Source organism: Hemicordylus capensis, chromosome 4 (assembly GCF_027244095.1).
Source record: "Hemicordylus capensis ecotype Gifberg chromosome 4, rHemCap1.1.pri, whole genome shotgun sequence".
Classification (NCBI taxonomy): Eukaryota; Metazoa; Chordata; class Lepidosauria; order Squamata; family Cordylidae; genus Hemicordylus; species Hemicordylus capensis.
The window spans coordinates 178545072-178617160 of record NC_069660.1 but is presented as its reverse complement, the minus strand read 5'-3'; the positions used below and the strand labels follow the sequence as shown (position 1 = coordinate 178617160).

The following is a 72089-nucleotide window of genomic DNA, read 5'->3' as shown; positions in this document are numbered from 1 at the left end:
TGGAAAGGGCTCAGAAACAACCTTTACTGCAGATTTTAAAGATTTTTAACTGGTTATAAAAGAGAGACTCACAGCATATTGCTCAGCCAGGCCAATAGACTGGGATTATGTGCTGATGTCAACTGTAGAACACACAAGAGAAGTTCTTGTGATGCATAAAAAACAGAAGATTAAGGAAAGATATGTCAGCAATTATCTGATATTGAACACAATGTCATAATGAACCAAGAGAGCAATTGTTACCTGTTGACAGTGAGGACAGAAGAAGCAACGAGGTTAAATAACCCTGTAGTAGAATGGAATGGAATGGAAATTCTAAATACAGTATAAGAGCAGCTCAGCAATGGAATAAGGAATATAGAGAAGCCTGCAATCCGTGAATGTTTTAAAGGATTGGCTCAACAGGCATCTATCCGAAATGCCACAAGGATAAGATATCCCAGTGTTGATTTTAGGCACTTTATGAAATTCAGTCCCATCCGGCACATTTTTCACTCCACTTATGCTCAGCAGCTGTGGACCAGTTTCTGCATTCAGCAGAATCAAGTGGAAAAGCTTTTCCTGAGCTGCATCACTTCAGCCTGCACTTGAGAGGCTGCATCATGCTTGAATACTTCCCATTAAAAAAACTTGTTGCACACAGAAAGCTATAGTGGTGCAGCATAAGACAAAGATCAATCATAATCCCACATCTATTACTTAGTTATTACTAACTTTCTTTAGGTACAACCCAGTATTTATAATTATAAATTTATTTATAATAAAAAATGTGTATCCCACCTTTCCATTTGAAATGAAAATGCTCAAGGCAACTAAAAACATAAACATTAATACATTATTAAAACTAAAAATAAGTGTATACCCTACCATATATGTGTAGATTATACGTAGATCACAAGTACTATTGCAGTCCTTCACCATATATGTTATTAATGGCTACCTATAATGTGCCATAAAGTTATCTTCTTTTTTTGGTCCATATCTGTTAGGCCAGCAACACTGTCCTGAGGGTGCTGTTCTATTGCAGTGGCAGACATCCCTAATTCAGGAGCTTTGTTTGTTTAATTACAGGCAAAGCTCAAAGAAAAGCTGCTCAAGGAAACCATTCTTGCCCTGAAGCCTGGGGACTCAGCAATCAGGTCAAAGGGAAAACAAGAAAAGCACAGGTTTCTCCAGCATGCTTTAAAGCCCTCTGGGGAGTGAAAAAGAAAAGCACACCAAGCAAAAAAAAGAACTTCCAGCGCCACCAATCAATAAGACGGGTCTTCACAGCTTCACAGCTGCCTCTGTTATGCCGACTGGGAGAGAACAATCTGTCTCTTGGCCCAGCCAAAGTGGACACAAAGCTTCAGGGTCTGGACATGCTTTCGGCTGTCTGAGCTATCAACAGCAATCTCCAGAGCTAGCCTTTCAACAACATTTCTTACTCACTAAAGGACATAAAATCCTGCTGGACCAGATGACCGAAGGTCCATTCAGACTGGTATCGTATTTCCAGCAATGGCTGGGCAGATGCATCCAGAAGCCCACATGCAGGGCACAAAGCAACCTAAGGAGGAATAGGTTATAAGATGTTGGGGAGGAAATGGGAGGAAGGGTAAGAAGTATGTTAAAATGTTGTAAACCACTATTTTTTTAAAGCAGAATATAAATCCTAACAGCCTTCTCTTGCTGACTCCCAGCATCTAGAATTCAGAGATTCATTTCCTCTAACATGGAGGATCCATTTAGCCATCATGTCTAATAGCTGCCGATAAACCTCTCCACCACAAAGTTGTTGAATCACCCTTTAAAGCCATTTAAACTAGTCACAACATCATTTCATCTTGTGACAGTAAATTCTATAAAGTATATGCTATGTAAAATACTTCCTTTTGTTTGCTCTTCACATCTATATAGAACTTTTTAGAGTGAGCTACTGTTGCTAGCTCTGCTTTTTCTGCAGGCTCCTAGAAGTCTCTCTGCTTATGTTTGAGACTGCAGGCAAATGGGTCTCACTTTTGACATGCTCGGGAGCCTCACAGCACCGTGAGCTCTCCGTTTGATGGCATATTGGGGAACAGCCACTCAGTAGGCAGTGGGACAGTTATTCCTAGATTTAGCAGCTGCAAAAGAGCCAAATTGAAAGGGAACTTGCCTTGCGCCTCCCCCATGCTGAGGATACCTGAGTAGACGCCTGAAGTTAACTTGCAACAGTTAACTCTCGTTCAAGGTCTCTTTGCACAATTGACCCTCCTTGGTTTACCTACCTCCACCCAACAGGTGCCTCAAACCAGCTAAAAGCCAATTATCTCAGCAGGGCAGTCAGATAAGGCTCCACGATGTGCATTCCCTCCTTATCACAAGAAAGCTATAGTGGGCAATCGGAACCCAGAAATGCACTCATTAAAACACAGATTAGTTTACTAGGTATTCCCGACCGAAAAGAGTTCCTGTGGTTGCATGTTCACCCACTCCATATCCATCATCCAATTCACCTATTGTGCTGTAGTGCAGCATGGCAGACACCAGCAATGGGATCTTTTGAGATCCCAAGAAAAAAGGCCGATTAGAATGTTGCCCCCAGACATGTTCTTGGGTATATCCAGCCCCAATTCCATGATCCAGTGTGCTCCTTGGCAGCCCACACACATCTTGGAGTTACCAGCTGCTTGGGCGATCTGCTACTCACACGCCATCATACCAGGCTGTGTCCAGCTTTTCGTGCCAGTTTCCAGATTGGTTCTCTGGCCGAACCCGATCTGCCCAGTCTTCCTTGCCAACACAGGAAGCTGCTCCATGGAGAAGGCATCCCTGAGGATTCACCTCTAACCCTTGCTTCTGACCAAGCTATTCCTGAGGAACAAGGTCCCTCTGTTTAGGCAGCCCCGAGGTTTCTGCGCCAGTAGAAGCTCAGGTAATATGAACGTTTGCCCCTTGCTGGGGCCATCTCTATCCCTGCTCTTTTTTCTTAAATCCAGCAACCTCCTTCTCTAAGCCTCTTTCTCTAGCCCACCTAGGACTTCATACAATTAGGACTTTAAGCTAAAACACCTCTTTGCTGAATGTACCAATTCATGTGGATTGCTTTAACCACACATTTCTTTCCACTGTACCCCTCCCTTCAATAAACCCTTCTTTTGATTTCTGAAATGTCAGTCTTGCCTCAGTCAAGTTATTTCCTGGGTCCACAACTTTGTGTAAATTTAATCTGACGTGGAACTATCTTACCCAGAGCTAATTTCCCCACACAAAACTCCAACACAATTTTGGGGGTGTTTACCAGTCACCCAGGGGCAGTTCCATTAACAGTACACAGTTCATTTTACTCTCATTCTTACATGAACTTTGAAAGGTAGGTCAGCATTATTCTGGAAAAATAAATTCCTATGCTTGATATGTGTTACAATGTTTATTTAAAATTACAGAATAAGCAATTACTAATATTAAATTCAACATTTCACTATCACCACATATGCAATCCACATCCATGGAAAACACCAATTCAGAAAAAACCCAAGATATTTAAATATCCATTGCCGCTACCCGACAAAGGGTGCAATCCAGCCATGGTTCAGCAGCTGGAACAGCCTGCTCTGAGGAATGCAAACTGAGCCTTGACCCAGCATTGCTGTTGCCATGGCAGCAAGACCCAGAAGTTGCTGATACATGTGTGAAAGCCTTCATATGGCAGACAGAGCAACCCCTGCACTTCCAGCTTTATGAACAGGAAGAGAGCATCGGGCCAGCATGTGGAACCTTCTCCCTGACATCTAGATTTCTAAGTGCAGGGCGTATCCATGTACCTTGAAGGAGGAGGGAGGGAGAGAGAGAGAGGCCTTAAGTTCAGCTGGTGCTATTAGTCCTTCATACATTTAAAATAGTGACAATAGTAATAGTAATCTACCTGTGCAATGGTGATTTTAACAAACAATTTAGAGGATAGAATTCCACAGTAACTAAGAGTTATGTCCTCAGTTCAAATCTTGCTTTCTGCTAGGAAGTTACTTGCTGTTTCTCAATTTGCAATAGGATTTCTCTTACAGAGGAGTTGTAAGGATCACTGAGACAAGATTATGTAAAGCATTCTGGACACTTTAAAAAAAAGGTGACACGAATGCTAAATGTTATGGTCAAGACATTGTGTGTGTGTGTGTGTCTGTCTGTCTGTCTGTCTGTGTGTCTGTGTCTGTGTGAATAGGGGAATAGGGGAAACTCTATGCAGTGTGGCCCATATTGGTGTCATTCTGAGAACAAACCAAAACTCTGTGGAAAACAAAACAATGGTCTGGATAACTGAAAACAATTGAAATGCCACAGCTAGAAAAGGCATGTGAATAGGTTTTGAAAAATGTATATGTGCAGCCAAACTAAGGGGGATGCAGGTTATTTGCATGCAATGGAGAATGCCAGTAACGGAGAATGCCAGTAAGGTCCAACAGAGCAAGAGGAAATAGCTTCAGTGAAGAGAGAGAAGATTCAGCTGCAAGGAGGAGGCCGCAGGGAACAAACAGAATAAGATGGACGTTGCCATGGGAACCAAAAAGGATGTGTTCTAGGGAGTGAAATGAGTGTGGGCAAAAGTAAAATGGCAGGCCCTAACATGGAATGATCGCAAAGAAGAGTAGAATAGGGGCAGAAAATGGCAGCTTTGATTGAAGCAACAACAGGAACTGCATGCTCTTTTCTGTAAGTTAAGTAATGAGTGGCACTGACCCAGTTCTCCCTGAACTTGCTGTTGCTTCTCTTGTGGTGCCTTGGGAGAAAAGTAAGTACACTTGGCATACCACACCTGGTGAGGCCCAAAGAAGACAGTGACCCCTCCCACTATGTTTTTCTTCTCTGCTTCCTCCTGACTTTTCCTCTGATATTTAACGAGCTGCGTTTTCACTAATGTTGCATGGAATTCCTACTCTGTGCATACATTTTGAATTGCTGGACAAACATACATGTCCAATCCCTCCATCTATTCTTATTCAGTATACTTGGCATAATGTAAAAGAATATAAGCAAAAGAAAATCCCTAATCCAAGGGGTTTACAATCTTAATTTTGACAGAGGGAGGAGACAGTATGGAAAAATGTAACAATGAAGGAGAGGAGAGTTGGTCTTGATAGCAAGCATGACTTGTCCCCTTAGCTAAGCAGAGTCCACCCTGGTTGCATATGAATGGGAGACTTGATGTGTGAGCACTGTAAGATATTCCCCTCAGGCAGGGGCGTATCAAGTGTGCTGCAGGCAGGGCACGTGCCCCAGGTGCCACTTGAAGGGGGGGCGCCATTTTTAAAATTTAATTTTTTAAAAAATGGCCACCTCACATGCTCAAATGGCCTCTGTGAGGCCCTAGGCCATGCCAGGCCTCACAGAGGCCATTTGAGCATGCACGGAGGCCATTTTGTTTTCAGAGGCCATTAAAAAAAATTTAAAAATGGCCACTGCACATGCTTAAATGGTCCCTGTGAGGCCCTAGAGGCCAGCAGGGGAGGGGAAACCTTTGCAGAAGCCCCCCAAAGGGGCTACAGTTTTTTAAAAAATTAAAAAATTAATATAATATAAGTCACTGTACACATATTCAGTTTGGCACTATGTACAGAGAATCAGGGTTTGTGAATATTGAGCTGAAGCTTATGAGCTAGGATTGTATTCATTTGCTCTTACTTTGCTTCTTGTGATAAGTGAGTTAAATGTGATGTCTTAATACTATGGCTATTAATGGTGAGTTTGTCTTGGAATCAGTGTGAAATCCTTAGTATTAAGGCCTACTGGGACTTTCTTGCTCTCTTTCTCTCATTTTAACTGTCTTTCTGAAATACTAGAATATATTCCAAGCAGTGACACAGTTTACTCTGCATATCCTTTAATTATTTTCAGAGTTTCTGGGAAAAGTCAAATTCTCCATGTATTTTTGAAACGTATGCAATAGTGATGCTACAATGCATAGTGGAGAATTAGACAGGCACTTCTGTTTAGTTTTCCAAGTACACCTCCCCATAGTATTTGGGTATTTCAGGAGCCCCAGCATACTGAAATTTGTAGTTTTCCAGCATTTTTGATCTGGCTACATCCACTGCTAAATAGTTTTTGAAATATTAAAAGATTAACAAGCTTGACTTGCATTTTTCAGCTGATATTATGGTAAAGTTATCTGAAAGATGGGTGTCAAATGTTTGGACAGGGGGCAAAATTTCAGTGCTTGCCCTAGGCGCTATTTTCCCTAGATTCGCCTCTGCCCTCAGGGGATGGAGCCGCTCTGGTTCCAAGAGCTGAAGGTTCCAAGTTCCTTCCCTGGCATCTCCAAGATAGGGCTGAGAGGCATTCCTGCCTGCAACCTTGGAGAAGCCACTGTCAGTCTGTGAAGACAATACTGAACTAGATGGACCTATGGTCTGACTCAGTATATGGCAGCTTCCTATGTTCCTATGAAGCATCGCAAGTTATATGAATATAAGAACAGCCCTGCTGGATCAGGCCCAAGGCCTATCTAGTCCAGCATCATGTTTCACACAGTGGTCTACCAGATGCCTTTGAGAAGCCCATATGATTGGGCTGAATTGAAGCTGAATCCAAGCAAGACGGAGATGCTCATTGTGGGGGATCAGAATTTAAGTGATGAATTAGCTCTTCCTGTGCTGGATGGGGTTACACTCCCTCAGAAGGAACAGGTACACAGCTTGGGAGTGCTCTTGGATCCAGACCTCGCCATGGTATTTCAGGTGGAGGCTATGACCAGGAGCGCTTTCTGTCAGCTTCGGCTGATTTGACAGCTGCGTCCATGCCTTGAAAAGAACGATCTCAAAACAGTGGTGCATCAGCTGGTAACCTCCAGGCTCGACTACTGCAATGCGTTCTACGTGGGGCTGCCTTTGTACATAGTTCAGAAACTTCAGTTAGTTCAAAATGCGGCAGTGAGATTGGTCTCTGGAGTAACCCGGAGAGACCATATTATGCCTGTCTTAAAACAGCTGCACTGGCTACCGATATGTTTCCGGGCAAAATACAAAATGTTGGTTATTACCTTTAAAGCTCTGAACAGCTTGGTTACCTTAGAGAGCGCCTTCTTCGGTATGATCCCCATTGCTCGTTGAGGTCATCTGGAGAGGTCCGTCTCCAGTTACCACTGGTACGTCTGGTGGCAACTCAGAACCGGGCCTTTTCTGTAGCTGCTCCTGCTCTATGGAATGCACTCCCAGCAGATATCTGCAGTTTAGGTTTGCCGTCGGCCTTTAAGAGAGCCCTAAAAACCTATTTATTTGGCCTGGCCTTCCAAGGCTTGTAAAGTGTTGTTGTTTTTAAATGTATTTTAATTGGTTTTAAATAGTTTTAATTATTTTTGAATCATTTTTATATTGTTTTTAGCATTGTTTGAATTGTGGGTTTTATGTCTTTTTAAAAAGTTGTTGTACACCGCCCAAAGCCTCTGGATGGGGCATTTTATAAATGTAATACATGATCATAAATAATAATGATGAATGTATGTAAATGCATGTCCTTTACACTTTGTTTCAACTAGAGATGAGAATTATTATTAGAGGCTTCATTAAAAAGGTGGGTTTGGAGGTGGTATTTGAAAGAAGAGATACATGATGTTCTGGGAAGGAGTTCATAGTGTCAGGGGCCATACTAGAATGCACCTGAGTCTTTTATGAGAGTAGAAGACCTCTTTAGGTGTACCAGGAGCTTTGACTGAAGGTCACCCAAATGTATTTGTCTATGATCTTTGCTCCTCCAGTTGGAGGTGTGGTCACAGGAAGATACACATTGAGGACTTTCAACTGAATGTGTTGCCTGTCTTCCATAGCAGGCTATATGAGAATAGATGATTAAAAAGAAACCAGATTTTTAAAATTGAGAACTGACACTTGCTTAACTTCAGCCATGTATGCAGCATGAAGTGCAGTGCGCCCAGGCCATTTGCTGGACTATGATCTGGATTTTTATTTTTTCATTAAGGTGTCACTTTAAACATAAACCATACATGTTAAAAATCTACATGTAATCTCTTAAAATTGAATCCTGACCATCTAACAAACGTAGAAGAAAGAACCCTGTGGGAAAATAACTTACTTCTAAGGCTAAGCGTAATACATGACACAATGAATCATAAGCTGCTTTGATTGTTGTGGGCTTCCTACTGGACCCAGGGACTAGCAAGCTTTAACAGGTGCTGAGTTACAGGAGATGCCACTCTGTATGTCATCACCAAGATCATCCATGGAGTCCAAATGGAGAATCTGTACTTTTTATGGAGTCAACCAGATGAGCTTTACAACATGTTCATTTCTCAGATTATGAATATTTATGACTCTACACCTAAAATAACTGATATTTACTTTCTATTTCATCAAGAAACACTACTCTGCTTAGTAACTACCAATCATTGTTTATGGGAAATTCCAGTCATATGAATTTTTACTTGGAAGTAAATCCTGCTTTGTACAATGAGTGTGCATAGAATTTCAGTCTTAGTCTTCAGGTTTCACTTGTATCTTGGCTTGTTGTGTACAGAGAAAGCCAAAAATAAATCTGTCTCTTGACCTAATCTGTTCAGGGCTTTATAGGTAATGACCAGCACTTTGTATTTCACTCATAAATATACCAGCAACCAGTGCAATTCTTTCAGAATTTATTTACTTAATACATTTATTTACTTAATACATTTATATACCGGCTCAAACCAAAGTCTCGGGGTGGTTCACAACTATAAAACAACAATACAAATAAATAAAACATTAAACTCAACTAATTTGTGTTAAATGGTCGCTTCATGTTGTCCCAGAGACCAACTTGGCTGCCGCATTCTGTACCAGTTGAAGTTTCTGAACTATGTACAAAGGCAGCCCCACATACAGTGCTTTATAGTAGTCAGGCCTGAAGGTCACTAGCATATGTACTACCATTTTAAGGTCGTTTACCTCCAGAAATTGGTGTAGCTGATAAAAGGGGTCCGTGGCCACTGCCTCAGCCTGAGAAACCAGAGACAGAGAGACGGATCCAGGAGCACGCCCAAGCTAAGTAACTGGTCTTTCATGGGGAGTGTCAGCCCATCGAGAACAGGCAGATCTAAACCATGAGGGAGAATAAACTGAGGCTGAACCCAAGCAAGATGGAGGTACTCATTGTGGGAGGTCGAGACTTAGGAAGTGGTTTAGATCTGCCTGTTCTGGACAGAGTCACACTCCCACAGAAAGAGCAGGTATGTAGTCTGGGAGTACTTCTGGACACAAACCTCTCCCTGATTTTTCAGGTTGAGGTAGTGGCCAGGAGTGCTTTCTATCAGCTTTGGCTGATTTGCCAGCGACGTCCATTCCTGGAGACAAATGACTTTAAAACAGTGTGCATATGCTGGTAACATCCTGACTTGACTACTGCAATGCACCCCACGTTGGGCAGCCTTTGTACGTAGTTCGGAAACTGCAATTAGTACAGAATGGAGCAGCCAGGTTGGTCTCCAAGGTTGCCTAAAGAGATCATATTACACTTGTTCTAAAAGAACTACACTGGCTGCCAATAAGTTTCCGGGTGAAATACAAAGTGCTGGTTATTACCTAAAAAGTCCTAAACGGTTTGGGTCCGAAGTATTTAAGAGGACGCCTTCTTCTTCATCCACACCGCTGTCTATTAAGATCATCTAAGGAGGTCCAGTTGCAGTTGCCACCAGCTCGGTTGGTGGTGACTCAAAATCAGACCTTTTCTAGAGTTGCCCCAGGACTCTAGAGGGTGCTTCCTAATGAAAAGAGTTTCCCCTTCTCTGAATGTTTCTAAGAAGGACTGAAAACATACTTAATAAGCCAGGCTTTTAGTTTATAGTTCTAAAGCTTCAGTTTTAGATTTCTTTCTTGGTATTTTTAAATTGTTTTAATTGTGTCAGTGTTTTAATGGTTTTTAGATTGTGAACTGCCCAGGGACTTTTTTGTATGGGATGGTATAAAAATGTAACAAAGAAATCATCATCATCATCACCATCTCTAGGGCCTCGACCCCCCACAATCAGTACTTCTGTCTACTTGGGATTCAATTTCAGTTGGTTATCCCTCACTCAGCCCATTATAATTTTATTGTTTATTGTGTATTTTTATTTAACATATTTGTATACAACCCACTACTGAAGTCTCTAGGTGGTTTACAACAATAAAACAAATCAATAAATTTTAACACAATTAAAACATATAAAAGCTAAAGAAATGTGTCTTTAGTTGTTTCCTAAAAACCAACAGAGATGGAGCAGTTCTAATCTCAACAGGAAGTGCGTTCCACAGTTCTGGAGCAACTATGTAGACAGCTCGCCTTTGAGTCATCACCAGCCAAGTCGGCACCCTCAGACAAAGCAGGCTTCATAATGAAGAAGGCATTCTCTTAAATGAGAATGCCTCTAGGCAGGAATTTAGGGAAGTTATGCCATTTCCTGATGAAGTTGATAGGGAGAAATTGGTTTTGGTGTATAACGGCATCTTGATAACCCTGCATCAAATCTCCTGATGATCTCTCCTAGCAGTTTCATATAGTTGTTAAAGAGCATTGGAGACAGTATGGAGCCTTGTGGAACTCTATACAGTAAGTCTCCAAGTGATACCATTTGGAATCTACCTGAGAAGTTGGAACAGAACCACTCTAGAACAGTGCTACCTAATACTACCTCCCTCGGGCAACTCAGAAGGATACCATGGTTGATGGTACCAAAAGCCACCAAGAAATCCAAAAAGATCAGCAGAGTCACACTGTCAATATTTAATTGGAGATCATCCATGAGGTCAGCCAAGGCAGTCTCCACCCCATAGCCTGCCCGAAAGCCAGTTTGAAATGTGTCTATATAATCCGTTTCCTCCAGGACTGTTTGGAGCCAAGAGGCCACCACCTGCTCAATCACATTGCCCATCCATGGGACATTAGAGACAGGTCTATAGTTGCCTAACTCTGAGGAGTCCAATGTAGTCCCATCCCCCCCCCCCAAGTATGGTCTAATGATAGCATTCTACCCTCCCTCAGAGGAGCATTTATGATGTATACCGGACCCTCTTCAACAATCTGATTGTTAGATAAAATAAGCCAAGTTGGGCAATGATCAAGAGAGCAGGTGGTAGGACGCACAGTCCAAGACAGCTTGTTCACATCCTCAGGAGTCTCAAACTGAAAGTGATCCAGTCTAACCACATAAGAGGGGTTGCTGAATACCTCCATACCAGACTCTGCCCTAATTGTAGAATCCAGTTCGGCCCAACTATGATATATTTTTCTCAGCGAAAATCATTAAAAGCATCACAGTGGATAACTGATGGATTCAATGAGGAGGGGGCTTGTATTATCCCTCTTACAACCCTAGACAACTCCAGGGATATGAACTTGCAGATGCTGTGTGTATTGCCAGAGCATAGATCTTTAGATGTGCTCTATGTTGTAACTCGTCGGACTAGAGTCGGGTCTTTCTCCATTTGCTCTTTAGTCATCTACCTAGCAGCTTCAGCTCCCATAATGCAATATGCATATTAAGATAACTCACTATTTTGCTTTCAGGACCTTCGTTGATTACAATAAAAAACCAAAAACAAATATCAGTCTGTTATCAAAACAAACAAACGTTTTGACATCTATACGTCAGCCTCAGTGTTCTTCCTCCTCCTTCTGTGGATCACGACCCCATAATTCTTCTGAAAACCATAAGGCTAATTTTGAAGCATGTTGGAGAGGACGCTTAGGAGGGATTGTGTTTACTGCCCTAGTGAATTCATTATTCTGAGTTTGCACCAGTGCATCGACAGAATCATTGGCAGAGCCAATTTGAAACCCTTGCGAGGCTTCTTGGAATCCCATTGGATCCAATAGGGATGTACACGGAACCGTTTGGTGCTCCATTCTGGGAGCACTGAACCGGTTCTGTGGACTGGCATTAGAACCGGTTCGGAAGGTGGAGGGATCTTTTAAGGGGCAGGGGAGGCACTGCCTACCTGCTAACCCCTGCCCCACCACTTTCCATTTCCGGGTCAGTGGCACCCTGGATATGGCTGACGCATGTGTGTATGGCACGCACACACGTCGGCCATTTCTGGAGTGCCACTGACCAGGGCTGCAGGGAGACATGCTGAGCTCTGCACGCCCGCTTTTAACGAGAGCACCGGTGGTGGTGGGGAATGGCAGGGCAGGGGCTGGTAGGTAGGCCGAGCTTCCCCTGCCCATTAAAGGAACCCCTCAGCCCTCCTGGGTGTGCATAGAACCGGTTCTGTGCACATCCCTAGGATCCAATAACCTTTTCAGCCAGACTAACCTAATGGGTCCTTCATCCCTGCAGAGGTAGGTTGTGGTTTCAAGTCTTACCTTAACCAGATAGTGGTCAATCTAGGAGAATGGGGAAATAACATAAATCCCCAGTCCCCACCCACAGAATACCACCCCAATTAGAGTGAAAGACCAAATTGAGTGTGTGGCCAGCAACATGTGTTGGTCCAGATACCACCTGGAATAGGCTTATAGTCATCCTGGTCGCAATGAACTCCTGAGCTGTTCCTGACAACCCAGTCCCATAGTGAACATTGAAGGCCCTCACCACCACCAATCTGGACAACTCTGGTCCCAACCCTGCAACCAGGTCCGTCAGCTCAGTTAGGGACTCTGTTAAACAGGGAGATCTGTACACCAACAGTAGTCCCAATCTATCCTTGGTCCCTAGGCTTAGGTACAGACACTTGATATGGTCCAATTCCCTGACAGGAATCCTGGTGAGAGAGACAGTGTCCTTATAGACCACAGCCACACCACCTCTCCACTCACATCCTCTCACCTGTTCCACCTGCTGGGAGAAACTGGGACCAGACTGGACCACTAGCCTCCCCTGTCTAGTGGTGTGCACAGAACCGTGGAGGTGTGGCTCAATGCCAGGGGGTGGCTCTTTAAGGGCGGGGGAAGGTGCACTTCCCACCCACCCCCATGCTGGCGCTCGGCTTCTGGGAAAGTTTTTGGGGCGGCAGCATGCCACAGAGATTTCCCTTCCCCTTTAGGCCTGTTGACCTACCAATGCCACCACTGGAACAGCCACCCCAGAATCACCCACCATCTCTGGACAACCCAAGACACATACCTATGCTAGACACAATCAATAATAAGGCAACAATGCACCACTATCAGAAGTGGTATCATCCAGCCCTCAGTCCCACTACCAAAAGCTTTTATAAGGGCCAAAAGTTGGGGTTGAACCCCATCAGGTAACTCTCACTCACTCTACGAGGCAGTGCTGGCCCAGGTGCTCAATGTTAGAGTGAGCAGGAAGAGCAGAACAACTAATAAGCAGCCAGGAGGAAGGCTGGGAGAGGAGACCAGACTTCAGCTACAGCTTAGACTGCTCTCCCAGCCCAAAAGGGAGTGGCTGGGTAGGGAAGCTAGACAGAATAAATACATACCTCCCAGTGTCTCCTTCAAGTTGCCTCCTGGCAGTAGCATAGGGAGAACATGGGTGGCTCCTGTTCAGCCTGCTGCCACCGGCTCCCTCCACCCCAGCTATGCCCCCTGTGTCTGATGTCAGATGCAGGGGGCATGGCCATGTTAGCAAATAGGACCATGCGCCCCATTTGTAAGTAAAATCAGTATGGCCAGGATGGCTTCTCCCTGCTTGCAAAGTCAGGGAGAGGCATTCCCGGCCAGGCTGGGAGCACAGCGCTGGCTGAAACTTCTGAAGAAAGCAGCTACGTGAGTCTCCCAGGCTCTCTTATATTTAGCAGCAGGGAGCAACTGGCCCTATCCAGCCCCAGCACAGCATCTCTCCAGTGGCTGCTGCTGGTGCCTAACTTATGTTTCTTTTTAGACTGTAAGCCCTTTGGGGACCGGGGACCATCTTATTAATTTATTATTGTTTTCTCTATGTACACCATTTAGGGAACCTTTGTCAAAAAGCAGTCTATAAATATTCATTTAATGTATAGCAAAATCCTCACTCATTTATTTATTTATTTATTACATTTATATACTGCCCCATCCAAATGTGCACCCCATCTGGGTGGTGCACAGTATGTTTTTTGCTGTCCTTTTGCTCCCCCAGACTAGCTGTTCTAGAGTTGCCCCTGCCACAATCAAATAATCTATTCTGAAAAATATGAAATGATCAGAGAGACTTGCATTTATTCTCTCATAAAATTTGTTCATTATTGATTGATTGATTGATTTGATTTGATTTGATTTGATTTGATTTGATTTTTATACCACCCTTCCAAAATGGCTCAGGGCAGTTTACAATTAAAACAAAACATTAAACCCAATAACAGTTAAAACAGAAATATAAACAATGTAAAACATCAATTAACAATTAAAACATCATTAAACCAATTAAACAATCAGAACAAAACTTGAAAACCAGGTTACAGCATTAAAACAAAACTAATTAAAAACCCTGGAAGGCCAGGCCAAACAGATAGGTTTTAAGGGCTCTCCTGGAGGTCAATAAAGAATTCAGATTGCGGATTTCTGCTGGGAGTGCATTCCACAGCTCAGGAGCAGCTACAGAGAAGGCCCGCCTCCGAGTCGCCACCAAATGAACTGGTGGTAACTGGAGACGGACCTCCTCAGATGACCTTACCGTGCGGTGGGGGTCAAGTAGAAGAAGACATTCTCTAAGATTTTGAAGCAATGATATGTTACTCCCAAATTCTGTATGAAGTTGAGACTCTTATGGATCTTCAGTGACTCTCCAGGGGTGTCTTTCCCAGCCTTATAATCTGAAATCCTTTACTTGAAAACATTAGAACTGAACCCAGAACCTTCTGCCTAAAATCAACTCCTGTTTGCTAACATGGCCACACACCCTGTGTCTGATGTCAGACACAGGAGTGTAACTGGGCTGCAAGGTGTGGCCCCTGAGGCTCTTTGGGGTGGGGGGAGCCCACCCAATGGTGGCTCTGCCCCTGCCTCTTGGCCTGCCCCCAGAGTTGTTCTCCTTCATAAGGGCCAAAAGTTGAGGAGTAAATCAAAAGTTGGGGAAAATCCAAAAAATGCAACTTCAGATTGCATAAAAGCTTTATTTAGTTGCAAGCTACTGTATGCTGACTGTTAAAGCAACTAGTTAGAATGCATGCTTGTACAGGAAATATATGAATTTCAAAATAGGATACTTGATTTCAGTCACCATATTCACAGAAAATAATTATGCTTGAGCTGACATTGGGTAGTACAAATGTTCTGTCTGTGATGATTAATCTGTGGTGGCCAATCACATTATACTATAGTAAATAATGAGTTAGAAACATGCATATGTGTGAACTTGCCCTAAAATGCACATTTGATCCTTTTGCACAATCTCAGTTACTTGTTTGAATTACTGCAGTGAAGCAGGAACAACCTTCCCTTGAGACCATTCAGTGGTGAGCTGCTGTAATCAAGCCCCACAACCATGTCAGTGGGGCCAATTGTGTGGGTTGTTCCCACAGAACTGGCATAGTGGGTTGAACCTTGGAAAAGTATTGCTTTGTTACAGCATTGCTGTAACATGTACACGTGGTACTTGACGTAGAACAGACTGCAAAAGAGAAATAGAAGATATAAATTCCTGCCAATGCAGGTTTACATGTACACTATATAGACCAGGGGTTCCCACTCTGTGGTACTCCAGATGTTGCTGAACCACAACTCCCGTCACCCCAGCTACGATTAATTGTGGTGGGGGTAGTGGGGGTTGTAGTTAAGCAACATCTGGAGGACCACAAGTTGGGAACCCCTGGAATAGACCAATTAAAGCTGAAACTGGTTTAAGCTTCATGTGTGAAAATTATATTACTCAGCTACTTTATGAGTAGCTCCATTGTGCACAGAAGTCTGGATTGGTCTCCAAGCAAAATGATTTTGTTCAGAAATCCCAGGGAAGAAAAACTGAGATAAAACGTGGACTGCTTCTCACAAATCCTTGGGTGATGCCGTTTTTATCCTAAAAACCATCTCTTCTGTTCTGCTTTTGGCATAGCCCCTGCCGAAACGAAGTTTTACCGCTGCCCTTGCACGTTATCTTTCTCTGTTCCCCTTGCCTCTCCCTCCATTCCCCTCCCCTTGTCTCGCCTACTAGGTGTAGGTTGGGCAGGGGGAGGGGGGCAGAGATCTCTCCTTTTGCAGAACGTACATGATGTGCATTCTTTAGAATGTACATGTAAAGCAGAATGTACATGGTGGGGCTACATAAATGAATTATTATTACTCCCATTGCTGCTGCTACTGCTACTAATTAACACCCAATATGCATTCCAGCGATGTAACTGTGCTGTTTCTGTTTTAGCAAAAACAAAGAGTCCTGTGGCACCTTAAGGACTATTATTTATTGCAACAGAAGCTTATGCGACACTAAACAAACGTCCCGAAAGGCTTCCTTGTTTCTACTCAAATATTTACCCAAGTCAGTGCAAAACTGATTAGTATATTAAAAGGTCGGGGCGTGTTGCACAGTCAAGAGGCAATCCTATAACAGTTCTATCTTTCCGTCACAACCAAGGAAAGATTTTTACACGCGGATTCCTTTATCATGATGATGATGAAGGGGAATTCTATGGACAAGTCTGTGCGCGCGCATACATACACGCACACTTTAATATGTGCTGCATATTATTCCTATGCACACTTTTAAGAAAGACGTAGGCTTTTAAAAGACGTAAAATGCTTTTAAACGTCAATGTGTTGGAAATCATCAGATTTGCACTCCCGCACAGACCGCCTCGTGCGGTCTGTGCGTCTTGCTCACACGCACCTGTCATTACCCTGGCTTGCGATGCGGGAAGAGCGAGGCCGGAGATGCTCCGGATGCGGGAGGATTGTTGCCAAAGAAAGAGCCATCTCTCCAGCATCCTTCAAGAACTACAGAATTCCTGCTTTTCCTCCCCATTTCCAGCCAGTAAGGACGCAGGTTACTACCACGTGAGCATTTGCCTGGCTCCGCCTCCTCTTGCGCATACAGAGTAGTAGGCGTAGCGTAAGCGGGTTTTTCTCGTCCCCTCCCCCCGCGTAATGTCAGATCCGCTGCAGAAGCGCGGAGGAGCCTGCAAGGAAGAAAGCGCAGCGCGGTGGCGGCTGACCTTCCCCAAAATCTGCTGTCCTGGAAGAGGTGAGCTAAAGGTCAGGGCTGCTATAGGCTTGCAAAAGAAGATCGCCTTTCCCGGCGCGCTGGGGGAGAGGGTCCCTCCTCCTTCTTTTCTCTCTCTCTCTTTCTGTGTGTTTTTCGTGCATGAAGATCTTCAGTCCAAAATAGCCCCCGTCTGCCGGCTTCCCAGTTGGAGAAGCGGGTTACGGAACAAAGGACAAGCAAAGGAGAGAAGGGGGGAATCCCTGCTTGCAACAAGCCAAGGGCACCGTGGTTGGAGAGGAAAATCAAGTACCGCCTGCTGCTGGTGAAATTTTGCCCTAGGAGACAAGCGAAATTATAGACAAGGCGCGGGGGGGGGGGTGGAAACCGGATCCGTCGTCTCAGCTCACTGTGCTGAGGACGGAGGAGGAGGCAGGAGGGGGATCTTTAAAAAAAACAACCACCACCAAAACCCTCCACACCTATACAGTCCAGAAGAGTAGCCCAGACAGGATCCAGTTGCCGCTGGAGAAACTGAAGGTTATTGTGGGAACAAGTGGCCTTCTGCAGCAGCGTGGCTGCATGAGTGGGCGGAGGTAAAGGGTGGTTGGTGGCGGCGGCAATTGTGGTGTTTCCCCTCCTTTCCAGCGTGGGATTAAATGGCCACGACCGTGCAGCTTTGATGACTGTGGAGAGGCAGCTCGAATGCTGCCCACAGCAGCAGCGTCACCGACGGCTCTGGTGAAAGGAGGCGTCGGAGCTGCGGCGGAGGCGAGGGCAGGTGGCAGACTCCTGCAAGAAGCATCATCCGCGCTGCGTGTCTCTCTTCCCCCACCCGGGCTCCCTCCCCTTCTCCCACCAACCCTCTTCGTGCCGCCCGAAGGTGTGGGTGGCTGGCTTCGCTATAGCTAGCTCGGACGAATAGTGGATCTTCCTCCCCCCGCCCCCGCCCCACCAAGCCGCAATTCCCCCGCGCTCCGGCAACGACCCCAAGTGGTTTGGAGCATGGCTACTCTGCTCCGGAAAATCGGGCTCATCCGGATCCACAACAGGGACACGGAGGATCCCAAGCACCACCACCACCACCACCATCACCACCGCGGCAGCATCCAGCAGGGCTCCTCGTTGCGGGGCAAAAGCAACCAGAAGAACAAGCAGCAGCAGCAGCAGCAGCAGCAAGGCACGCCGGCCAGCGGCTGCGGCAGCCCCAGCAAAGAGAGCTGCAGCAGCAGAGGCAACAGTCCCGCGCGCAGTAAGCCCAGGAAGGTGCTGGAGCTGGCCAAGCAACCGCAGCAACAGCAACACCACGCGGGCCCCGACGGCGCCAAGGAAAAAGCGCAACAGCCGCTCGGCGGCAGCAAAGAGGCGGGCTTGGGCAAGGAGCAGCCCTCGGGGGGTAGCGGCGGCCGCTCCAATTCCGCTTTGGTGCCCGCATCGTTGGTGCCGGCCAGCCGGCAGGCGCACTGCACGCAAGTGCGCACCCGACGGCTGATGAAGGAGCTGCAGGACATCGCCCGCCTGAGCGACCGCTTCATCTCGGTGGAGCTGGTGGACGAGAGCCTCTTCGACTGGAACGTGAAGCTGCACCAGGTGGACAAGGACTCGGTGCTGTGGCAGGACATGAAGGAGACCAACACCGAGTACATCCTCCTCAACCTCACCTTCCCGGACAACTTCCCCTTCGCGCCGCCCTTCATGCGGGTGCTCAGCCCCCGCTTGGAGAACGGCTACGTCCTGGACGGCGGAGCCATCTGCATGGAGCTGCTCACGCCCCGAGGCTGGTCCAGCGCCTACACCGTCGAGGCTGTCATGCGCCAGTTTGCTGCCAGCCTTGTCAAGGGCCAGGTAAGGGCGACATGCCTTGTCGCAGGGGCTTTCTTGGCTGGGCTGCCTGCAGCAGGGGCCTGGGTTCGGCTTGACACCACCCAGTGAAAGATGCCGATTGGGCCACATACCCTTGGCCTGGGAGCCCTCCTGCCCTCTGGTCAATTGTCCAATCTTGATTGGCTGTGTGATGAGGGAATGGCACAGGACAGGTGTTTAGAGGTTCTCTTGCTCTGCATGGCTCCTGGTTGAGCCCTGGCATTGAAAATTGTGCTTTAGAGGCAAAGTCCTAAGGGCTTGGCTCAAATCCATAGGAACATAGGAAACTGCCATATACTGAGTCAGACCATTGGTCTATCTAGCTCAGTATCGTCTTCACAGACTGGCAGTGGCTTCTCCAAGATTGCAGGCTGGAATCTCTCTCAGCCCTATTTTGGAGATGCCAGAGAGGGAACTTGGAACCTAGATGCTCTTCCCAGAGCAGTTCCATCCCCTGAGGGGAATATCTTACAGTGCTCACACTTCTAGTCTCCCATTCATATGCAACCAGGGCAGACCCTGCTTAGCTAAGGGGACAAGTCATGCTTGCTACCAGCTCTCCTCTCCATCTTCCTCTTGCCCAGGGCTGGAAACTGACATTTTGCTGCACTGCATTATCCCAAGTGGCTGAGGGCTAAACCAAAGGTGATGTGGGATCGGATCTCCCAACATTTGTTTTCTTGTGCTTTAAAGCAGAGGCAGAGAGCTATACATTTGATTGGAGCAGTATCCTTACATCTACTAACTTTAAAAAAAAAAGTAGATCCTGTCCTGAATATTGTGTGGTTTGGTCCTGAACTGCATTATCCAAATGACTGGGTTCATTATTAGAGACAAATGCTGGGATCCCTTGTAGGGTCACAGAAGATGCTGAGGTGCACTTCTTGGATCATTGGTGCCTTTGCTGTGAGTACAAGAGATCCTGGGATCACTTGGGCTACCTGCTGCTTCATTTAGCACTCCTAAAAATACTGCCACTTCTTGGGTGAACCCAGCCCATATCTCAAAGCAGTACTCACACACATAGAAGACATTATGCTTCTCTTCTATTGTCAAAGCCTGGCAGTGGGGGAGGCTGAATAATTGGCCACTTTATGTAGTGCATAAGAGGAGGGTTGTTTATATTGTGTTGGATTGCTGGCCTTGAGGACCCTAGAGGTGAGAAGGAGCATCTGCGAAGGTGGAGGAGGTTGTTGTGGTCCACAGATCTTCATGCAAATGGAAGACTACAGAATTGTGTGGATTGAATAGCCTCATTCTTTGAGGCTCTTTTTCATGTGAGGAAATCTGTCTTTGCAAAGAGCATAGGAACTCAAAGGGTTATGAAATTATGAATGGTCTGGAGAAAGTGAAGACAAATTATTCTTCCTCTGTCAACACAGGAAATGCTGACTGGCAGAAGTACTACTACTATGAATATTTATAGACTACTTTTCAACAAGAAAAGTAGTTTACATAGAAAAATGAATAAAGGCAGCTCTCCCCCGTTCCCAAAGGGCTCACAATCTACACAAACACATAAGGTAGACACCAGCAACAGCCACTGGAAGGATGCTGTGCTGGGGTTGGATAGAAACACAGTTGCTCTCCCGCTGCTAAACATAAGAGAATTGCCACTTTAAAAGGTGCCTCTTTGCTCAGTTGCAGGGGTTCTTCATAGAACAATAACTTAGGTATTTCCTTGTCATGAGAAGTTATGATGGCAGTTGCATCCGATGGTTGAAAAGAAACATGCATTTCTTGGAGAATAGGCATATTGATGACCATTAGAGGTAAGAGCGTAAAACAGGGCCAGCACATTCAAGGACAGATGCTGGGAATAATTCACTGGGAATAGTTCTCGCTGTGATGTGGGCACTTGACTGGACACTGCTGCCAGTTCAGTAAATTAGAAAGACCTTTTGTCTGGCCCAGCAAAGCAATTCTTAAGTTGTGAAATGGTTCTGTTCGACAAGTCTCTGATATGGTGCTTCCTATGTTGTGGTGCTGTGTGGAGAGTAGATGTTATGAAATGAAGCCTGTGGCTTGAAAGGAAAGCCTCTGCAGGTCCACCTAAGGTTGTACGAAGATGCAGGCTAAAGGGAGGAGGCCCAGGATAAGTCTTGTGTGTGTAACTTCAGTGCCTCTCATGTAGGATTCTACTGAAATCTTTGAGTCTGTGTTGGACTGCCACCTAAGCCAGTTAGGTCTGTCTCCTCCCAAAGTCAAAGGTGTCATCACTCCTTTGCCTCTTGGCCATCCCCCTCCGCCTCTCAGAATCACCAGTAATTGATGCACAATGACTTTTCTCCTTGAAATAGGTTCTTGTAAGTATTTTGACTATCTATTTGGAGATTGTGGGCCACTTTCCTGTTCATTAGTCATATCTTTTCATTATTCATATGAGTAATTCACATCACTTCCAATTTGATGTGAGCAATTGCAAGAACAGTATTACTGTCTTTATGTTCCTGCAATTTAAAAAAATAGGCTTTTACTTAGTTGTGTTATGTGACTCAGCGATTACCCTTTTAAAAACAAAGAATCATTTTATCATCTTCATTCTTATTTTAATGTGTAGTGTTCACCGTGCACCTCTTATTTTAATCAGATTGTGCTCTGTTCTGTGTTGCCCCAAAAGGTCAGGTTTTGTTGAGCATCTTGGGATTTAAGCAAATAGCTATAGATGCAAAAGCAGTTTAACTAATAGGTTCCCAATGTATCAACGTGTAGTGGTTTGTTTTTCTCTTCCTGCGTTACTCCATCTCCTGACAGAGGCTTATATTTCTCCTTGTGTATGAATAAGGAATGAGTTGTATAAAATCTAAGAAGTAGCTTAAACTATTCTGATATTCCCATCCCACTCTGAGCAATAGCATAGTTCAGTATGTACCCCTTTTAAATTAAATATTTTGATGAATAATTGTTTTAAAATATTCAGTCTGAACACATTGTACTGCTTCAGCACCTCCTTCTTTAATCAGGTAGGAAAAACAACCCAGATATAAAGTTCTGTGGTATAATTGTGTTTTTAAAAAACCCCTCAAAAAGCCTTGTTTAAGCAGTAGAGTTTTTTAATCTGCTAATTGTTCACAAGGCAATATTTCCATTGGAATTTTGTCACTGTTTTTCAGTGTCTACATTTATAAAAAAAACATGGTACCTATCTTTATGTTGTTGAAGAGCAAAGGGAAGTAGCTGAATTAAATTCTTACCACCTGTTTTCTAAAGGCTCATTCTAATTAAACAATTGAAGATAACACAATTCACATTGTGGGGGTGGGGGGATAGCAGGTAGTTCTAATAGTAATAGTGTGATCAATGATTGCTTGATGATCTGAGTAATTGCTGTGTAGTAGTCAGGCCCACCACTGTGTAATATGAGTCGCATTATATAACCCTGATGATTCTGTTGCATAAGACATACTGTACAGCAACTACCAGAGACACTTGAGAATCCTGATTCCATTTGCAGAGGTAGCTTTTCTTAACATTAGTCTACGAGGGGCACGGCGTTGAGAGAAAACAGTTTTCATCTGCCAGGAGAGATGCTGAAAATATAAGCAGTGATCTTGTGAAACCGTTAAAAATTGACATTATATTTATCTTGCAGCACTTGGTAAGATTCCCATTGTTAATTAGAATAGCGTATGTCAGTTTAATTAGGCAATGCCGACATCATGTTTTTAAAAATACATAAGAACATCATAAAGAGCCCTGCTTGATGAGACTAAGGATTCATCTAGTTCAGCATCCCTGAAGGCTAGATGCCTCTAGAAGCTCACAAACAGTGACTGAACAGCCCTCCTCCATAGTTTGTCACCATCCAATGGCTCTGAGAGCTATACTGCCTCTGAATATGGAGTTGCAGTTAGGGATGTGCACGAACCCAGGGTTCTAGCACAGTTTGGGAGCGGGAGCTTTAAGAAAGAGGAGAGCCGGTCCTTACCTGCTCTCTGTCGCCCCCATGCAGCTTCCTCCTGGGGAGGTGTGCATCCCAAGAATACCCTCATAGCACCAGCATGCACATGGTACCCACGCATGAGTGGATGCCATGCAGGGATTCTTGGGACATGTACCACCCCAGCAGGAAGCTGCATGGGGTGGCAGAGAGCAGGCAAGGACCTGCTCTCCTCTTTCTTAAAGCTCCCACTCCCAAACTGTGCTTGAACCATAAGCACAATTAGCCATCATTAATAGCCACTTGCAGACCTCTCCTCCACTAAGCTGCTTAATCTCTTTTTAAAGGTATCTACCACAACAGTAGTCATCATCACGTCTTGCAGTAGTTCCATGCGTTAATGATATGTGAAGAAGTACTGCTTGTTGTTCTTGAACTTGTTGCTAATGAACTTCAGTGGATGAACCCACGTGCTAGTTATTATATGGGGTGGGGGGATCTATCCAATCTCTTGTCACCATCCATAGTTCTATAAACCTCTGTGTTTCTCTTGGTGATTTTTCTAATCTAAAAAGCCCTGAACATTTCAGCTTTTCCTCATGGGGAAGAGCTGCAAACCTTTGATAACTTTATTTGCCTAAAATTACTAAAGCACACTAAGAAGATACTAACTTTGTTGTTCTCTCTTGCACCACTCATTTATTTCAGGGGGATGGGTTGCTGGTTTTCCTATTTATTTTGAGGGACCAAACATATACAAATATTTTAATTTTTCAAAAAAAGTGCTGGGGCCATCAGTTGTTTTCTGCAGCAATAGTGGTGTAACCCTGAGGTCACAATCCTATGCATACACAGTAGGAACTAGTTTCTACTAAATTCAGTATGAATTATTTCAGAAGAAACATGTTCAGAACAGAGCTGTGAGAGCTGTCCCATGAGTAGTTAGAGTTAGGATCAACTTTTAACCTCCACTAAAGGTAAAGTTGTGCTTTCGAGTTGGTGTCGACTCCTGGCGACCACAGAGCCATGTGGTTTTCTTTGATAGAATACAAGAGGGGTTTACCATTGCCTCCTCCCACGCAGTATGAGATGATGCCTTTCAGCATCTTCCTATATTGCTTCTGCCCAATATAGGTGTTTCTCATAGTCTGGGAAACATACCAGAGGAGATTCGAACCAGCAACCTCTTGCTCCCTAGGCAAGTTATTTCCCCACTGTGCCATTAGGTGGCTCTTAACCTCCACTACAGGGTCAATTTCTACTTTTTTAATGCTGTGACCACTGTTCCCTCTAAGGCATGCGCATGTGCATGCGCTCACAAATTTCTGGATGTCCGCTTAGTTCATTTTAGATCCCGCTCAGGTTGAATCAGGAAGGCCCCATTCTGAAGGCCCTAGCCCACACACTGCCTTGATACTGCCACCCAGAACAAAACTCATTCCACACAGAGATGAAAAAATTTAGAGGGACCACTGGCTGTGACATTATTCTCATCTTTGTTATATCTGTCGCTGTTCATTCATTCATCCATTCATTCATTCAACACATTTATATACTGCCCACTAGCAAAGTCTCTAGGCAGTTTACGATAACGAAACAAAAAGATCTACACATTTAAAACAGATATAAAATTTAAAGTTAAAACTATCAATAAAATTCAACTAAAAACATATTTCTGTCCCCTCTTCCTTTTCTCTGCCCTTCTCTCTTTCTGTTCATTTTTTCTTGTTTTCTTGATTGTTCTGCAAAATATGGCTGTGATATGGCTGTGAGCTGGCTCACCTTAGGTCAGGTCATGAAACAGATGTGCTTATGACCCATCAGTTGAAGATCAGTGGACTAGAACAATAGCTCTCACTCTGTATCTAGGGCACCTTGGAAGCTTATAGGAGTTCCTGACTGAGAAGATCACTAATGGCAGACAAACGTTCCCCAAAGACAGCTTGCCTGCCATTACCTGTCTCTTCTACAATGTGCAGTTGCAAGGTCATGTTGGACATATAATAGTCTGTCCTCTCAGTTCACATGTGATCTGGCCATTGCCCTGCATAAACTGAGCATGCAGGCTAGAATATAGCCCAGAATCTTCTACAGCATGCAAGGGCAAAGAGGCTGTGGCAAACTAACTGATATGGAAAATGTTCTGTGGAGGTAGAATGTTTTAAAACCATTAGGACATCCTTGCCAATACATCAGGAAACCATTTCAAAATAGGATGCTAGGGTTTCAGGGATAGTAAACATAAATGTTCATGGACCATGGTGATGGCAGCAATCTGCAAGGCAGCAAAGGTGATGCAAGCTTATTTAAACAACAGGTTGCTCTAGTAAGAACTAATCTGCCTACTTTCCTTTTACTTTTTCTACATGAATGAATTTGGTTCAAATTGAGGTTCACAATTTACGTATCTTGCCCCTCAAATGTTCACGTGTCCTCCATCTTGGATCAGGGTGGATGACATCGTTACAAACTATACTACTGAGGTGTCCCTGTGTGCCACTCACTACAACTGTACCTAATTTGGTTCAAATCAGTTAGAAAGTCCACAAGCTAGCCCACTTGTGCCTCAAATGTATATGTGTCCGCCATCTTGAATCGAGATGGATGACATCATCACAAACTATGCCATTGAGGTGTCCCTACAACTGTACCTGATTTCGTTCATATTGGTCCAGGTGTTGCGAAGTTGATAGCTGGGGACACACTCATGGACACACAGAATGTTGGGTGATCTCATAAGTCTACTAGAAAGTAGGCTAAAAATGGCACGACCATTTGAAGAACCTGCTTTATGTTTGCTTTAAAATGGCATTTATGAATGAGATCTGTATCAGTGCCTGAATAGATAAACACTATGTTTTTACCTAGGAATATTTTTATCTGTTTAATCTCAAGCGATTTCTATCATATTAAACTCTTTTATAGATTTGGAAGCAAAGTAAACACTGCTGAGAATTTTCAGATAAGGGGATTAATATCCCAGGGTTTAGGAAAGGATTTTAAATCATTCAGTCATCCAAACCAAGCACCCCACATTTTATAAGCATTGTATCTCTCAATGTAAAAGTCATTTCCAAACATTTGGTCACACTGTAGTGTGACCAACAGACAAGACCCAAAATGGGGTTAGGAAAATAGGAGCCAGAAGCTTTGATTCTCAATAGTTGAGGTAAATTCGGGACAGGAAGCAACTTTAGCCCCCACTCCAGTTAGGGGGAAGGTGGGTTTCCACATGTGACTGTGCATGACCTAGCCCTCTCTGACAAAGTTACTTAAGTGGGGTACAATGACACATTGCACCTTATTGAAATATTCAGGCATTACACACACACACACACACACACACACACACACACACCACCACCACCCTTCAGAAGGATGGGCATTTGGCTAGCATTTTTTTAAAAAACCACATTAAATAAGTAATAACGAGTGGGCCCGGGCACAGAGCATCTGTGCCTCAAGCGGGCCCGCCGCCTCCATGGCCGCCCACATTCCTGGCCCGCTGGTTCTCCTGGTTCTCAGCCAATCAGCTGGGCTGCCGGGATGCATTTCTCCTGGGCACACCCAGGAGAAATATATATATAGATGGTCCTACTCAGGGGCTTCTCTAGTCTGATCTTCTGAAGGAGAGAATAGGGAAGAAAGCAAAAAGTAGGAAATGTATTATAAATCATTAGATATCTGATGTAAAGGTCCACTAAAGTTGGACAGCAAATATTAAGCATGATCCAGCCTTCTTGAAGAATCCAGCATTCTTGATGCTTCTCCTATTGAAATTAATTAGATTTCCAAATGTTTAATGTTGGTTGGATTGTTCTCATTCATCATATGCAGCGTTTTGTTTCTTTGTTTAACAGGGACTATCATATTTTTCCTCACAAGTAAGTTGTTTAAAGTGAGATTAATAAAATGTTTGGCAACATCTAGACTACAGGCAGGTTCTGTCTGTCACATAGTCTTAACTGATTATAACTGTCGCAATGTCAGTTAAACAAAAACTGGAGACTTCGGTGGTGTGCGCTCCCACGCAACGTGTCATGTGAACTCAGAATTTTTCACCAATCCCTGCATGGTGCTGCAAAAACTCAACATTTAAGCTGAGATAAATAATTTGAGATTTTAACTGGGGTTCAGTGTTCCCTCTAAGGCGTGCACATGTGTCTGCACTCACACATTTTTTAATGTCTGCTCAGTTGTTTTAGATCCCTCTCAGGTTGAATGCAGGTGCGCACACACTGCCTTGATACTGCTGCCCAGAACCAAATCTAATTCTGCACACAGATGAAAAAAATTGGAGAGAACACTGCTGGGGTTTTCAATATTGCCTTAATGTCAGGGTTTTGCAGCGCCACCTGGGGATCATTGAAAAATCCTGAGTTTGCACAACATGCTTTGTGGGAGCATGTACGCTGCTGAAATCTCTGGTTTTAATTTAACAAACACTGCAGTGATCAGATGAACCTCAGCCCTAAACTAGTCATTAGCTTCCGCTTAAATTAATGGAGCCTCAGTTAGTCGCGACTAACTTGTCTTGTTGATTTCAGAACTTACCAGTCTGGATGCTGCCAGTGAACTAGTAAAATGAGAAGTTGTTTGTTTCAATAGTACATGTTCAGCAATCTAACCAGTTATTGGGGTGGGGTTTCTGGTACAGGCCTTCAAGAAGAGGCTGGACAGCCATCTGTTGGGGGTTGGTCAGTCTCTGGATTTTCTGCATTGAACAGGAGATTGGACTAGGTGGTCTACAAGACCCTTTCCAACTTTATGATTCTACTAGAAACCGTACTTTACAATAATATGATTATTATGGAACTGTGCAAGTTAGGCAGAACTTGGGTGCAATAAATTTTAGCCATAGTTACTCGTGCACAAATCCCACTGCAGTCAGCAAGACTTAGCCATGCATAACGGACTGCAAGCTTCCTGCACTCAAAGGTCACAGTTCCCTGTCTGAGTGTGCATAGCTGTGGTTCTCCTTAATTTATCACTCTACAACTCCCAGCATTGACTGCAGCCTTCCTAAGTTTGAAGTTGATGGATTTTTTAGTCCTTGCCAAGTTTGACTCTACAGAATACTGTTGCTAAGTCCTTGCTTTGAAGGTTGTGTAGTGTAGTGGCAAAAAAACAGTTATGTGGAGTTGGGGTTATCCCCACTACCAGAGCTTTAGAGGAAGGAAGACACTGGAGGCCTGATATATGGATTAATGTAAAAAATATAACTTTTATTAAGGCAAAGGTTGCACAAAGGTAAATATGTTCAGCATTGGCGGCTGTGACAAATAACAGTGATGGCAAAAATCATAGTATCAGCAACAAAGACAAGTCCATTTTCAATAACAAGTCTTAATGATGTATCTCATTCACTCAGACATTCATACTTACTCTGACTCTGGAGTCAGCCAGACTCCAATAATTAGTTGGTGCTTGGGTTGGGTTTGGTCTGGACAGAGAAGCATGGTACATGCGCACCTTGGTTCCAGATGGAGGCTTCTCTGCTTTAGCTTTAGTCATAGGAACATAGGAAACTGCCATATACTGAGTCAGACCACTGGTCTATCTAGCTCAGTATTGTCTTCAGACTAGCAGCGGCTTCTCCAAGGTTACAGGCAGAAATCTCTCTCAGCCCTATCTTGGAGAAGCCAGGGAGGGAACTTGAAACCTTCTGCTCTTCCCAGAGTGGCTCCATCCCCTGAGGGGCATATCTCACACTTCTAGTCTCCCATTCATATGCAACCAGGGTGGACCCTGCTTAGCTAAGGGGACAAGTCATTCCACATTATCCAACTCAGAGGTGAAAGTTGTATAAATTGAAGGAATTGGGTGAGGATCTGTCCCAGATGGACAATCAACCCATTAGCTTTTTGATGCTAAGGCTCCTGCAATTGGTGGAGCCAGAGCGAGGAAAGACAGCTGCAGTGCCCTTCGCAGCCATACAGACAGCAGAGCCCATGGCCCTACCTATGACTTCATCCATGAAAGACTCCTTGTTACATTTATTTATTTGATTTATATACCGCCCTTCCAAAAATGGCTCAGGGTGGTTTACATGAAGTGAGAAAGGTGAAGCATGGTTTATATGGCTGCCTATATAGTGGTAGAATGGATTGGCCCCACCCTTTCTCTGGGGAAGGCCCAGTTCTGTAAATATTGGTTCCAGCAGCATTGAGGGACCTCTGCTTGCGCTTCCAAGTGTGAGGATGAAGGCAGGACCATATCCTCAAGTTGTGATGGGGCTGCTGACTCTGGTTCACTTGGTACCCTAGGTGTGTGGGTGGGGTGTATGTGTCAGTGACTGTCTTGTAACAAAACCAGGAATCTGAGGCAAGGCAAGTTGCAGCACCCTGGATAGCTCCCAGTGAGCAACTTGCTCTAACAAAGGTCACAAGTGAAACAAGCTCTTAAATACTTCCAGGCTCAGCTAATCCCTCCATTCCTGGAGACCAGAGAGGTCTAAAGGTTCAGTCCTCTGGCTTGGAATTTAGCACTTCTCCATTTCATCAAATTATTCTTGACCTGTTGGTGCTGTTCAGGCTTGGGGAAGTAAGTGCCAGTTCCTCAGTGCAGAAGAGATCTGTTCAGTGAGTTACGTAGGGTCGATGAGTAATGGTTTCAGGGTTTCCCAGTTGGCAGGCTCAGGCTGTCAAGGCTTGGGGCTGGGCCTAGGACTAGCTCTTCTAGCTTGACTCTCTTCCCCGCTCCCCCCACCCTCAAGATCAGACTATGTGCTACTGCTCAGGACTGGGGTCATTACAGTGACACTAGGTCAACCACGGTCTGGATTGTAGTGTCTTCCCACCCTGGCCTATCCCCTGTACTGTCTGCCTTGTCCCAGTTTAGGAAATCCTGGATCCCAAATCATGAAACAGAGTCAATAAACTTTTGTCAAGCTGAGTAGGAGATACTAAACAAGGCTTGTACATTCCCCTCATCTGGCAGTCTGTGGCAAGTACGATTTTCATCCAAGGTGACCCACCAGAGAAGCTTTTTTTTAAAAAATGGAGAGCAGTTTGGTTTTATTTTTCGTCTTTGAGAGTACTGTCAGATGTCACGATTACTACAGGTATGTGGGGATGGGCTAGTATTTTTTTGTGTGGGCTAGTAACTCTTCTGGAATTATTTTCAAGGCTATATGAAAAGGGATCATCTATAATTATAAGAACCAACAAGTCACCTGCGATGAGTAAAATATAACAATTAGGATTGCCACCCTATTAAAACATTTTTATCCATCTACCTTTTAACTGATCAGTTGATTAAATGTTTTTAAAATCACATATTGCTGAGACCTTGGTATAAGTGCCTTTTCATGGCACTAAAGGAAGTATGAAATAACTTGCAATTTCCTAAGCAAAAATTACAATCCCATGTTAGAAGGAAAGGGTATCTTGAATGCTTTCTTTTTCATTTTTTAGCCTACTTTCCAGTAGGCTTATGCGATCATCCTGTGGAAGGCTGGGAGCCAGTCACTCTTCATTACCTTCCCCTCAGTCGAACAACTGGCTCTCGCCCTCAATAAGGCACTTCATTATTCCTTGAGTTATGCCTCAGCCTGAAAATACATTCGCCAGCAAATACAGTTCTCACAGACATTCTGCCTAAGCAGGGGTGAGAATGGTTTCATGTCATTTAATTTATCATTTATCAGTCACGTTCCCAAAACGATCCAAAGCCCATGACCAAATATACTTTTTTAAAGTACCACCATTTGAAACCTGTCAAGCCGGTGGAATATCTCTCAGTTACTCACAAGCAGGTATGCTGGTGCCTGGTCAATTTCCAGACACCGTTCAATGTGCCCAGAGACATAGGTTTTGGGTGGTATTAAAATATGTTGAATAAAATAAGTGTGCTCGTCCTGACTTTTAAATCCCTGAAGGACTTGAAATACTACCCAAAAGGACCACCTTCTATCCCAACAGCCTACCCGTAGTATACTCTCTTCGGAGAATCCATCCTTTTGGAAATTGGGCGACCGAGTGCTGACCAAGAGGGGGCCTGTATGTGTGTCTCCCCCACCCACCACCATCAACTCCACAATGCCAGGTCCAATATGAACCAAATCAGGTACAGTTATAGGGGCACATAGGGACACCTCAATGGAGTAGTTTGTGATGATATAATCCACCCCAGTTCAAGATGGCAGATGCATAAACATTTGAGGTGCAAGTGGGTTAACTTGTGAACTGCCTAACCAATTTGAACCAAATTTGCTACAGCTGTAGAGATACCTCAATGGCATAGCTTGTGATGATGTCATCCACCCCGATTCAAGATGGAGGACTTGTGAACATTTGAGGCACAAGTGGACTAACTTGTGAATTGCCTAACAAATTTGAACCATATTTGCTACAGGTGTATGGATATACAGTGAGGGAAATAAGTATTTGATCCCCTGCTGATTTTGTCCGTTTGCCCTCTGACACAGAAATGACCAGGCTATAATTGGAATGGTAGGTTTATTGTAGCTGTGAGAGACAGAACAACAACAAACAAACCCTCAAAAGCCCAGTGCCCAAAAGTCAGCGATGGATTTGCATTGTAGTGAGGGAAATAAGTATTCGATCCCTTCACAAAAGATGTCTTAGTACTTGGTGGCAAAACCCTTGTTGGCAATCACAGAGGTCAGACGTTTCTTGTAGTTGGCCACCAGATTTGCACACAACCCAGGAGGGATGTTGTCCTACTCTTCTTTGCAGATCCTCTCCAAGTCAGAAAGGTTTCGAGGCTGATGTCTGGCAACCCGAACCTTCAGCTCCCTCCACAGATTTTCTATGGGATTAAGGTCTGGAGACTGGCTGGGCCACTCCAGGACCTTCATGTGCTTCTTCTTGAGCCACTCCTTTGTTGCCTTGGCTGTGTGTTTTGGGTCATTGTCATGCTGGAATACCCATCCACGACCCATTCTCAATGCCCTGGCTGAGGGAAGGATGTGCTCACCCAAGATCTGACGGTACATGGTCCCGTCCATCGTCCCTTCGATGCAGTGAAGGTGTCCTGTCCCCTTAGCAGAAAAACACCCCCAAAGCATAATGTGTCCACCTCCATGTTTGATGGTGGGGATGGTGTTCTTGGGCTCATAGGCAGCACTCCTCCTCCTCCACACACGGCGAGTTGAGTTGATGCCAAAGAGCTCGATTTTGGTCTCATCTGACCACAACACTTTCTCCCAGTTCTCCTCTGGATCATTCAGATGTGCATTGGCAAACTGCAGACGGGCCTGTACATGTGCTGCCTTGAGCAGGGTGACCTTGCGGGCACTGCAAGATTTCAGTCCTTCACGGCGTAGTGTGTTACCAATTGTTTTCTTGGTGACTATGGTTCCAGCTACCCTGAGATCATTGACAAGTTCCCCCCGTGTAGTTTTGGGCTGCTTTGTCACTGTTCTCATGATCATTGCAACTCCACGAGGTGAGATCTTGCATGGAGCCCCAGACCGAGGGAGATTGACAGTTATTTTGTGTTTCTTCCATTTGTGAGTTATCGTGCCAACTGTAGTCACCTTCTCACCAAGCTGCTTGGCGATAGTCTTGTAGCCCAGTCCAGCCTTGTGCAGGTCTACAACCTTGTCCCTGACATCCTTCGACAGCTCTTTGGTCTTGGGCATGGTGGTGAGTTTGGAAGCTGAGTGATTGCTTGCTTCTATGGACAGGTGTCTTTTATACAGGTACTGTAACAAGCTGGGATTAGGAGCACTCCCTTACAGAGGGTGTTCCTCATCTCAGCTCGTTACCTGCATATAGTGAAAAGACACCTGGGAACCTAAAATCTTGCTGGTTGATAGGGGATCGAATACTTATTTCCCTCACTACAATGCAAATCCATCGCTGACTTTTGGGCACTGGGCTTTTGAGGGTTTGTTTGTTGTTGTTCTGTCTCTCACAGCTACAATAAACCTACCATTCCAATTATAGCCTGATCATTTCTGTGTCAGAGGGCAAACGGACAAAATCAGCAGGGGATCAAATACTTATTTCCCTCACTGTACAGGGACACCAAAAATACATAGAGCCAGGTCTCACGATCCGTGAGACCCGGTTTGGGGCAGCGAGCAGGGAGAGCAGGCTAAGCCCACTCTCCCTGCTCACAAGTGGAGAGGAAGCCCTGGGCGGCTGGATCGGCTGCCCACACGATTGCTGGCTCCGTGACGGAGCCAGCGGGGGCTGGGGGAAGCGGGGGCCGCGCGGCCCCAGTGTGCCCTGCGTGAGCGCGCAGGGCATACTGGGGAGAACCCCAGAGATGGGAGGCAGCTTTTCGCCTCCTCTTTGGGAGTCTACTCACGAGTAGGCACAGCGCGAAGCCATGCCACAGCTACTCACAATACTAAAAATCAGGTTTGCGGAGCACTCGCTCCGCAAACGTGGTTTTTGACCAGGGGTTCTCGATCGGGTTACCCACTCTAGAACCATCGGGCTCGCAGCCGAGCCCGGTAGTTCTTACGATTAACAAAAATCGGGCTAGGCTCGCCTAGCCTGATTTTTGTTAATCGTGAGAATAGCCCCATAGTTTGATGATGTCATCCACCCTGATTCAAGACAGCAGACACATGAGCGGTTGAGATGCAAGTGGGCTAACATGAACTGCCTAACTAATTTGGCCCAAATTTAATCCAGTTGTAGAGATAGTGAAAGGAAAGTAGGCACATTAGTTCCTACTAGAACAACTTGTCTCTTACTGTAATGCACCAGAATATCTCCAAAGTCAGTCCCAGAACAACTATGCTTTTAACTCTCATTCACCCATTTGGAATTTGGTATTGTCAGCTAAAATTGCCCTCCCATTAATTCATCAACTTTAGTTGATTGACATGTCTGTTAAATGTTGAAATGACAATTGGACATGCAGGATATTGTAGAGCAATATTAAAATTCAAAGTACACTGGGCTCAAAGGATTTAAAAGTAATTATATTACAAGCAGCCCGAAATCTCCAAAGATATGAATACCTCTCCAGAACCAAACACACATTGTTGAAATGCAGCTCCAAATGCCTTTTCAGCTCCAATGGAAAACTGAATAGTTCTTAAACTGTGGCCTGGGTACCCCTGTCACCTTGTGAACTTCCAGAGGGTTCCAGAGCAAGGAACCTCCTGAGAGCAAGAAAAGACAATGAATGGTGAAGATCCAAATGTTCCTTTGAAGCCCTTTCAGCAGCGATGAGCCCTGCTCATAGCTCCCCTCCACCCCGGGATGTGTGGAACTTCGTTGGCTTACAAGGATTAACACAGCATTGACTTTTTACATTTGAAAGCCATTCAAATGCTCCACCATGCAGCACTGGCAAATATGATGGTCCTCAGAGAACATGAAAACCAGAGACAGTCTTCAATACAGAGTTTAAGAACTGTTCACATAGGCCTCTTCAAAACACATCTTTGTCAAGGTGATTAAACACTGGATACGAAAAGCCCTTATGATGCAGCAGATCCAGTCCTGAAATTCTTCAGTCTCCAAAATGTAGATTACACTCTTAGGCTAGAACTATACTATGCATTTGGTGACAGATATGGATCTCCACTGGACAGCTGCAAAATGAGCAGCTCTGAGGGGCGATTTGCAGTAGAACAGTGGTAAGGCGTGTGTGTGTGTGTGTGTGTGTGTGTGTGTGTGTGAGAGAGAGAGAGAGAGAGAGAGAGAGAGAGAGAGAGAGAGAGAGAGAGAGATATTAGCTCCCCCCACCCAGCAGCTGCTTTCTTTTGGTGTGCATTTTAAATCTTGTTTGTTAATTTTATATCTGGCACTGCTTATTGCTATTACCTAGCAATAGATCCCCTCCTGAAGGGAAACTATTTTCCTTGGTCTCAGTACAAGCTCCTGAGGAAAGTATTAGTGGCAGGAACAATGGAGAGCTGGAAAAAGACTTTAACATCATATCCTCCCAGCATCTCTTACTTGTCCCATCACAATAACTTTGCACTGAATTACACAATTTATGGCATGCTGCATGTTGATATTTTCGATTAAAAGGTGATATATAGATGTTGGTGTTTTTGTTTTTGTTTTTAAAAAGCTGTAAATTGCCTTTCCACTTTTTCAACAGTCCCAGGTGAGTATAAACAGAGAAAACATTTATGAAAACCAAGTCACCCCCCACAATATTAAAATCAATTCCAGTTTCTCAATTTAAAACTTTAGCAGGTTATTTGACTTACTTTGGCTGAAGTCCCATGCACTGTTGCTTGGGAGCATGGGGCTTAGCACAATGGGGCTTAGCTCCAAATAAACAACTATAGAGTGTGATTGCACAACCCCCCTGACCCCCACCACAGGTAGGCTTTTGCTGCTTTCCTAAAACTGTGGAGTGATGTGACAAGGTGGGCTTCTATAAAGAAGGCAATTCACATTTGTTCTACCACAACTGAGAAAACTCCCCTCTTTTAAAATGTCTTTGAAATGTTTAGTGCCGTTGCTTCAAGGATGAGGTGTCACAGTTACTTTTAATTCAATTGTGTATATTGAATGGTGAGCCAAGATTTATGCGTGTTCTATTCTGAGTTTCATGCCAACTTGATTGCTGAGCAGTCTGAGAAACTGATTCACAGCAAATCAGTGTGCTGTTTCACTCTGCACAAGATGTATTTCAAGATTCATAACCTAGACAGCCTGTTTTATAAGTGCTAAAAAGATTGCTTGCTGCATTTTTGAACTGCACATTTCAAGAGGCACTTGCAAATCATTGTATCATGGCAAACTGGGCACTAATAAAACAAGTAGTTCTGGTAAGAACTAATCTGCCTACTTCACTTTCACTATCCCTACAACTGGACTAAATTTGGTCCATGTCAGTTAGGTGGTTCTCAAGTTATCCCACTACCATAATACCATCACAAACTCTGCCGTTGAGGTGTCCCTACAACTAGCAAATTTGGTTCAAATCAGTTAGGCAGTTCACAAATTAGCCCAAATTTCTTGGTGATGGTTGATGAATCCAATCACTTTATGTTTATGTGCTGTATGTAGAAAAGGTGCATTCATTTCAATAGGAGTGATAGATAAATGGATCCTAATTGTACAATCCTAAACATATTTTAGATATAGCTCACTGAACAAAATGGGACTGAACTTCTGACTAAATATGACTAGGGCTGGCCAGTGTATGTATGCAGGATATATCCTTCAGTGCGATCCAGAGGGACTAGCTACATGAGCAGGTCAAACAATTATGGATGCATTGTATTGAAATGTCCCACTCTTGAGGATTAGGAGGAGTATGAAGTTAATAGGGATGTGCTCCAAACAGATCTTGCGATTCATTTCGAGCTTGAAACTAATTGCAAAATCCTCAAAATGATTTGTCGGAACAGCAGCCAAACAGGCTGTTTCAATCAAACAGCCATAAGCTCAACAAGAATTACATCTTCAGCCACGTTTTGACTGAACACAACACCTTGCAATGCAGATTGTAGATCAAACCAGAGCAGTGAGTGAAGCACAAGTTAGTCTCGAGGCCAGACATGGGGCTCATCTCACAGCAATCACCAATAATATATTCACACGCAGAGCTGAGCTGCCACTGTCCATTTCTCACCACAACGCTACCTCACAAACAGACCAAACCACAACTCAAGGAATTCAGACAGACACCCAAGTTCTGCCTTTGTCAGTCTGATATCCAGCAAAACCAGATAGTTACAGCAGCAAGCATATTATACGTTCTCAGTGCTGAGAAAACCACAAAATCAAGCCTTCCTTCTTTCCATCCTGCTTGCCACAGAGAGACAGGACAGAGCAGTCATGGCCTGATGGACCAATGGTCTGACAAGAAACAAAGCTTCTAGACTTTTACCATGAGGAGAACTCTTCTTTCTTCAGCGTACATCCCTGCCTGCTTCTGGATAACACCATGGCTTCAGATTGGTGCTGGGCTTTGGCTGACAGCCTGACATGGTTGGCACCAATCCGTCTCATCTTGGGTCATGGTGGTGGCATGTCTGCTTGTGTCAATAGCAGTAACAGGTGACACATTTGGGTTTGGGGTTGGCCAGGGTGGGGTGAACTGCCAGTGGTGTTGCAGTGGGTGGGGGTGACCATGAGTCAATCACCCTCCATGGCCAGCTCTGGATAGCCTAGCGGGGGCAGGGGGTGGCCTTCATGAAGACCAGCCACTCCACCAAGCCAGCCTCCAAGCATGAGCAATGGGTGTCACCACATCCCCAGCCATGGCGAACACCTCTTGCTCAGGATGCTGGTTGGCGGGCATGAGAGGAACTGTCTGGCAACTGCCCCCAAGTCTGGCCAAACTTGGTAATGTGTTGTCCAAAACTGGATCAGCTCAATCTCCCGGCCTGCCACCAGCTCCTGCAAATACGGCAGAACACAGTGCTCAGCACTGCTGCAGGGCTCTGTATGCTTCTCCCATCCCCTGGCAAGGTTTCAAGGAAGCCATCTGTGAGCCACAAGGTGGAACACTGAGGCAGAACTACCAGCTCACTTGGCACTGCTAGCGATACTACATTGCTGGACCAGGAAGCGGTGGTGATGCTGCTGCTGCTAGGGGTGGACTGCGCACTACCACCCTCCTCCTGGTTGTTCCCCAGCCTCCTCTTCTGGGCTCGCCTAACCTCTTCTACCAGGAGGGCCCTCCAGCTAGGCAATGGTGATGGCTTTGCCCTTCATCTTTGGTTCACATAGGCAGGACAAAACATCATCATCATCATTATTATTATTATTACATTTATATCCCGCTCTTCATCCAAGGAGCCCAGAGTGGTGTACTACATACTTGAGTTTCTCTTTCACAACAACCCTGTGAAGTAGTTTAGGCTGAGAGAGAAGTGACTGGCCCAGAGTCACCCAGCTAGTTTCATGGCTGAATGGGGATTTGAACTCGGGTCTCCCCAGTCCTAGTCCAGCACTCTAACCACTACACTACGCTGGCTCTGTGCTGCTGATGCACCTAAGAGTGTCCTGAGCCAATCCACTACTCCAGTCCTCAGCCGACTTGCCAAGGTGATTGCTTCCTCAGTGTTCAGCATGGTCTCAAGCTCACCCATCCGTCTTCTCAATGAGAAGAGCAGTGGGCAAAACCTGGCTCAATGTTGCTGTCTCTGCACACAAGCTATTGGTGGTGGCAACAAAGAATGGCTTGAGTGTCAAGTAAACCTCAAATGAGCACCCAGTCCTGGTTGGATAGGTCGCACACTTCTAAGCCACACCGCCTTGCCAGGGCGTGGGTGGCCAGTTCTTGCTCCTGTAGCTGCTGAAGCAAGAGAAAGGTAGAGTTCCACTGGGTTGGAACATTCTGAGGGATCAGGTGTTCAGGTAGGCCTAGCTCAAGCTGCCTCTGCTTAAGTATCTGCCTACCTTTTTGCTGGCGGTGGAAGTAAGCTACTATCTTGTGGCACTTCTCCACAAGAGCAGCCATGACAGCAGCAGTATGGAACCCAGTGCCTGCATCAGGAATGCCTCTCCTGGCTGCAGCCCCAGAAGGGCCAAGCACATCCCACACAATCAGGTTCAGAGTGTGTGCCACACAGCAGATGGACACAAACTGAGCCTGTGTGGCTGCCCTAGCTCTGTTTGTAGCATTGTCAGTGACCATGAACCCTTGGTGAAAGTTTGGTGAAGGTTTGGTTGCCAAAACAGCCATTCCTTCACTTGGCAAACCATGGCCATTGACAGCTGATCTGCTATGTGGTTAATGTCCAGCACCTCCACGTGCAACACAGCCCACCTGGGCTTTGCTTCCCCCTGGTGATGCCATCACAGGTTCAGCAGCATCCCTGATGTTATAAGACGCTTAGGATCTTGCCCCTGCTGACCTACACCCCATAGTGGATGCAGGTCACATGGGTTTGGTCACCAAGGTGGAACTCAAAGTGGCTGCACACCATGCTGTTATCAGTCAGGGACCATTTTAGTGGTGGTGGTACTGGGGCTGCTGGTTCCTTTGGGGGCCACCACAACCACCACCCTTGGTCTGGGGCTGAGAAGATCCAGGAAGCGGAAGTACTTCCTGCTCATTCTCAGTCTCAGATCAGGGCCTCACACTGCCAATGGGGATTGGGGAGGATGGAGAGAGTGATCTAGTTGGGCTAGCAGCCGACGACACCTCCCTTTTTATTTTATTATTGTATTTTATTTTCCTCCCTCTCTCCTGCCACAGGAAGAGCTTCTTCCCTGACAGGAGAGGACCCTTAATTCTACTTCATCCACCAGAGGCAGTTGCACTGCAGGACCAGGCTCCTCCAGAAAGGAGAGCCTGTGCAGCACAAAGACATTAGTGGGGATGACTCAGGGAGTAGGACCCTCTCACCATCGCCCACCATGACCAGCTTCACTCCTCGCTCTGCCTACCAATCTGCTCCTGGCTCTACCTCGCACCCTCCTGGACATCTTTGGGGTTTTTTAAATTGTAGCCCTAATTCTGCTGGTGGTGGGGAGAAGAAGCACCTTTAAGCGGGTGTGGGGTCGGGGTGGTCTATTTATGCTGTATGTGCATAATACACAGAAGCTAGAAATACATAATACACTGTAATTAATACACAGAAGCTAGAAAAATTAACACACACACACACCCCAATAACGAAGCAGGTTTTATGGGGGGATTTTTTGGAGGGGAATGAGCAACAATGGGGTAAATCTAAGGGAAGAGAAAGGTGGTTATTGTGGCCTCACCTAAATTAACCCACCCCTCCTGTCTTTCGGCACTATTGCCTACTTAATCCCTTCCCCAAACTAGGCCCTATTTAAAGATTAAGAACTCTGGGTTCTCTAATAACCTGACCAAGGTGGGGTGACTTCCCTTTCAGTGTCTTCTCTCAGTCTCTTCTGCTGGAGTCTGGCCAAGTGCCACTCTCTGAGATACTTGTGCCGAGACACAACTGCTGAGGGGAGGGCAGGTGGGGACTAGTCAGGCATCTACCCACCCACCCAATTTTTTTTTGGAAAAAATATCTTTTTCAAAATAGAAAAAGTTGGGGGGTGGGGAGAGGAACACCAGGGAAACAGCGAGAACCTGGGCAGGCTGGGCACTAGACAGAAGTCACAGCACACTAGCCTGCAAAATAATAATTTAAAAAATCTAGTCCAATCAAGGCACACAGTAGCAGCAGCAAAGAGGTACAGCTTGGGGCTGCAAAAGCAACAAACGGTCAGCATAGCACCCAGTTATTAATGCTATTTGGGGCTGGCTGGCTACAAGCAAGAAGAAGAAGAAATGCACAGAAGAAGGAAAATTCAAAGCAGCACCCAGTTAAGACCACTGGGGCTGCTGGTACCATTAAAAACATTGGGAGCGGGGAGAAGCAGTTGCTGGCACTGCAAATTAAAAGAAGAGAGACAGATAAGCCACAGGTACTCTCTGTCTCTGTGCCAGGCAGGCAGGTCGGCCGGCCGGCCGGCAGGCCACTACCACCATTCTGCCCTCCACTGCAGTATCTGTCCTTCCTCTCCTGATGTATCCTTTCTCTTCAAGAGGCACTGGGACTCTGTAAGGGCTCTCTGCTTCCCAGGCCCTTAAATACATTTGAAACCCCCTCCTTTTGAGTTCCCCCCTCCCCCCAGCCAATGGTGGAACAGTTGACAACACTCGATTTGTATGAAAACAAGCCAACTAAGAAGCAAGGAGATCTCAAGCCAATTGGAAGTCAGTGCCAGAAAACCCATCAGCAAGGGGAAAACACTAAACAGCCCTCCAAAATGACACTCGAAACACTAGAAATGATTTGAGTTTGAAATGGGGTCATTTTGTTTCAAGCTCAAAACAGGCCCTTTATTTTCAGGGCATTTTGTTTCAGGTCAAACTCTCAAAAGGGCCTGTTTTGAGCTCGAATCAATTTGAACTCACATCATTTTTCACATCTCTAGTAGTGAAGCATGATTTTCTCCATAGAATTCAAACAAATCTGTACTAATGATAAGTGGTATGCAGCCTAAGTATAACATTTATTTTTGTATTGATTAATTCGTAGCAGGGCATTTTATAAAGAAAATTTAGAACTGCACAATGGTGCATGAATGAAATTTGCGTGCATAGCATTTGCCACTATAACACATTCCTATGTGTTTTCCTTGTCTGTGCATACTGTATGTACTTCGTTGCCTAGAGTCACGTTTTGTGACATTTAGGACCCTACAAAAAGTGGGAGAAAATATTCACAATTGTCAATCTGACAGCCATTATTGCAGAAAAGTGTTATATTTCGTTTATAAATCAAATAAATAATAGTATTTATCGGTGAAGACTCTGTGGAGAGTAGCATTGGTGTCTGCAAGAAATGTCTTCAGCAGGGGGAGGAGAAATGGGTACAATTGATCATGGTCTCGGTTCTAGAGGAGCCTGGACTATGCACTTTACATTTCACATTATCGATCATTTTTTACATCATCTCTAGCATAATACAACTTTTGAATGACTTGAATTTTTGAACTGCACAAATATTCTTTTGGAACTGTGTTTTGTTTTTGTTTTTGTTTTAGAACTGCACATTTTATGTCTGGTTGCACATTAAACAAAAGCCCTGATTTGTAGTGCATTCCCCTCCACCTTAAGAATTAAAGTACATGCATTTCTTCCTCAAATTATTTTTGGAACATCATGATAGTTAAGCCAACCATCTATCTTGTGAGCTGAGAGAGCATGACTAGCCTAAGGTTGCCTAGGAAGCATTTTGACTGAGAGAGGATTAGAACCTGGCTCTCCTTGGCCCAAGTACAATTAGTGCTAATATCCATTACATCATATTGTCTCTCTCACTGTGGGCAGCATCACACTTTTTGCCTGAAAGTAAATAGGTGAGCATGTGCTCCCGACGGGCATGTCACCTGAAGGTGCCCAAGTCCGGTTCCTGCACCTGGACTGAGATGCTACCAACTTCATCAAGCCAACTTCAAATCTTGGTGATAGGAGTTAGTAGAAGAAGTGGGGAAGGAACTGGACTTGGGCAGTTTCGGATGACATGCCCACCAGGACTGTGCACTTAGCTCTCTCTTATTTACTTTCTAGTGACAGTGTAAAGATAACCCTGTGAATTTTGAAAAGCATCCATGGAAGCATACTGTTGTCAAGTGGAGTCTGTGCCAGTGGGAATTTTAGTGGCTTATGTTGGACTCATCTTCTCTACACATGAACACAGAATGCTTCAGTTTATCCCTTTCTATCTAAAAAAAAACAAAAACACACACACACATTCAAGAGTCTAGTTTTTGGACAAAAAACTAAAATGTAGAGACAATGCATACAGTTATCACATCCTGTCCTGTTCAGGTTCTGTTACAACCCAGGTTGCCACAATTTTACTGGTCCTGCTCTTTTAACAGCAGCCTGTCTTTCCAATGAAGTTTTCCCCATCACTTCTCAATAGATGAAGTTGTCTTATACTCAGTCAGACTCAGTGGCGTAACTAGGGAAAATGACGCCTAGGGCAAGCACTGAAATTGCGCCCCCCCCCCCAACATCTGACACTCATCTTTCAGAAAACTAGTCTTTTATTAGCTCAATAATACAAAAATATCTATGTATTAATCCACATGATTAATGTGGATTTGATTTTTAAAAAAACTTTTTCCAATTGGAGATTTTTTTAAAGGCATGAAAATAGTTAAAAATATGATTTCCGAATATACAATTGCTTAAATATATTTTGCTATAGAAAAGTGCATGGTCAGATTGTATACTTGAACAGCCTTTGGTTTGAAGTCTAACATGGTATATATATTGGACTCTAGCTTTTATATTACACTAATCAAGTGTGTTCCTCTTTCATGCGCCTGTGCTGAACAGTCCATGTGGCTAGAAACAGGTGATCGTTTTTCAGGAAGCTAAATTTCCTGCATTGTGAACTTAGTTTATTATATAGTTGCTCCAGTGTTCAGTAAAGAATATGATTTATCTCCATACATGTAGCCACCACTGTAAAAATTGTGAAGAACCACTTCTAGTACACAAATGATAAATTAGAGGCACAAGGAAAAGCATGAACTCAACAGCATGCAGAATCCAAAAGTTAGATTCCAAATTAGCCACGATATATATAGCAAGTAGTGATGAGATCCAGATTTGTGGTGTTCTACTACTAGAAAAACATTTGGTCTCAAAGTTTCTGGATGTACAGATGAATTTGAAGAGATATAGCAAAATCCAGCTACAAGTTGTAAGATCCAAGATTTTATAGTGTTGCTTCACTGGGGGCACAAATAAGCCGTAGACACAGCCTCAATATGACAGTTACATGCAATACAACTTGCAGATGGAGAATTCAGGCTGCTTCCCAATATTACTTTCAGCAAACACAGAAGCTGGCTGAAGAGTCACACCCGAATTTAAAAGTTAATGAAAATGTAATATCACAAGAGTAGCACAGAAATGTCTGTTTCAGAGACAAGACTTGCAGACTTAAAGAGCTCTAGGACGCTTACCCTATCCATGCCTCTCCTCTAAAACAAACAAGTTTATTACCCTTCTGACATTCTGAAATCACACACTTAAGTTCCCCCTCTTCTCAAAAACACAATGGACACCACAAACCTAAACATACTTAGCTGGAAACATGTCTCATCTGTTTCAGTGGTATTCCCTAGTAAATATACTAAGGATGGAAACAAATCTCACCTGCTTTCCTCACCTTCCTTTGCAGGTGAGGAAAGAACTCTCACTTGTCAATCTCAACATATATTTACTAGGAAGTATATTCACTACTTCCTAGCAGATATACTTTGAATGGGGACATAAGCTCTGTTGAACTGATGAGATGTTGGGGATCAGGGTCAGAACTGACTAGAACAGAACATCGAATGTGGGAGAGGCAGAATATTACAGCTGCATTCATCAGAGTTCAGATTTGATTGATGGAAGAGCATCCTCTACACCTTTATACTATTCAGGCACTGGCTTCTAGAGACAGGGTTTTGACAACTGGAAATAAGATTTAAAAATGAGATCTATGGGTTATTTTGCCAGTGATTGGAGTCCTCTCTTCCCTAAGTTCCCTTCCGTCCCTGCAATCAGCTGCAGACACACACACACACACCCCGGTGCTTTTGCTGGCACTTTCCTGCTCACCTCTCCTTCCCCTCCCAATCCCAAATCTCACCCAGCTCTCTCTGATCCATTGGCACTGGTGGGCAAAAAAAAGACCAGATGGCATCCTGAGATGCAAGAGGCATCTTAAGCCAAGAGAAGTTGGGGGAGGTTATTTTGCCAGTGAATGGAGTCCTCCCTTCTCTAAGTTCCCTTCCGTCCCTGCAATCAGCTGCAGACACACGTGCCCAGCACTTTTGCCTGCACTTTCCTGCTCAGCTCTCCTTCCCCTCCCAATCCCAAATCTCACCCAGCTCTCTCTGATCCCTTGGCACTGGTGGGCAAAAAAAGACCAGACGACAGCATCCTGAGATGCAATAAGCATTAAGCCAAGAGAAGCTAGGGAAGGTTATTTCAGCAATAACTAGAGTCCTCCCTTCCCTAAGTTCCCTGCTCGCCGCCTCGTGGAAAATGCCCCCCTTCGCCTGGGCAGTTGATTACCGGGCGGCTGCCCCCTTCCCTCCTCCTTTTTTTTTTTTAACATTGGCCGCCTCCTGCATGTCGCACGCGGACTCCTGATTGCCGCCTCCTGCTCTCACTCTTGAATTGCTGCTGCTATGCTACTCCCGCACGCCCCATTTCCCAAAACTGCGCTGCTGCAAATTTGCTTGGCGTGTTGTAGCAATGCGCCCTGCTTCCAAGTCCCCCCCTTGCAGAGGCAGGCTGCAAAGAGGACGTGACATCACCTCCTCAGCTCCAGCCCAACAATGAAGGCTGAGTGAAGAGGAGGAGGAGAAGCAGGGCACATGTGCTCAGGCAACCCACTCCCTCGTGCTCCAGCAGAATTGTAAATAGCGAGGGGGGAAACGGGAAGGGCTGGGACCAATCAAACTGAACAAATGGCGCGCGACAACTACTCCTCGTCATCCACCTGACTGTGTGCAGGCGAGGCAGGCAGGGAATCGCATGGCACTTAGCGCGGGAAATTGCTCGCCTTCAGCTCCTGAGCTCTATAACTCGTGCTTTCAAGTTGTAGTGTTTTCAAGTTGTTCATCCCAAAACCAGCACATTTACTTTGACTGCAAGAGTCAGTGAAGCAGGTAGGGAGCAGAATCAATGGATTTTTTGCTCCCTGGTCGTCTACTCCCTCCTCCTCACTTCGGCAGCCAGGTCCAGGCGGGCCATGAACAGCAGCGGCTGCAGCAGCACACACAACACGAGGGCAGCATGCTCTCCTCCGCTCCTCCTCTTGCCACCAGGAGCCAATGGGAGAGCACTGCCCCACCCAGACAGATCTGGCAAGTCGTGCAGCGTGCCTGCACTGAGGGGGGGGAAGGGGGTGCCGTCGCCGGTCTGGACTCGAAATTTTTTAAAAAAAAAAAAATTGAAAAAATTTGTGGTGGGGGGCAGGGGTAGGGCATGGCAGGCACTTTGGCGCCCCCCTCCAGCGGTGCCCAGGGCACGTGCCCTGCCTGCCCTACCGTGGTTACGCCTCTGGTTGGACTGTTGATCCATCTCCCAAAGTCTTGTGACTAGCAGTGGCTTCACCACTAAGCTAAGACTCTTCTTCATCTCCTTCCTGGAAGATCCTTCATCTGCTAAATTTCTGTGACTCAGGCTGTTGTTAAATACACAGCAGGAGACTAAATTTTGTTGTTTTTAAGTGGCAACTTTAACTTAAAGCATTCTCAAGGAGGATGCCTTAGGCTTGCAAATCTCCAGGGCATCAGAATTCCCTAGTCCTAGGGCATCCACCAGAAATTGCTCTGTATATGTATTCTTACACATGTCATCTTTACACATGTCCTCTTTATGGGATAGTGAAGAAGGTACTCTTAGTCACACTTAGAGATCGCAGGGAAATAACAGGGAATCAAACAGAAAAATCAAAGCGGGTTAGGGCTTTATAGCAACAGTCACATCTTGGCGTCTTCCTGAAAGGACGTAGGGCACCAGAACTAATGCTGAAGCCCTGATGCGCTCAGGGATCAATACCAGGAGATATGCCAACATGTTCTGTGCCAACTTCAGATTCAAAAAAGTCATCAAGAGAGCTGCTTCCTATGGAAATGCACTATAGTAGTCCAGCCTAGAGTGATAAGGGTCTCAATGACAGAAATTGGTGTGGGCGAGGAGTACAAATGATCAAGTGACGCAGAGCTGTGCCAGTGAGGGAGATCGCTGTCCCCTCTATGACAAGGCTCAAATTTTTCTTTTGTCTGGGGTGCAAAGTGCTATCTTTTCCAATCAGCAGGGTGCAAACAAAGCACTATATTTTCCCAGTGACTCAGCAGGGTGCAAACAAATGCTGTCCTCCAGTAGCTCTGTATAGTGCAAGCCGAACAACCAAATAAAGTACAAAGCACAAGTGGAAACAAGCAGACATGCACATTAAAGGAAGCTAGAGCTGTTGTAAAATAAAGTATGCAGGCCACAATCTAGAGAATCTCTTCTGCATCTGGAAGTCATTTTGTTTGTGCAACCTGGTCATGCAAGAACTATTGCAAGAGGGAAATCAAGCTGAAGCCAAATCATTGGTACTGTGTTCACTCTTGATTCGCACAGGTAACTGTGATCATAGTTTGTGCAAGGGTTTGCACATCAACCTGCAAAAGTGCCCATCATTTCCATCCCCCCCCCCACTTCAGTTTATGGTCTCTGGGTTGAGCCACATGGTGTGTGTTTTTAGTGAGGAAGCTTTAAAGCAGGGATTCTCAAACTTGGGTCCTCAGGTGTTATTGGACTTCAACTCCCATAATCCCCAACCAAAGGCCACTGAGGCTGGGGATTATGGGAGTTGAAATCCAATAACACCTGAGGACCCAAGTTTGAGAATCCCTGCTTTAAAACATGCAACCCTGCACCTGCATCCTGAATGGTACAGTCCAAGAGCTACTTTTCAATCTGATTCTGCTGATCGTATAAATTGACCCTCAGCCCTTTAATTTACCCTCAGTCTTGCTTGTTATCCAGAATTAGCAAAGTGCATTTTAAAGCTATGATTAGATATTTTGCACTTTGCGTTATTCAATGGCCTCTGCTCCTGGACAGAAGGTTGTACAGCCCCCATAGTGCAATTCCTATGGGGCTTCATTCAAGAAAGTATTTGTTCATGCAGTCATACAGAGCCTGTCTGCTGGTCCATACCATTTCCACACATCGTTTGGCTTGACAGGCATCTAGGTAGTTAGGACACAGCAGGCTCTGTTCTTCCCACAGGGATGATGTCCAGAATTCTCAGCCTATGATCATCAGGTGATCCTATTGGATCGTGAATGACTGATCTTCATTCATAACAAGAACAGTCGTCCTCCAACAGAACTGTTACAATTAATGTATTTCAGGGGGAACGGGGTGATGCTGTTTTGTGCATTGTGATAATTCAAGACTGCTTCCATTGCACATTGCATGAACCGCTGACAAAAGCACAATATGCTAAAGATGAGAAAGTCTAGATCAAACCAGGGAATCCAGAACTAGCAAGAGAATCCTCATAGACAATGCAGAACACACATTCATGGAAGGAATGACACTCAGCAGCTATCAGCCAGCTTTTTAATCACCATTTGCTGGGGGCAAGGAACAGAGAATGGCTATTTCCATCTTGCTGTGCTTGTGGACTTCACAGAGGCATTTAGTTGGCTCCTGTTGAAGACAGGAATGTGGCACTAGATGGACTTTGAGGCTGATCCAACACTAGTGATGTGCCCGGACCAATCCGGAGGCCATTCTATAAGCCTCCGGACTGGTCCAGACACAGGGCGGTTCGGTTAAGACAGATTGGGGTGGGAGGTTCCATTAAGGGTGGGGGAGGGTTTACTTACCCCTCCTGCGCTTTCCACCTTTGGCGCCGTATTTACTTTAGAAATCGGGTGGCAGGATACCACCCTGCTGCCCCTTTCTCCCCGCTTGGCTGCTCCGCCTCCTGTTAGAAATCGGGGGGCAGGATACCACCCTGCTGCCCCTTTCTCCCCGCTTGGCTGGCTGGTGCTGTTAGAAACCTGCCGCTGCAGGGAAAGGGGTGGCAGGAAGGTATCCTGCCGCCCGGTTTCTAACAGGAGCAGCCAGCCAAGCGGGGAGAAAGGGGCGGCAGGGTGGTATCTTGCCCCCCAATTTCTAACAGGAGGTGGAGCAGCCAAGCGGGGAGAAAGGGGCGGCAGGGTGGTATCCTGCCACCCGATTTCTAAAGTAAATACGGCGCCAAAGGTGGAAAGCGTGGGAGGGGTAAGTAAACCCTCCCCCGCCCTTAATGGAACCCCCCACCCCAGTGCCGGACCGCAGCTCCGCGGTTCCGTGCACACCCCTATCCAACACCAGCAGTTCTTCTGTTCATAACTGTATGCTGAATACATTTTACAACAGCTATATTTTTATTCATGATCTCTTCTTCATTAAATCCCTGTGAACGTCAATTTGATATTGTTGGAAGGTAAAGCAATTGAAGCAGGGAGTTTTTACCTTACTGGCTTGCTTTAAATGCATTTCAGCTGTTATGAATATAAAGGCGGAATAAAGGTGGGATGGGGTTGTTATTTTTTTTAAGGCAGTCACTAATATGCTGTTTTTAGGTGCATATAATTATGGATACAGTCTGTTTAAATGGTAAATATGCAGACTTACCAGTAGGTACAGCACATTTCTTAGTTCCACCTCTGACCTTAAGTTTCAAAACAAAAAATTTCCATTTCCAGTTTTTATGTTTATCTCTTAACTGACAGACTAAGCCAGAGCAAAACTTGTCAAGCATGAAATAAGAGTTTTTCAGCAAGTAGCTAGGGAAAAAAATGAATGTATTTCTGGGGTGTGTTGAGTACTGATTTTGCTATTGTTGCAGTTGTTATGGATATATAATGGCCAGTGATCTTACTATTTGTTTGACAAAAGCATTCAAAGCAGAGTGGCAAGTAATTGTAATAATTAGTTGGGCAGTCAGGGCCAAACCAGACTTGACCATGACCTGGTTTGTTTTAACTAACTATAGTTTGGACAAGCCATAGTTCTTTGAGTTCAGACATAATAGGGAACTGTGGTTAATTCAAAAGCTAACAATTATTTTATCACTTGTAGCATCCTGAGGAGAGGAGAGCCCAAGGTTCACACAAGTGAATTCATGACCAGCTACACCGTGGTTTAAATTATCATCTGAACCAGGCTACTGAGTATGCCAAAATATGATAAGTTCCATTCAGACAGCATACTATACTATGGTTTGCATTATACTCATAGTTTAGATTAGAACTCAGGCCATAGTTTGAACTTTCAAACAACCCAGAAAGGATTAGATTAGATTGCCTTTATTACTGTCTTGGACAGAATAAACATAACATAGCAGTACAGTCAATCATAATAAAACTTATAATCATAACAAGAAAAAAAAGAACTAAATTCTAAAATGCTAAGAGTAGAATGCTAACACTAAAAACTATAAAGCTACTTGTAAAAGATTTTTCAACACCAGTGCAGTCAAGGAGGAGCTCTTGTGGCTGAAAAACAGAATTTGGCTGCTTATTGTGTAACATTAATATCTTTATCAGATAAGAGAGATACAATATAAAATTCATCCAGATGACCTGGCTGTCTCTAGGCAATGGGGCTTCAAGCAGTGGGAAACTTGCATCCTTCAGGGACAGCGAGGTGGAAGGCAGGAGGGTTGCAGAGGTTAGTGGAAGGATGGATGCCCACAAGATAGGTGTCTCGGTGGACCCCGCTCCCTCCACCTGCTAGGGGACACTGACTGGAAGGGCACACGGACCGATCCAGATAGTGATTTCAGGCTCTTTCAGGTTGCAAGAGAGCATAGGGAATGCTCAACAGGATCCCAGGTATAGCATACAAGGGAGCACGGAGATGGTCTTGCTGAAGTCCTTGTTGCAGTGGAATCCCAAGTGAGAGGCATGAGGGAACACACTTGTTGCGATGTTCTGCAGTTGGAGTCTCCAGTGATAGACACGGGAGAGCACAGTGGGTCATGGAGTTAGGGATACTTATATCCCAAATCGTGCTTTGGGGGCACATGTCTGTTGTCATACTTTGCTGAATAGAAGAGCCCGGACAGGCTGGCATGGAATGCATTGTATCTGATCGTCCTTCATGGGCAGGACAGTGTGTGAATAGCCTATTGTATGCATGGCTGATTGAGATGAAAATCAGAGTCTGCAGGTGTGTTAAAGAATATCCTGTGCTGGGAAGGGCTTCCCATTAATTCTTTCAAAAGTTTCAATGGGCACACTTTCAAAGTTACATCACTGACTCATCCCTTTTGTGATGGAGGCTGCTGCTGCACTTGTCTTATCTGCTTTCCCTTCCTAGCATAATTGCTTCATTAGCAACAGGTGTTACCTTTCTTGTGAGAGGATGAGAGGAGGTTTTAGAGTTCATCCTATGTCCAAAATGACCTTGGATGTCAGATAACTCGCAATAGCTAGTTCTGGAGTCTGCTTAGCTGGGCCCCCACATAGAGAAGGTTTGTGTGAAGCTAATCTCCATTGCAATTTGTGTTACTTGCAGCCAAATCTAGGGGTGACCAGTCCACTGCCTACTAAGTGACTTGTCCCCATGCATAACATAAACTGGGAGCTCCTGAGCATAGCAAAAGTGCAATCTCCAAGCCTGGAAATGCAGCGGTAAGCAGGGAAGGCTTCTGGGAGCCGGGCAGAATAAGCTCAGCTAGTAACAGTATCTGCCCTCTAATAGTTTTGAAGGGAAGGCGTTAAAACAGACTCTAGCAAATGTCCATCAGAATTTGGCAATGGGAAGTGTAGATAAGTAGCTGCTGGAGAAGATCTCATGGACTCATGGTTAGTATGTTCTTGAAGTTAAGTCATTCTGTAGTTCGACTTAAGTCATTCTGTAGTTCCAGAATGCAGACCCGTTGATTGATGATATCCTTGGACTTTTCAAGACCTAAGAACAATTAAAATTGCAGCGAGAGGCCACATGAAAACAATTTTACCTTCAATAAACTTCCATCAGTTAGAACAATAATTATAATTCAGTAATAAGGAAAGCAAGCCAACTGGAGTTAAATTTATCCTTAGCCATGTGACTAGCATAGCTAACCAAACTTTGGCTTCAATTCTAATTAACCCGGTCTCTAATCTCAAGGCCACATTTGGAACACATCTTGGGGTCAAAAAGAGGGATCTTAAGAAACTAGACTGCATTTTTTCCAGGGGCCCAGAGTTGGCATAATGGCCTAGTTGTGCTCCGTATAAGAGTTGTACTACTGACTTTGCAGTAAATAGTTTGATAGCAGCTGGGAGAAAATTCCTACTTTGAGTTTGATGGAATTTTAAAATTGCCACAGCACTTATTTGAGCAAAGGAAGAAACATAATTAGCTTGGGCTATCTTCTTTCTAGAGGCCTGGGGGAAAAACCAAACTCCTAGATATTTAAAGTGTTTCTTGCTCTGTATTGTGGTTTTCTATATGCCACATGCGCATCTTAAAACTATTAGAGAATACCATAATTTTTGGTTTTTTGGTAGTTAATAACCAACTGTTCCTCTTTGTAGTGTTGAACAATGGCTTTAAGAACTCTGCGAAGACCAATTTGGGTCTGTGATAGAATAACAGTGTTGTCATCATAGAGCAGAATCGACCATCACTTTTCCGCCATCTTTGGTGCATGTAGGTCTAAGCCCTGCAACTGTTTAATCATGGAATTGATGAAGTGGTCATCAGTGGCTACTAGTCTGAGGGCTATAAGCCACCTCAAGCCTCAGAGGCAACATACCTCTTATTAGCAGTTGCAAGGGAGTAGTAATAGGGCATGTCCTCAGCTCTTGCCTGTGGGCTTCCCAAAGGTATCTATTGGGCTACTGTGTGAAACAGGATGAGGACTAGATAGGCCTTGGCTGTTCTTAAGATATTAAACAAAAAGGGAGCCAATATACTACCTTGCTTGACTTCCTTAAAAATCTTAATTGAATTAGAAAACTGGCCAGCGTGATTTCATCTTACTTTAAGCCTGGTATTATCATAGAGTTTATACATAAGCAATAGCAAACATTTGTCAATAGTAGAGCTCTTAAGTTTAGCCCATAGAGAGGCTCTTGATATTGTGTCGAAAGCCGCTCTAAAATCAACAAATGTAGCTAACAGTGCAGAGTTAGAACTATGAGTATATTTTTCTGCTAGGTGCTGTAAGATCCAGAAAGGAAAATCTGCAAATGGAAAATCTGGCCTGCCTTTCTATTATTTGGCTGTGATGTGAACATGGTTCGTCCCTGGGTCCGCCTCTTAGTCAATCAAACAGACTCAGTGGGAATCATTTTAGAGGCTTTATTGCTACTGCAGTTTAGCAATAGGTAATCAATAGGCTCACACTCTCAACCGATTACAGTTTGGTTACAGGTGCATCTTACATTTATACAAACAATCTGAATGATGCTGAAACCCTAGACACAGTATACGTGGCAATAAAATGGTGGTCTAAGTATCTAGTACGCATGCGAATGATTCATTGTTCATCTGGTAATTACTCCTTATTTGGTTAAATCCTGTTTCCTGGCCTGGGAAGCTTAGCTGTCTTAGCAAGTTTCATAGATACATTTTAGCTGGAGAGAGATAATGATGCCAATCATGAGAGGTAGTGCTCTCCCTGAGCTGGGCTGGGATTACTTTAAGTTAAGATGAGGTTTTCTAAGTAAAATGGAGTTTCTTTGGTTTTCTAAACACATCAGCTGGGTGTGTCTTTTGATGCAACTAGATATATGCATCCCAGGAGCCACTAGATGTTGCATACAATTAGTTGTACATAGCTAGATTAGAGAAGGTCTTGTGGTAGCATTTGGCTTGCATTTGGATGGGTGACTACATGTGAAGCACTGTATATTCCCCTTAGGGGCTGGGGATGGAAGAGCACCATGCATCCTTAAATGCAGAAGGTCTCAGGTTCACTCCCTGGCATCTCCAGGTAGGGCTGAGAGAGACTTCTGCCTGAAACCTTGGAGAGCTGCTGTCAGTCAGTGCAGACATACTGCGCTAGATGCACCAGTGGTCTGACTCAGTATAATGCAGCTTCCTGTGTCCCTGTGGCTCTTTTGCAAAACATTGAAATTGGCAGATTTTGCTAAATTAGGACTTAAATTAGGATTGTTACTAAATTAGAGCTGGCAATCTTTGTTATTTGAGTTCGGATGTCAGTGAGAAGTTCTAGAGAAAGTGGACAAGTTTATTCAGTGGCATCTTCCATCCAGCCTTGGTCAAGCCACACTTTACAAAATGAGGTGATAGAATTTTGGGCTTCAGACTATCCTATTTTTTTAATTCATCCGCTCATAAGAAGCTCCTTGGATGCTAGTATATCAGAAACAGAACTACACAAAGCCTCTCTGTCTCTGATGTGCTAGTTTATTATACACAGCATGGTTTGTGGTGGGTGCTTATTTGTTTTTTATGTAAGGAAGCAAACTATGCCCTCTCCCACATCAGCAGTCTGTGGTGCAGTCCAAAATTCTGCCGCCTCAGTTGGGCACTTCATGCTGTGTAATGTATGGAATGGCTCTAACCATTGCAGAAAATATTGAATCAACATTTTCACCAGCCAGTGGAATTTCAGGGCAATGATGAGAGTGTTTATTCATGGAGGGTGGGATGCTGTATAAAGTGGCTGACATCCTGACTAACAAAGCCCTTGTGTAATGAGCAAAGTTGTGTGAGCACAAGAGAATGGCATAACTATACTAAAAAACAGATTTGTGGGATTGCGCTATTGCACTCTGACACTATCGTGCTCTTGTGCAAAAGTTCGATTTAAAAGAAATGAGGTGTGCTGCAGGTTGCACAACTGTAGCATGCTTGCAGTAGCACAACACTAGTCTGGAACACAAGCTCCAGAGTCAAAATAAATCATCATCATCATCAATCATCTTTATAACAGTCCTAGACCCACATAAAACAATACAAAAGGGTATAAAGCGTTGTAATTTAAAAGCAATAGCAATCTATAAAACTGAAGCAAATAAAGCACTGTAGACGTATAGAGTTATAAAATCTACCGCTGCAGGCAGGCGCGGAGGGAGACCAGCGGCAGCCTGGATTCAGCCCACTGCCGCGGCCCCCCAGCTCCACCCCCTGCGTCAGCATCTGATGTAGGGAGCGGTTAGCCGTGCCCCCTACGTCCAACGTAAGATGCAGGGGCGTGGTTCAGCTCTCAAATGGGGCTGTTTGGCCCCATTTGGGAGCTAAATTGGCCAGCGCTGCATTTGCAGTGTGGCCAAGAGCGGCTCTCCCTGCTTTTAAAAGGCAGGGAGAGCGGCCCCGTTTGGGAGCTCAACCATGCCCCCGCATCTGATGTTGGAAGCAGAGGGTGTGTCGGGGCACAAGGCGTGGCCCGGGCAGGGGGGGCGGGTGTCTTTGAACCTGTTCGCTCAGTGGTGGCTCCTACCCTGGCTGCAGAGTATAAGTCCTAGATATTTATATTGATATTATATATAATATTTATATTATATACAAATACATCCTTTATATTTAAAACATATCAAAAAACCTAATAATATTCATGTAATAAATACAGAAACCTACGTAACCCATGCATATTATTAGGTTTTGGATCTGCTTTCAATATACAGGATGTATTTGTATGGGAGTGAGTTTTACAGGACCAGTAGCTTGGTTACCTTCTTGAATGAAACCACAGGTGCATCCAGTTGCTACAAGGGAAAGGGTAGGCTGTACTTAAGCCATTTGGATGGAACAAACAGAAGAAGCTGGAAACAGTGGGGCTATTCTTAACGATCACAAAAATCGGGCTAGGAAAATCCTAGCCCGATTTTTGTGATGGTAAGAACCACTGGGCTCACAGTCGAGCCCAGTAGTTCTGGAGCAGCTAACCCGCTCCTGTAGCCCGCCCCTTAGCCCGGGTTTGCGCAGCGAGCGCTCCGCAAACCCGGGCTATCTGCTCGTGAGTAGCCGCGGTGCAGCTCTGTGCCATGACTACTCATGAGTAGACCCCTGGCAGGGAGGCTTAAAAGCAGCCTCCCGGCTCAGGGGTCTTCCCAGTATGCCCTGCGCGCTTGTGCAGGGCGTACTGGGGCTTCCGGGGGCTGCGCGGCCCCTGAGCTCCCCAGCCCCCGCCAGCTCTGTCTTGGAGCCAGCCATCATGTGGGCAGCCAATCCAGCCGCCCAGGGCTCCCTGCCCGCTCATGAGTGGGGAGAGCGGGCTTAGCTGATTGTGAGACCCGGTCCAGTAGCTAGTGAAAATCCCATCCTTAGATGGATGGCATTTAATAGTGTTTAGCAAGCATTATATACATCTTCATGAGATACCTATAACTTTGGAAGAACAACAGACTACTGTGGTAATTTATTAATTTATATACTCTTGTTAGAATGGTTTCTTACTATATGAGATGTTGGGCTATCTTAAAGTAAAGTGTGCCATCGAGTTGGTGCCGACTCCTGGTGACCACAGAGCGCTGTGGTTTTTCTTTGGTTGAATACAGGAGGGGTTTACTATTACCATCTCCCATGCAGTATGAGATGATGCCTTTTAGCGTCCTCCTATATCTCTGCTGCCTGATATAGGTACCATCAGGGATTCGAACTGGAAACCTCATGCTTGCTAGGCAAGTCATTTCTCCTCTGTGCCATTAGATTGCTCGATTGTGCTGTCTTAATCTGTTTTAACCTGTTTAAAATGTTGGTTTTGTGTGGGAGAGTGAATACTTTATATTCTGTTCTGGAGTGGGAACACTTGTCACTGAAGAAGACCTTTGTTTTGGGTTGAGACTATTTTAGTATCTGTGTGTGTATGTATGTGTGTGTACCAGAGATTGTGATTTTAACAATTTTTAACTCCTAAACTGGGCTGTGTCCCTTGGGTGGATGATTACATCTTATCTTCATTGTAATTAAAGGACATTTTTACACACACACACACACACACAGATTCTCTCTTTGACAAATGGATGTTTTGTTGAATCCATATAGGGTTTGTTTTTTGTTTTGTCTGTGGGAGACAAGGTATCGGAATCTTTCTAAAATAAAGAAGTTTGGGGCCCTAGTTAAGTCAATTTGGCGCTCTATGTCCACTTTCCTGTTTGATCACTGTTTTTGCCTGGCCATGACCCGTAGCAATTAGAAGAGCGGGGGGAGAAACCTAGGGATGACATTTTACTCCAAATGGTCCGTTTCCAGGAGGATTGAAATGTATCCTGCTGCGTCAGGGGGGCCAGACCCCAAGGATTGAAGGATAGTTTAAGCCAGTAGATGAGGATGGCCATCCACATTCTGGCCTCCACCTACATCATGCCCATTTCCAGTCGCAGAGTGGTGTTTGAGAAACAGGGAGGCACCTGGAGGGCTGCTTAAGAAATTTAGACTGTACCAGTGCCAGTGGGGTAAAGGAGAGAAGAGGGCCCAGTTGGGCACCATAGAGGAGTTGGGCCAGTGGCTTGGTTTCAAATAATTTGAGTGCTGCGGGGATATATTGGCCCCTGCTTGTTCAGAAAAGTTTTAGAATGGCAGAGGAGCTCCTCTGTACAATGAGAGCAACATAGTCACTGTGGGCTGCTCTTGAACCAGAAGCATGTAAGACCACCCCCAGGTATTTGAAACTGATGACCTGTTTGATCTTATGGCCTCCTAAACTCCAGGTGTGGGAATTGGGTCTTCTGGTGAAAGCCAGGACCTTAGGTTTTTGATATTTAATTTCAAGCTGGTCATTTTTGCAGAATTGAGTGAATCCTGCCAGAGCTTTTCTGAGACCAATGGGGGTCCTTGAAAGGGTTGCGGCATCATCTGCATAGAGCAGGGTGGAAATGCATCTTTTTGCCAACTTGGGTGAAAGTCTGGGCTATTGAGGTGGCTCACCATGTCATTGATGTAAAAGTTGAATAAGAGTGGGGCCAGAATGTGACTCCCTTCTGGGTTTGGACAGGGTTCGCGAGGTGCCCTTAAGGGTTGCATCTTACCTCAAGAGATGTGTCTGTGTGAAGGATGTGGATCAGGTGACGGTCGATCAAGGAGGCTTCCAACATTTACCCCACAACATGAAGCCATGTGTGAATAACTCCCTGGGGAACTTTGGAACTGTAGTTTTGCGAGAGAGACTTGGAGCCTCCACAGAGAACTCTCAGTACTCCCACCAAATGACAATTTCCAGGATTTTGGAAGGGAAGCTCTGACAGTTAACAGGTCTAAAATTGGAAGCTGTTCAGAAAGAAACAGTGCCTTTGGCTTAGCTGCATGTTAAACCATTTGAGTTCTCTCAGTGTGGCCAGTGAGCAAAAACTGGTGGTGACATATCAGTGCCTGGCTCTCTTTGTCTTTGACAGCCTGAGTCTCCTCCATTGGTTCCTGCCATGTTATCTTGTATTTTTTGTAACATTTCATCCTTTGGGAAATTCTGCTGAGCTGCACTGTCCCAACTGTTTTCAGCAATAGTACTACAATGTTATTTCCTGGTGTGGCTGAACAATTTTTATGATGCTAGACATTGGCTTGGATATATAATTGACTGCTTCAGTTAACATATCAGTGCAATCTAAGAAATAAAAAATATATGTTTCCCATTTGATTGGTAACTTTGAGGCCTCTGGCTTAAACCTTTAGCCTGTATCCCCAACTGAATTGAAGCCTACATGTAGCTGTATTTGCTCAAATATAGCAAACTCCTTGGGGCAAGGACTATCTTTGGATTCTTTTTGTTGATTTGGCTCTTTATGCTACTCCATAAAGTGCCATGTACATTGATGGTGCTATCTAAATTTATTTATTTAACTTATTTATATACCACCCAAAACGCAAGTAAATAAAGAATGACTCGGATGCCTAGAGTTCTGAGTTTTCTTGAAAACTTAAGTGTTCTCAGGAAGAGGTATTCTGAGCACATCCATTTCTTATGTTTCCAGTCTGAGAATAAATACACATGAATTTTAGAGACAGCAAGCATCTGGAACAAGTGAAGAAATTATAGGGCCTTCACAAATCTATTATCATTTTTATTATTGCCACAATATTCTGTCAGGTTCCATTTCCTGCATGAGTACCAGCAGCTAGAAATGTAAACTCTTGCACAAGTTGGAATCGGTGTGTGCATCCAAATGCACATCCCATTTAAAACAGTGAACAGCGTCTACTTTCCAGTGCACAGTCCTGTGTGTGTGTTCCATGTATGTCTGCAGTTCTTTAAAGCAATAATACCTTAGATACTTACTCTGGGTATCAGAGACCTTGGAGCAGAAAAGTGGGAAATTCCAGAAATAAAGTGACAGGTTGTACATATCCATAATCATTAGGGTTACTGATAAGTGTTAGCTACTTTTCTAAATGAATATACTCTCAAATGACAGACAAAGAATATAACTAACATCAAAATACAAATAATAGAAAATATATTAAAACGTTAGATCAAGAGCAAGGAATACAGCAGCAGCACAAAGTGAAGAAAAACAGGACTCCAATAGAAGACAAACGTTCAGATTTTAAAATGTTTGAAAAAGCTTGCAAGGATCGGTTTTGAAAGGGGTTTGGGCCCTACTAGGGCTGTGAGGCAAGGCGGCATTTGGTGCCTGGCCTCAGGTGCCACAGTCCCTTGGGCTGCCCTTGCCTTTATGAAAGTTGTCTGTTTTCTTTAAAATGTGTACATGAGAACTTCCTGGAGGGTTATACTTTCATGGACCTGAACTGCCTGTCTCCCACATTACAGATCTCATAGGAACATAGGAAGCTGCCTTATACCGAGTCAGACTGTTCGTCCATCTAGCTCAGCATTGTCTACACAGACTGGCAGTGGCTTCTCCAAGGCTGCAGGCAGGAGTCTTTCCCAGCCCTATATTGGAGATGCCAGGGAGGGAACTTAGGACCTTCTGCATGCAAGCATGCAGTGCACTTCCCAGAGCGGCCCCATCCCTTAAGGGGAATATCTTACAATGCTCACACATATAGTTTCCCATTCTAATGCAAAGCAGGGCAGGCCCTGCTTAGCAAAGGGGACAATTCATGCTTGTTACCACAAGACCACCTGTCCTCCCTAATGGAGTCTGTTGCAAGTGGTGCTACCTGGCAAAGTAGAGTTCTGGCTCGCCGGTATGCTCTCTGTGTTGGTTTTATGTAGGTATTTCAGAGGAGTGCCCACCTAATCCTTAATTCTATCTTTCACCCTTTGGTGCTGCTTTGACTGCCATGTTTTTCTTTGTTTCATTCCTCAAGTGATTCTAACCAGTCAGGGACCATGTAGCAGATGTTATAGTATTTCTTTACAACATAACCAGTAGATCTGGCTATCTACTAATATTACTAAAATTAAATGAAGTCCATTTGTTGTAGGTGCAGTGCTATCTATGCAGGTCACTTTGATGGTTCTAACCAATCGGTGATTACAAGCTACCAAGGATCACATAACAAACATTTTTGCAGCCCTTTACAGTGATCCTGAAAATCACCCAAAAGGTGGTGAGGTGGGTGCCCAGGGAATTCTGAAAGATTCTCACAAGACAGTTCCCTTTTCAGCTCTTTCCAAATGCCTCCTGAGGATATGATTCTGCCTTGCCCTCCCCATTTATGTTAGAGGCAGTAGGTTCTCCCAAACTCATAGCATATGTTTTCTGAAGCTATTTTGTTGGTTTCTGGCTTAACATTTTTCTAGAAAGGAACATTGCATCACTTAGGGCTTTAGTATGTCTGATGAAGTGGTCAGGGATAAAGGAGACAGAAAGGACAGAAACCTCTTCAGGCACCTCTCCAGTTGTGAACTATCTTTTGCATGAAGTCTCTCATTAGTGAAGGATAAAAACAGCCCATATGCCTACTGGGGAATGGAATGGTGAATCATTCTGTGTTCCTTTCTAATGTCCAAAACTTTTCCCTGCCTGAGTGAGAGCTTGTGCTTTTTAAAATTGTCCCATCATACACAATCTTCTGATGAACTGTTCTTGAATTCAAGAACAGTTCAAGTGTTGAAAAAACCAACATGATAGTTGAAAAAGCCTTATCCCCACAGCCCCACAACTAGGGCCTACCTTGAGACCGGGAAACAGGAGAAGGGCGGATTGTGTTTTCGACATTGTGTTTCCCCCCAAAAAGCTGGAACTGCAATTTCTGGCAGTGGGGAGCAGGGTTTAAGACCGAGGCAGTGCCATCACTGAATCCCCTTCCACAGGAAGAGCAAGGCTCTGTATGCATGCCAAATGGAGAAGGTGGTGGAGCTGAATGTTGTACTGGGAAGGGTGGGTAAGTGGAATCGGAGAGAGGGCACTAAAAGCAACATTTTACCCACACAAGTGTGGAAGATACTGGAGAAATTTGATTCTTTAAAAAATACTGGCTGACATCCAGCTAACAGTGTGTGCATGGAAGGAAGTTTCATGCAGGCAATGAGAGAGGGTCATTTTTCACCTATTCACCCTCTCCTCTGCAGCCCTCAGTGCCTACCAAAAATATGTCCCTGAGGGTTCTAGGACCCTCAGGGACATATTTTTGGGAGACAGAACTGCAGAGGGAAGGGGGAGATGGGTAAAAATTGCCCCTCCAATTCTGCACACACATAACTTTCTTCCCTGCACACATTGTTAGTCTCCATGATGGCAACTGTATAAATCATTAAAATGGAAAGAACTGAAAAGAAGAAAAACTTTTTTCATTTACTGTTGTGTGGTTGTCCCGATGAGATTGTAAAATACTCCTCTGGGAGAATAAAATGCTGCCTCCACACAATGCTGCTGAATCTGATAGGGTCACTTCACATGTTGCTTTTTCATTCCTGAGTGTTGAAGAGATTTATAACAAAGCATAAACCTCAGCAATTTCTGAATAGCAGTATTAGTGACTTTTCTGTACATTATAAGATCTGATGCACAAACTTGGATTGATAAAAACACTTATGCTACCTCTCGTCTATTACATGCTGCACACTCTTTAGGCAGGAAGACTCTACTTGCGTAGGAAAACTCCAGGATGCTATTTCCATGTCATGTTGTGCAAAGTGAAGAGATCATAATCTCTTTATTTTTTATATAGATTGACTACTCAGAGATGGACATGGATAGTCAGTTGATACCACTAGATCCTGGAGTGCAGTCTGCGTTTGCTTCAAGATTGCTTTGGGGTGAGGGGAGGCTTGGTCAGGTTTATCTGATTTTAGGGGGAAATAGGCAAAAACCACTTATTCTTGACAAGGCTGCGTATCTGTTAATTGCATATCTTATTCATCTAAACATGAGAGCTCTTGTTGGCCACTCTTAATTAAGGTTGATGGGTGGGATATCTTAAATACTTATATTTGCATTGGGATGTTGAATACTGACTTTCTTCTCTTGGTTTCTTTCATGCAGGGCCGCATCTGCAGAAAAGCTGGAAAATCAAAAAAGTCCTTCAGCCGTAAGGAAGCTGAAGCAACTTTTAAGAGCTTGGTCAAGACCCATGAAAAATACGGGTGGGTCACTCCTCCTGTGTCCGATGGCTGATGCTAGTTGCAGCCTGCGCATCAGACACTAAATAAAACAACACAACAAAAAAGTACTCTTTGACATTTCCTCAATGCTGTATACCACATCCATCCTTTTTTTCTACTTCAGCTTCTGTTAGATATCATGAATGTCATGGAGACGTCCAAATTATTTATGAGCAGATCTGTTTACAGGGGTGGGGTGGGGGAGGCTGTATAAGGTTATATTTTGAAACTGGTGAATGAGCGATCGATCGTCTTTAAGTCACTTTAGAGCAGATGTTGAGATTGTATCACTTGCCCCCATCCCACCCCACCCTACTCTTCCATGCAAGCCACATTGTCGCCTGCTTCTTCCCATGGCACAGCAGCACCAACCGGCGGTACTGGAAATTCCGTCTATTGTTGCTTAGTTCATTTACATGTAAAATGAAGCTGTTAATATTTAAATAGTGAAGCAGTGCATTGCAGATCTATGTTTGCTGTGCTGTTTTTAAAATGTGTTTTCAAGCAGGTCAACTTAACTTGAAGATCTGTTTTTCTGTGGAGCTGTGGTCTGCTGTGGCTAAATTTTTAGACCTCATCTGTGCTCTTTAATATGAACTTTGGTTCAGAATAAAACAACAACAGAATCCTAGCAAAGACACAAGCTCTAGTACTGAAAAAGAGCACCCAGTTGCTCAAAACATGCTAGCTATGGTGATATTGTGGTGTGCTGTTGTTCAGCGATTAAACCAGTGTGATCACATGAAGGTCAGGTGACAAAGGCTTGGGGTACCAAATGTGCCCATGCCAGGGGGGATGCCAAGGGATTGGTGACTGAATAGTGTCTGTCTTCCCAATAAGACCAGGTACTTTTAGAACAGCATATTAATCGATCCACTAATGCGACAGCCAAAAAAGACAGAGACACACACACAATGCAGAAGACATTACTTTAAATATATGGTACTTAGTTCAAAATGTTGGACCAGTTACAAAAGAAAAGTCAGATTATCAAAAACTAAGGCATTTCTATTACTATTTGCATGCCTGGATTTCCCCCCATAACATGTTATGTACTTTCAACCCAATGTTGGAGAGAATTGGTTAATATATAAATGCCCAGCAGGGTCACTAAGGATTCATGTTCCCTCTTCTATTAAACAGGTTTGTAAGACTTCATATAATGTTCCTAAGAATACAAAGGATGAGTTTGAAAATGTGGAACCCAAATGGAAAATTGTGTTGGACACATTCTAAATAAAATCAACCAAACCATTTGATTAATTGCCTTGACATTTCAGTCATTCTGTTCTAAGATCTCCTGTGTAACACTAGAAATCTTAGCAATATATTTTGAGTACTCTTGCAGCATATTGGGTGAAGACACCGGGACATTATTGATCATAAAACACAGTGAAGGTTTTTTTAAAAAGGAATCCTAAGCATGTTTACTAATAAGTCCTGTAGCAGTGGTGAATCCTATGGAGTTCAATGGGACTTATTCCCTGGTAAGGTTGCTTGACACCTGAGTCTAGTTTTCCATCACACACCACACACAAGACCAGTCTTTAGAGACATGGGTGAAAGAAAGAATCCGTCTATGCATACAGGGCTTGGTTTGTTGTTGTCACTATTGCTGAAGAGAGAAGCCACTGATCCATTTTTAAAAGGACACGTTTCTTCAGCAGGGGCAGTGCTACTGTGATTATATAATCAAGCAAAGTTCCAGCTGAACAGTCAGTCTCCCCAAGCATATGACTTCCTTTTGGAGCCTTGCCCAACTTTCTGGCTACATTTTAGTCAAGAACATCATTTACCGTACCTTGTAAGGATTACGTGTGTTGTATGCACAGTGCACATTAGGGAAAGCTTTATAGAGTAGAAAACAAATGTACACATACGAACAAACAGGACTCGTTGCTAGTATAATGCTGTTGTAGCAAAGGGTGCTGGTGGTAAATATCAAGGCTTGATTTAAAGCAGAGCTCAGCCCTTCATGCTATTTTTAATTCAATGGCTCATCTCTGGAGCATGGGACATTATAAGAAGCATTTCCCTGATGATGCACCTTGTGGTGTAAGCTAGATGAGTGTGTAAATGTTAGCCTTTGTCCAGGGATCCATGTGTCTGAGCCTTTCAGTAAAAATATAGGTAGATAAATTGTATACATTTGTTTGTGCATGAGAAGAAGATCTCCAAGTAGAGAGCAGGAAAATGAAGCACCTATTCCAATTTATGCTTTTGTTTCAGGGGTGAAAAGGCATGCTATTTTGCTGAGGATTTCTATGTACATACAGACTTCCTTCCCCCACCCTCTGAAATGTTTCAAATAAAGATAAGTGTACCCAAACACATGCCAAGTAGGTTTGTATTTACATCATCCAGCCTCCACAGCATATGAATAAAAATACGATGAATATTTATATACCGTTTTGCAACAGAAGGTCCCAAAGTGATTTACATAGTAAATAAATAAAATGGCTCCCTGTCCCCAAAGGGCTCACAATCTTAAAAAGACACCAGCAACAGCCACTGGAGGGATGTTGTGCTGGGGATGGATAGGGCCAGTTGCTCTCCCCCCGATAAATAAAGAGAATCACCACTTTTGAAAGGTGCCGCTTTGTTCTGTTAGCATACTCATATACACTACACTAATTTTTTTTTTTTTACATTTTATATCCTGCTCTTCCTCCAAGGACAGAGCAGTGTACTACATACTTAAGTTTCTCCTCACAACAACCCTGTGAAATAGGTTAGCCTGAGAGAGAAGTGACTGGCCCAGAGTCAAGCGGCAAGTATCATGGCTGAATGGAGATTTGAACTTGGGTCTCCCCGGCCCTAGTCCAGCACTCTAACCACTACACTACACTGGCTCTCTACAGACGGCATCATCCATAAGATGCCTTCATGCACTTGTATGTGTTATAACAAATCACACTTGCACACAAATGCAAAAATGTAGCTAGAATTCCCCCCTGCCTCTGGCTTCACATCATCCATTTCTAGAAGCTGGCTAAAGCAGTAAAATCTAGGTTAGGCTCTTAAAATGATATATATGTACAGGAACAGGCAAGTGTGTGCACGCACGCATGTGCACAATTAATGTATTGTTATCCTGAACCCTTGGAATTGACAGGGCATAAATTGAATAAAGTGTGTGTGTGTTTTAAATGGAGTTTAAATTAGGCAACAACTAACTTTCTCAGCTACACAAAGGCCAATACTTTCCCTCTCTCAATTGTCTGTTTCAGAGCTTCACTTGCTGCAATTTATTTTAATTCTGTCACAAGCAATGAAGACGACCTGTGGGCAGTTAATAACTCCATAATATAGTTATTACTGTTTTCTGTCTCAATGATCTCGACTGGTGGGTTCTGTCTCAATGGAAAGTGGGTTGCGCTTGCATCATTTCCATCATTTGTCTTGTTTTGGATTTTAAAAGAAGGAGAAAGTGGCAGGTAAAGGGAATTAGGGGAGTAGAAGAAAAGGATTAGGACAGATAAGCATGTGGTGGTAGCTGTTTGTTTTTTAAGTCAGTATCGTGTTACGATATGGGGTTAAAGGTGGGTCCCTGGATCTGAAAAAACCACTGTGCTCAGAGGCGCTCTTACCCCAGACTTGGGGGCCAAAGTCCAGGGCCTCTACAGCCCCTGGTGCCCCCCCAATCCTCTTTAGTCTATCCTGGGTGGTGTGGTCACCCAGCAGAACATGATGATCCTTAATTTGCAGGAGAGGGCTCCAAAATTACCTAGGTGCACCTCTGATTGTGATTATTTTAGCCATGGCTTGCCTCAGAGTTTCCTCCTATTTAAAGAAATAGTGAATGCAGTTAAGTAGTTGGATTGTCCATCTAGCATTGTATTCCTCACACTCATTATATTTGGTCTGGAGCTTTTAAATATATAAGCCCCAAACCAGCCATTGTGGATACAGGAGCTTCGACACACATGCACTGGAACACTACCTGTGCTCCCTTCAACTATGCGCATCTGTCTTTGCACACATGCAAGAAGCCTGTGAATCAGACGTGTGTGTGTGTGTGTGTGTGTGTGTGTATACAAACACGCACACAGGACTGATGGGCACTTCCAGTTGGGCTCCTAGCATCAGCCAGTTACTGCAGACCCATGCAGAACTACAATTTCCATCCCACGTTGTGGTAGGTACCTTGGGCAGCAGCCAGACTAGTGTTATGTCAGTGTAATCAAAGAGTAGACACTTCTCTTAGCATTTTGTGGTTCTCCACCATCAGGGGCAGAGCCACCGTTGAGCAGACAGCTTCAAAGAACCTGGGCCACCAGCACAGAAGGGCTGTGCGAGCCCTCCTTGTGTGTGACAACATGCACATGTGGGTGTGGCCCGATCGCCAGAGGGCTCACCCTCCGTAGCGCAGTCCCTTGCTGGAGGGAGAGGAAGGGAAATAAAAGCACCCCGCCAGCAAGCGCCGGCTGGGAATGAGCTCTGGAGGACTTGCATGGGCCCTCCAGAGACCAGGCCATGCCCCTTTTGTACATGATGTCACATGCGGGCCCTGGAGAGCGATCATTCCCCACATCACTGGCATGCACGGCAAGGCCACCAGGGACAGGGCAGAACACGGGCCTCCATTCCCTGGTTCCGCCACTGTCCACAATATTGCACATCTGCTAGGAGACTTGCCCTGCAACATAGCGTGAGTGTCCCATATGGTGCAATCTTCTGGTAATGCAGGAACTAGTCTGAAGCAACGGTTACTTTCTTGCGCTCCATTCTTATTTATTTTATTTATTGTTGCATTTCTATACCGCCTTTCGTTAAAAGACAACCCCAAGGCAGTTTACAAAAGTTAAAACATACAATAAAAAGACAATAAATATATTAAGCTAAAAAATATATAAAAACAAACCAAATTTAAAATCTATAAAATACAAGCATAAAAATACAACAGGTAAAAACACACAGAACCAGCAGTAAAAGCGATTATGTAAAAGCCTGGATTAAAAGCCAAGTTTTAACAAGTTTTATTTAAAAAAAAAAAAAAGTTAAAAAGCCAAGTTTTATGCTAGCACCACAGTATTATCCAAGGACTACACTGTGTTTTGGGGACGTGGTAAATGGACTGTCTTCCATTTATCCCTCCTGTTTCTGTTGTATCTGGGTGTGTGCCCCCCTCTCTCTCAAAAAAGATGGATAGTAGCATTAACAACAGAGCACACATGAAGTCGTACTGCTGCTCTCAAAAAAAGTCACGTGTTCTTTGACAATTTAAGTGCAGGGAAAAAACCAGGTTGACAACGGCTGGATGATTACCACCACCCCAACAAAGAGTGAGCAAACAAAACTGTGACAATCCCAGACTAAACACCCCAGGAAGCATCCTTACACTGGAAGATACTCTAGTTAACCAAGAAAGCATCACTGCTGAATATAGCTCCTTAAAACTATTTTTTTTCCAAATTGAATTTTTATTGATTTTAACAGTAATAATATTCATTCATAACAAACTTAATAAACAGAAGTGGACTTCCCGCGCATCTCTCTTCGTGAAACATCAGCTATAAAATTTACCCTTGCTATAATAATAATTCAAAACATAAATTTAAACCCTTACAAACAAAATTAGTCTACCCAACCTGCATTTCTCCCTCCTCTCTAAATTTCAAATCCTGCTGTAAGGTCCATAGTAGGAAAATAGTTTTTTAGATACACCAAAAATGGTTTCCAATCTTCTTTGAAACATTCTAAGTTTTGGTCTCTTATCAGTGTTGTAAGTTTTGCCATCTCCGCATATTCCAAAATTTTTATCAGCCAATCTTCTTTTGAAGGCAGTTCATTACTCTTCCATTTTTGTGTGTATATTATTCTGGCCGCCATAGAAGCATACATGAAGAATGCTAAATTATTTGTAGAAATAAAACCTTGTGTTATTCCCAGTAGGAAGGATTCTGGCTTCTTAGGAAATATCATTTTGAATATTTTCTTTAACTCATTATATATCATATCCCAATAGGCCTTAGCCTTCCCACAGGTCCACCACATATGAAAAAAAGTACCTTCAGAATGTCCACACTTCCAACATTTGTTTGAAACATTTTTATACATTAATGCCAATTTTTTTGGTGTCAAGTACCATCTATACATCATTTTATAATAATTTTCTTTTAAAGCATAGCATGCAGTAAATTTTAAATCAGTTTTCCATAACTTTTCCCAGGCTGCCATTTCTATATTACGCCCCACATCTTGAGCCCATTTTATCATGGTCATTTTAACCACTTCCTCTCTTGTATCCTCCAGAAGTAACGGTTTATACATTTTAGAAACTAATTTTTCATCATTTTGACATAATTCCTTCTCAAAACTTGAAATCTGATCCTCAAATCCAACTAAAGTCTTTCTTATATATCGCATATAACTGATGATACTGAAACCAATCTCTAACCAAATTTTGTATTTCAGTTAAACTTTTTAACTTACAATCCTTGTCTTGAAAATGTAACAAATCCCTATAGGTACCCCAACACATTTGCATATTTACTTCTTTACGTGATAAAGCTTCAATCGGAGATATCCATAACGGAGTTTTAGGTTCCAACCAATTTTTATTTTTTAACCACACCCTCATTAAACTCCTTCTCACATAGTGATTCAAAAAGTCTTTGTGTATTTTACTTTTTTCATACCACAGATACGCATGCCATCCAAACCTTCTATCAAATCCCTCCAAGTCCAGAATTCTAGGGTTTCTTAATGTTATCCATTCTTTTAGCCATGTCAAACAAACAGCATCAAAGTACAACCTTAAGTCTGGCAGAGTAAGACCACCTTTTTCCTTTGCATCTGTTAAATTCTTAAAACAAATTCTTGGTCTTTTCCCCTGCCAAACAAACTTAGTTATGTCCTTCTGCCATTGCTTAAAACAAGTTAAAGTGTTAATTATGGGAATAGTCTGAAAGAAATAACATTTTAGGCAAAACATTCATTTTCACCACTGAAATTCTTCCCATTAAAGACAAATTCATTTTGGACCATCTTTGTAGATCAATTTTCACTGTATTCCATATTTTAACATAATTGTTTGTGAACAACAGAGAATTGTTATTTGATAACCAGACCCCCAAATATTTAATTTTCTTCTCCACTTTCAACTCACTTATTTCGGAGAATTTGTCCTTGGATTTCTGATCCATATTTTTAGTCAAAACTTTTGTTTTAGTCTTATTTATATAAAATCCAGCCAACTGGCCAAATTGTTGTATTTTATCCAAAAGCCTTTCAATCTTGTCCATTGGATTTTCTAAGAAGAGCACAACATCATCTGCAAAGGCTCTCAACTTGTAGTCTTGTTTCCCAATTTGGGGACCATGTAATTTGTCATCTTCTCTGATACTTCTACAAAGCACTTCTAGAACCAATATAAAAAGCAGTGGGGAAAGTGGACATCCTTGTCTGGTCCCTTTTTGTATTACACAATTGTCTGATAATTCCCCATTTACAATAATCTTAGCATATTGCTCCGAATAAATTGTCTTAATTGCCCTAATAAAATTGTTGCCAGCGGCCATTACCTCTAATAATCTCCACATAAATTGCCACGAAACATTATCAAAAGCTTTCTCTGTGTCCAGAAAGATCATCGCCATCTGTTTATCATTATGTTTTTCATAATACTCCAATACATTCAAGACTGTTCTCACATTATCTCTCAGTTGTCTCTTCGGCAAGAATCCCGCTTGATCTTCATGAATAAAGTGCCTTAATATAACCTTCATTCTAAATATAGCTCCTTAAAACTAGTTGCAGGAAAGCATCCACACTAATCTGGGTTGATGACATCACCTGTCATGGTATAAAGCTGCTCATACATGTCAATAACTTTCAATATCATATAATGTGCCTCCTGCCCAAAATTCAAGAGGCCATCATCTCAATTAACTAAACCTCATTTATTGCCTATTTGACATGATCATCTCAACCTTTTAGTTTGATTACTTTGATTACTCTTAATAAATTTTAGATCAGGCTGTCAACCAATAAAAAATATCAGCTGATTAATCATCTGTCAACTGAATAATTCATTCCTTATATTTAGATAAATGTGCATATGTTAACAACACAAAATCTCAATCTAGATACCTTTTTAAAATGGTGAAAAAGTGTCAGGTAACTTTCAATTTAATAAACAAATGCTTTATCCATTTTAGAAGGAAAGCTCATCTTTAACGTGGTTTGCTTGCTGTTAACAGTAACATACCTGAATCAAACTACTGTATCTGCAAAAAAATGATCAAGCATTCCATTAACTTTTCATCGCCATTAATTAAAATTGGTCCCCACCAGATAATTGATGAAAGGTTTAATTGAAATAAAATCTTACTGCTGTGGTTTTAGCAAGGGATTCAATTGAGTTTCCTAGCCACTGGAAGATGATCTAGCAGCATGTTCAGCGATGCCATTTCACATTCTGTGAGTGTCTGTGCATTTTGTGTGTAATTTACAGCAAGGTTCAAAGGCCTTCTAGTAGGTATATTCAAGTTTACATTGCAATATCCAGTGGCTGATTTGATGAAGAAAATTACTCAGAGTAGTCCTATTGAAATTACCTAACATGACCTCTTAATTTCAATGGGACTAACTCGGAGTTACTTTCCACGTCAGCTGGTGTGGCTTTTATACCTTATAATACTAATATGACTAATCATATATGGGGGCGGGGGGCAACTGCCCTCACTGAATAGCTTCCCTGAGCATGTCAGCTTAGGTTATCAGGCCCTCAGCCTGGTTATTTCCCTAATTAATTAAGATATACACTGAACAGAATCAAGTGGTAAAGCTTTTCCTGGACTGTACCACTTCAGGCTCCAGGTGGAGAATTAGTGTTTGAATGCTTTCCTAGAACTTTACTTGGATGCTTCCACACAGAAAAACAGCATGCCCAGGAGAATATTAAGTTACACCTCTGCAAGTTTTTGTATATGCAGTTTGTTTTGGATGGGAGAGCTTTCAAATGCATGATGCACACCAACACTCTCACACACCCTTCAACTTGAAGTGGTACTGTCCAGGATAAGCTTTACCACTTGATTCTGCTTGGTTTATAAACTGGGAGTCGCAGAAGAAGAAATAATGAGAAAACGTTTTTTCTTGCTGGCATATGCCTTCTAGCTTTATTTTTAATTACAATAATACCATCCAAGGAATCCTACAGTGAAGCCCCTAAGGAAATGACAAGTGGCAGTACATTATAACACCACAAGAAACAAATGGATAAGTGGGCACAATTTCAAATGGTGCCAACAAGCTCGAAAAACTGCATCTCTGGGTCTTCTGAGCTGCCTTCTAGGTCTTTTGGGTTTGATTTGGCAATTACTGCAAGGTCTTTAAAACACACACACACACACACACACACACACACACACACAATTATTGTGCATTAAAATTGCCTATGTCTTTGCAAAATGAAACCTTTGAAACATATCAGAGGCATTCCCATTTAGGAAAAAAAATCAATGAAATGTAACAGAACCAATTCTAATTAAGTGTCTGCATGATTTAGAGCCTTTCTCCCTTCTTGTTCCATTTGCATTAAAAAAGACTTGTAGAGTCATTTAGTAATGGGTTTCCACCCCCCATCCCCTTGCATCCAGATTCTACAATACAATAAAAACCTAATTTTCAGCACTACCCGTCTGTTAACATAAAAGGATTAAATACATTTCTCTCAAAAGGAAAGGGAGCAATGCCAAAATACTTAAATCACAGGCTGGCATAAAATACTTAAATCACAGGTTGGCATAATGTAAGAAATCAGTCTTTTGGTAAGCTGCCAGAACACAGGGTTTGAACTTAAGTTTTTCGGTTTTAACATTCTCAGATTACTCCGGCAAGCTTTTAGTTCATATCTCCTTTGTAATGGAGGTTGTGCAGAAGCGCTCTTCAGTCCAGAGCCTCCACATCCCCTGGGGGCCCCCCAAATCCTTTTTAGTCTGTCCCGGTAGTGTGGTCATGTTAAAAATGTGTACAAAATACAGGGCGGGGGGGTGCGCTCCAAAAGCCTTTAGGTTCAGGCTCCAAAATTACCTAGGGTGTGTGTTCACATGTTGGCCAAATGTATCCCTGAGAGCTATCAGAGAGGACTTCACATACAATTCAAGCCAGTCAGGGGTTTTACATCCCATCTTTCTCTCTTTTCTTTTTTTAAAACTCCGGATACACTCTTAGCCCAATTTATATCCGGAGTTTAAAAATCCACTTTTTGCATCGGGTTTGTTGGGCAACTTTGAATGTGCAGTAAAGCCTCACAGAAACCCCGCGGTAAAGCTTGCTGTCTGGGAAAGCTACGGGGGAAGAAGGAAAATCTCTGGGTGTGAAACCAGAATCAAGGGGGCAGGCTATTTTTGGCTGGATTCAGGGGCATAGCTAGGGGAGAGGGGGCCCATGTTCACCTCTCTCCAGGGCCCGTGTTCGCCGCTCTCCCTGGTGGCCCTTCAGAGTGAGAGAGATAATGAAGAATGCAGAGAGGTGTGGAGCTGGGGGCCCCAGGTTCTTTGAACCCATCCGCTCAATTATAGCTACACCCCTGGTTGGCTTGAAAGCTTTTCCTATTGGCCTACCACATCCCTCAGGCAGGCCCTACCTCTGAAGCATCAGGCACAGCCAGGCTCTTTCCCTGACCGACCAGCAGGGCCGGCTCTAGGGGATCTGGCGCCCAGATGCAACACTCTGTTGAGCGCCCTTAGTTATCGTGAAAAATAAAAATTTGAAATACAATTAGTGTGTATTCAAAATTTAATACACAAAGATTGTATGTAATTATGTACATAACATTGTATATAATATAATTATGTATTTTTATTATTATTATTTTTATTATTTTATTATTATTTTGCATTTATATCCCGCTCTTCGTCCAAGGAGCCCAGAGTGGTGTACTACATACTTAGGTTTCTCCTACAACAACCCTGTGAAGTAGGTTAGGCTGAGAGAGAAGTGACTGGCCCAGAGTCACCCAGCAAGTCTCATGGCTGAATGGGGATTTGAAC

At 43.9% G+C, this 72089-nt stretch overlaps 1 protein-coding gene across 1 annotated transcript; it reads left to right on the top strand.

Moving 5' to 3' along the window:
- Positions 1–16889: 16889 nt before the first annotated feature.
- Positions 16890–63420, top strand: UBE2QL1 (ubiquitin conjugating enzyme E2 Q family like 1). The gene is made up of 2 exons (XM_053245783.1): positions 16890–18838; positions 60971–63420. The coding sequence occupies exons 1-2, from the start codon at positions 17999–18001 to the stop codon at positions 61100–61102; spliced, it is 972 nt and encodes a 323-aa protein (XP_053101758.1). The 5' UTR covers positions 16890–17998; the 3' UTR covers positions 61103–63420.
- Positions 63421–72089: the final 8669 nt, after the last annotated feature.

Excerpts from the sequence above, each read along its gene's own strand:
- UBE2QL1 (XM_053245783.1), top strand. The coding sequence starts at position 17,999 with ATGGCTACTCTGCTCCGGAAAATCGGGCTCATCCGGATCCACAACAGG. Across the intron at positions 18,839-60,970 it reads CCAGCCTTGTCAAGGGCCAG|GGCCGCATCTGCAGAAAAGC; the intron begins GTAAGGGCGACA and ends TCTTTCATGCAG.